The sequence below is a fragment of the Nicotiana tabacum genome, chromosome 5, assembly GCF_000715075.1.
Source record: "Nicotiana tabacum cultivar K326 chromosome 5, ASM71507v2, whole genome shotgun sequence".
Taxonomy (NCBI): domain Eukaryota; kingdom Viridiplantae; phylum Streptophyta; class Magnoliopsida; order Solanales; family Solanaceae; genus Nicotiana; species Nicotiana tabacum.
Window position 1 is genome coordinate 145,151,951 of NC_134084.1, and position 72,089 is coordinate 145,224,039.

Consider the following 72,089-nt stretch of genomic DNA (forward strand, 5'->3'; position numbering starts at 1 on the left):
TACGAGAAAAAGAAGTCAAAGATTTCATTTGGTGAAATATCATATGTTGATTCGGTGTGCCAAAGGAAATCGTGTGTGATAATGGTCGCAATTTATAGGCGCACAAATCACAGAGTTTTTTCAAAGTTGGCAGATCAAAAGGGTTACATCCACACCTTATCATCCGGTGGGTAATGGATAAGCTGAGTCGACAAACAAAGTCATTTTCAACAATTTAAAGAAGCGTTTGGAGGAATCCAAAGGTAATTGGCCAGAATTGCTACCTGGTATTTTATGGGCATACTACACGACAACAAAAACAAGTACGGGAGAAACACAATTCTCATTGGTGTATAGAGGTGAAACCTTAATTCCAGTTGAGATGGGAGAGCCAAGCACGAGGTTTACACAAGTGTCAGAAGAATCCAATGATGAAGAAATGCGCATAAACCTTGATCTACTTGAAGGAAAAAGAGAAGTTGCATTAATAAGAATGGCAACACAAAAGCAGGTCATGGAACGATACTACAATCGAAAAGCACGCCTAAGATACTTCAAGATTGGGGACTTCGTGCTCAAAAAAGTTTTTCAATCTACGAAGGCGGCCAATGCGGGAAAATTATGTCTAAAATGGGAAGGACCCTACAGGATTCATGGTATCGCAGGGAAAGGAGCATACGAGCTGGAAACGATGGATGGCAAGATACTACCTTCACATTGGAATGTCATTCACCTGAAGAGATACTATTTCTAAGGAATACCCACGGTCAGGTATCTATATTTTAAAATTTTATTTTTGAATTGTTAAAATTTTACTAACGATTTTAGATGATAGGCAAAAAGCTAGCCTGTACTAAATGATGAATCACGGCCTGCAAGGCGCGTGGAATAAATTAAAATTCCCGGTCTAGGGTTACAACTATTCTAATAAAAATTCAGACATGTTAAATAGTCTTCATCTATAATCTCACCTCCGAGTCCCATGTGTTTTTCCTTTTCAGGGAAAGGACCAAATGAGAGGAACAATCAAGTGCTCGAGACTTCATACTTCAAAGCTCAAATACTTGGGTGGATATATAATATACATAGACATGTGTATAAAGAAGGCAAAGAAAGTTCAAGCCTGAAAAGTTTACTCATTGAATGAGTCAAGTGCAGAGCAAAGTCACGAGCTAAAGCAAAAGAAAAACCTTATCATAGTTAGGGTAAAGGCAATGTACTGAAACGGGTTAGGAGTAAAAACTTCGTGTTCATTTTCTTTTTTGAAATCTGTTATAAGGAAAACAGTTACGAGAAAGTCATAGAAGTAATTTAAATACATGTAAAGTGTTATTTAAAACTTGACAAAGTTCAAATAAAAACTTGTCAAACTTATTCCAAAAAACATGTGTATTCCTATTTGTTTTGTCGTACATTAACACCATTATGAAGTTGAGACATCTTCTTCATTAAGTGTCGAATATAAAAGGGCCCTCTTTTATAAAATTCATGATTAATTCAAGTATTCATGAAGTTAAAAAAAGCATTTTTGAAAAATAAAAATGCAAGTTATTCAGTAAGTCCTTAAAAATAAAGGCAAGAATAAACAAAACAGAAGTTCGAGCAACAACGAAAATTTCTTAATATTAAAAAGTATAGACTAAGTATTAACTTAGTCATAAACCAAAAGTTGTTTATACAAAGCACCCCATGAAAGGTCTGGGGACTTAACATTTTCAACAAACCCTTAAAAAACCAAGGGTTACAACCATATACCACCAAAAAGGAATAAAACAAAGGAAGTCAATCATCATAAACTTTTCACTGAGAAATTGAAGGAACTGAAGCAGGGTCATCGGCAGCAACAGGCTCAACTTGACTTGAAGGAGTGGGGATACCCGTATCATCTTCAACATTTCCAGAAGCTTCAGCCACGGGAGAAGACAAATCTTGGTTCTGCTGAGTCTTCTCAATAGTCTCTTTGATCTTGGCTAATTCAGTTTCCAAGTTGAAATTCTCCTGGCTAACTTCAACAAGGGTATCATGGCGAGAATTTAAAAACGCCCAACTCACTTCAATGGCAGTTTTATCTTCAAGAATCTAGTAATCTCTTTCCCAGTCAGCAATTTCATTTCTTAGCTTCTCATTTTCAGACAAGGCAGATTCATAAGAAGTTTGAAGAGAAGCGTGGGAATTTTCTAAGGAGCAAACTTTATCAGAAGATACCGGGAGGTCTTCTTGAGTTTGAGTCAGAGTCTGCATGAGTTCACTAGCATATACTTCCTTCTTATCTAAGAGAGCATTCAACTCTCTAATCTCTTCACTTGCCTTGGAGAGTTGCTCAGAAAAAGAGGTTTCGAGACAATTCTTTTCTTTACCTGCTTGATTTGATAAAGCTTTTTCAACCGCCAACTCTGAAGTCAAAGCCCTTACCTATTGCTCTAAGGTACATTTACCTTCTTCTAATATTTCCATGTCGATTTGAAGACTTTCAAATTGTTCCATCCAATTATCCGCCTCCACTTGGTAGTCATGCTCTAATTGCTCTGAGAGGGAAACCCTCTTCATCATCTCTGTGTCAATTAGATTGACCTAAAAAATAGGGGGGGAAGCTGAGAACACTAAAAATAGAAAAAAGGTAAAGTAAAGTTTGAAAAAAGGGATACCTTTAAAGAAGCATGCACTATATCGTTCATCAAAGTCAAGGAACTATGGCCATCAAGTTTAGCTCTTTCAACTGGACCAATCAATGGCTTCAACCACACGTCAGCTCGACCTGATTTCCTCAAAAGGTTTCTCTCAGCAGGAACTTCAATGGTAACTTGCCTCATGGCTTCACTTCTACTTGAGGAACCAACCTCAGTGTAATGAACAGTTGAAGGAGGAGTAGTCGAAGGAGGAACTGTAGAAGCAGTCAAAACAACTTGGGGAGGAATAGTAATAGCCACGACTGGCAAATGAGGTATCACAGAAACAGGAGTAGAAAAAGAATCAAGGGGTGCTTTATCAGAAATCGGATCTAAATTTTCACTTCCAAACCCGCAGCTAAAATGTTGATCAACTGAATTATGAGCAGTAGCGGGAACAACATCATCGAGAATCATCACCGGGGCTTCAACAGACTCGCTAAGAGGAATAGAATGGGGGGAAGAGGCTTCATCATCAGAAATGATTCGTCTACGAGCTCGTGGCCTTTTTACCAAAGAACCCCCATCTTCTTCTTCTTCTTTAGAATCTTGGTCAACAGCAGCTTTTCTTTTCGATGAAGAGCCCAAAATTATCTCTTGGGCCCTTTCCAAAGAAATTCGAGAAGCTACGACCGCCTCAGCACTAATACCTCGAACGGCAAATCCTGATAAAATGGAGGAAGCATTAAATAAAAAAACTCTTACCATGAGTTTTCACTTTCCAACCAAACTGTTGGGAGAGAGCTTTCCAAGATCTACCCTCCATTGTGGCTGTATTCAACAATTTTCTTACCCAACCACGGAAATTGGGAATTTCATCAACAATTCCCATGGTTGCTGGAAAAGAAAAGGAAAATTAGGATAATGATCATCAAAATTGAAGAAAAAAGGTACGAGAAAGTTATTAAAAAGAAAACTCACATGAAAAATTCCACTTCTCAGGGAAGGGAACATTTTCATCACCCACTAATCCAACAGTGGGGGCAGCAACAAACCTAGCGTACCAGCCACAGTCTCTGTCATCTTCTGGACTGACCAGAACTCTTTTGCTCCTTGCTACTAAAGTAAAAACACCTTGGCGAAAGAGTCTGTAGAGTAACGGTGAATTAAATGGGCAAAAGTGAAAGGCACACCGGTCATGTTAGTCAAATGCCTCAAACAGGCAACAACCCTCCACACTATAGGATCAATTTGACCTAAACAGACATCGAAAAAACAACAAAATTCAAGGATAACAGGTTCAATAGCAGGTTTGAAAACTAATGTGAAAGAGTATGTATAAACAAAAGAAAACCCAATTAAATAGGAGGTGATCCTTTGATTCGCATTGGGAATTATAATAGGGAAGTCATGACTCCAATGGCAATCTTTACAAACTAAAGAAATCAAACCTTTAGTGATCTGAGTTGGATAGATATCAGCACGATCCAAAGAGGACACTTTGTTTCTAAGGGATTCTCTATCATTGTAGAAAGATAGTTCCACAGGAACTATTTCCTCTACTGAAGGTTCACGAAGAGGTTCAGAGGGTTCCTTACCTCTAGAAGAAGATCTTTGAGAAAAAGAACCTCTGGTTCTAGAAGAAGGACTGGAACTAGATGAAGAAAGAGAAGAACCACGTATGGATGAAGACACTAAATTACATAGTCTACCTCCTCTTCTGCTCCTACTAGGGGCAAGAGGAAAGTTATCAACTATGGGGACTCTTCTAGGGTTAGGGTTTGATGAAGACATGATAGTACGAGGAAGGAGTAAACAAGAATTGAATATTCAGAGAACTTTATGTGAGAAAGACAAAGGTGAAAACTATATTTATACTAAGAAGCAACCGTCAAAGGAAAAGGTGCAATGATGGAAAGGTCATAATGGGAACTATCGCTTCGTAATTGGTGAAGATGTAAAAGAGCCTTAAAAAGCGTTGCAAAGTCGCAGAACCAATAAAAAGATGCCACGTGTAATAAGCATTAAATGGAAGTGACAATTCAAGCGTCGATTCCATAATAGCATTAATGGCGGCAAATATTCCCGCTTTAATAAAATTCACTTCCCAAATATTCAATTGATGAATAAATGGCAAGTGGAGGGACTATCTGTATTGGAAAAAATTGAGTTTATATATATTGAAGTGATTGAAAGATGACGTGTCATGACACGAAGGCTGGTCAAAGAATGATGATTAGCAAAGAGGCACAAGTCGCAACAGATACGAGCAGAGGCACGAGCAGATATTCAAAAGACTCGACGCTTGTACCTATTTAAATCCAAAAATTAAAGGAGAATGAATCTGATAGCACAAGAGAGTACAGATACAGTATTTAATAAGCATTAAATACTGAAAACATTAGAGAATCTGTATTGAATTACAATGACTACCATTGTAACGTAGCATTAAATGCCTTTAATTGTTATTATGACAAAGGCAAAACGTATACCTTAGAAATAGCTATAAAAAGGAGAAGATTGATCATTTGTAAACACACAAAAAAAATCACTGAAAAATACTGAATTACTTTCTTGAGGTGAGCCGGAGACGCGTGCCAGAGCAGGCTAGGCACGGTCTGTCGCGAGGCGATGCGTGTTCCGGATTTTTAAAGCCTATTTTATTTCCTATTTGATTTTGGACTTGTTTATTTTATTTGGATCTTTTCCCTACACGTATAAATAGTCATTAAACATCAATTTTGAGCAGAAACCGGGATTTGACCTAAGGAGGCAAAAATACACTAGGAGCAAGGGACGATTCTTCTACGAGTTTCTCACTTCCTTCTTCCTATATTCATTATTGGTTATGAATTTTAGTATTGTAGTTGTGCATACTATTATGGCTAACTAATTTGTTATCTAGGGTTTTGATGGAACATTTTGTAGGATAAATTCTTGTTATGTTTTTATATAATTGAGCCGTTGGATTTCTCTACTTGTTCAACTACGTGTTTATTGTTGTTGATTGAATGACCATCAATTGACTGTGCCTATTTAGTATGTATTACTCGGAAGAGAGTTCATATTTAGGTAGTTGTTGAACAACATCACTCCTAACGTATATGAGGGATCAATACGGAGGGTTTAAAGGTAGGATTAGGAATAACGAAACCTTGGTGCGATTGCATTGAGCGGTAAACTAGTGCTAGCTATAGTGATTCGGAAGAATATGTCTAGTAAATTGTGGTATTTACTCGGGAAATAATTACGACACTCAGAGAGCTCATGATCGGTAGAGAAAACTTAGGCAAATTTATAGGAAACGTAGCGAAAAGGATTCTGACAATTGGGAAAATCATAACTCTAGACCTCCTTAGTCTTGTCTAAAATTTCATCTTTGTTAGTTAATAATTTTACTGCTTTTTGTCAGTTAATTAGTTAGAAATAAACATTATAACTCTATAATTAGAAAATTGTTTAGACTTGTGTTTCTTTGCGATATTGAACAATTGTAGTTAAGCCTTAGTTCTCTGTGGGATTCGACTCCGAATTTGTAAACCGAATTATATTTGCAACGACCGCTTAGTCCTTTTTATAAAGCATAGCTGGGCGTGATCAATGCTCGAGCGTCTCGCCAGTTTAAATCAAGAATGATGCATGTTCTAGGTTAAATAGTGATAAAAAATATATCCTAGGTTAATCGACTATAATTGAATTTTTAATTAATCCACTAATTAAGTATCCGAGCAAATTATTAATTAGGTGATCAAGAATAAAACATCCAAGCGTGTCATACACTAATAGTGTTTGACCATGACTTTTTCATGTCTTTTAAATATAGTCCAAATTCATAATTAAAGTTAAGACATTTGACTTTTGAAATTCGAAAAGTATCACTTTCTTTAAGATAATAAAGAGAGCAATTCGTAGTACGCTTTTAAGAAATGGTTTAATTATTTCTTTTTAAAAAAATATTGGCTCCTTTTGGTAAACATCTTCTATAACAGTAGTTTTTACTCTGTAATGGAGTTATTCTTTGGCTTTAAGTTAATCGTCTATATGCGAAGTTTGGTGTTTGTTTTCAACAAACTTCCAATGCTTGCATGTATCTAATTAAATTTTTATTGTTTATTTTTGTAGCTATTTTTACTGATTAAACTTGTACTTTATTTTTAATGTATAATTATTTACTTAAATTTTTTTTTAAAATTATTATTTTATAAATCGTAATATTACTTGACTCGATCAGCATACACGTGCAACGCACGTGCCGAGAAACTAGTGAAATAGAAACTTCAAGAATTGGTAAATAAGAATGCAGCGAATTCCAGTATCATAACATATTTTGCCTAGGAGTATTATAAGATTACCCTCAGATAGTATTTATTACTCTCTCCTTTCAATTTAGATGAGGTAGTTTGACTCGTCATGAATTATAAGAAAAAAAAATATTTTTGAAACTCGTGGTCTTAAAAGTTTAAGGGGTAAAAATTTTGTGGTGCCATGACATATGTGTGGTTATAAAAGCTTCTCATTAATGGTAAAATAGGTAAAATGAATAATTTAAAGTTAAATTATTTTCAAATTTAGAAATGTGTCATTTATTTTGGAACAGACTAAAAATAAAAGTACCTCATCTAATTTGAAATGGTGGGAGCAAATAATTTCCTAATCATATAAAATAAGGCCGTTTTATATGAAATAACCTAGGTTGTTTCGGGAGAAGTGCACGGTTAGCCACTAATAACACATGTGTTTACTTTTATGCCACTGTTTAAAATGTCTTTATTCTTTAGCCACTGCTTTAATTAACTTTAACTGTCCGGACGAAAATGCCCTATGCCCTTCACTTTTGAACTCTAAGTTCAGGACTTCAGGACTACATGTTCTTAACTTTTGAACTTGGAACTCTAAGTTCAGGACTTCAGGATTACATGTCCTTAACTTTTGAACTTAACTTCAAGACTTCAGGACTACATGTCCTTAACTTTTGAACTTGTAACTGTAAGTTCAGGACCAAGTGTCCTTAACTTTTGAGTTTGTTAGTCTAAGTTCAGGACCTATTGTCCTTAACTTTTGGGCTTCTTAGCCTAAGTTCAGGACCTATTGTCCTTAACTTTTGAGCTTGTTAGTCTAAGTTCAGGACCAAGTGTCCTTAACTTTTGAACTTGGAACTTGAAGTTCATGACCAAGTGTCCTTAACTTTTGAACTTGGAACTGTAAGTTCAGAATCCGTAACGTAGCAGAAAATCAAACGTTATTTGTATCTTTTCACAAAAAAAATAAAAAAAATAATAATTACAATTTACATATAAGATTGATGTCAAATTACACAACAGAAAGCTAATAACAAAAAAACAACAAAAAAAATAAAAGACTACCGAACATAACCAACCAAAAGAAAAAGAAAAATAAATAAAACTCAGAAAGTTTGTTTTCTATTCTAGTTTCCTGCTAAAATCTTGAAGAGTTCTTCTTCGTTCCACAGCTATCTGCTCCATTCTAAAACCTGTTCTTGGACCCAGTTGCATCACTGCAAAAAAATATCCAATAAAAATTATTACTACGTAACAAAACCAAAATTCACAATGTGTTAAATCTAAGTCTCGCGAAGAAACACTAAAGAAGAATATTCTTCCGGCACAGTTCTTCTCCCTAACATGAAAGAGATAGAAGAAAGGGTAACACAGTCTTTTCATATTAATTTTAATAGACTAGTGGCTACTATTGCTAGACATTAAAAATGTTGGATAAAAAATAAATACCACTTTAAAAAGCGGCTACCCCACACAATTTTTATGGTCGTTTCAGGCTAATCGGGAAAAGGCTGATTTGCACAAATAATCATTTTTTGTGACCTTGTATTTAGAAGTTGGCCACTTTTCAAAATTAGACCAGTGGTTTTGAGCTTGTAAATGGTCACCTAGTTTGAAGTTTAAAGTAAACTAAAATTCACACCATGCGTCTAATTTTGAAAAAGTAGCCAACTTCTAAATACAATGTCACAAAAGTGACCATCTAGTGTAAATAACACAGAAAAAATAATTTCTACCTGAAGTCTAGTCAAAGGTTCAATAGGATAAAAATGGGAATTAATTAATTAACTTTACTCCAATTATAGAAAACGGATAGAGAATTGTTCTAAAATGGCATCACTCTTATCTTCTAACTTTTTTAAATTTTCTTGTTTAATGTGTCATATATTCATTTTACTTTTACTCGGCTTTTAGTCATGTATGGACAAGTTCGTGTGCGCTGCAATGTAAATGTAAGGAGAGTAGCTTATTACTCCATTAGACTAATATGGTAGGAGTATTTAATAAACTCTTTTTTTGACTAGATATATCTTTACCCTCATTTTGTATATTTAATAAAATCTCTTCATACTTTTTCCTTTTTGTACATTTAATTTCTTACTTAATGGGAATTAATGGTCACATATAGAATGTTTCTTACTTTAAAAACACTTTGAAAGAAAAAATCCCATCTAAGAAGATTATGAGGATACACCTTTCTTCTCATGTATAAATACATAGCACAAATATACATAAATTCAAGACAACATATACAAAACCATTTGATCAAGTGTCAAACATGAGTTATTTAAAAAACAACCATCTTTTCTTCTTATTCATTGTTGCACTTAACCTTGCTCTAGGGACAAGTTCTAAGTTGACCCCTAGACTGGGTTTATTTAGTCCCGGTTATCTAATGCATATAATCGACAACAGCCCAACTAATTCTCCAGCTTTGACTCTTCGTTGTCAATCTAAAGATGACGATCTAGGATATCATACACTCAATGTTATTGGTCAAGAGTTTAGATTTAAGTTTCAAGAATAATTTGGTGGTGGTACATTATTCTTTTGTTATTTTTATTGGAATGGTAAAGACAAAGCATTTGATGTTTTCGATGATTTTATGGAAAAGGCCTAAAAATGTCACTCAACTTTCAGAAATGGTCTATTCGTGTCATCCGTTAAAAAAATGTTATTTCCATGCCACTGTCATTACACCCTTGGCTTATCTATGCCATTATTAAACTAACGGCACAAAGTTTTTTTAAATTTTTTTTTAACACTAACATTTCCACGTGTAATGTCTTCATTGGTCCAAATTAACCAATGCCCCACTTAATTTTAACCTCGGTTAGGTCGATTAACCCAAACTCCACCCGGTTAAGTTTTTACCCAAATAATCAACTCAACCCAAAACCAAACCTAACCCTTCCAAATCCCCCCTCTCCGGTCATCTTCCCCAAATAAAAAATTGGCCTTTCGTGTCTTGGCCCTTTCCACCATTTTTCGCAAGGAAGCCGCTGCTTATGGTCTCTGCCTTGCTGAAATTGATGAGATGATGAGCAGAAAATTCCGTAGTGGGGAGGAGGAGTCAAGTGAGCTTGAAGTTGTTTGCTTGGAGGCAAGAAGGTTGATTGCTGAGAGGGAGATTCTTTCTCCCAAGTCTTAAGTGAATGAGGAGTTTCAATTTGAGCTGAGAGGGAGATTCTTTCTCCCAAGTCTTAAGTGAATGAGGAGCTTCAATTTGACATTGCGAAGATGTTGGATATGATTATAGTCCCTAATTGATTTCTCAGCACTTCATGACCAAAAACCCATTTAATTTTCCAATTGAAGGAAATGGTTGCTTCCCACTCTCTAAACTAGATGAAAGGATTTAATGGAGCTAGGGTTACAATTTCAGAAAGATAATGGAGATATTGGATTTAATGGAGGTTTTAGGGTTGCTGATTTGGGAAAGACGACTAGAGCGTGAATGAGATTTGGTTTTGTTTTAACCGGGTTGGGTTTGGTTAGATAGACCTAACCAAGGTTAGAATTAAGTGGGGCATGGGTTAATTCAGACCAATAATGACAGGACACGTGGAAATTCAAGTCTTATAGATATTTACAAAATAAAATTCCAGTCGTTAGTCAAATAATGGCATAGATGGGCCATTTCTGTAACGGCAATGGCATGGAAATAGCAATTTTTTAACGGATGACATGAATAGACCATTTCTGAAAGTTGAGTGGCATTTTTACGCCTTTTCCGATGATTTTATATCTGACCAATGTGGATCCCTTGGCGCTTTAGTGTCTGAATATTTTTGGAAAGTGCAAGAGGATGGTTTCTATTTTGGACCTCATCAAGATGCTACATTTGAGAAGAAATACTCATGGTAATAAAATGTATAGCTCGTAACATCTAGATCCATTTCAATTTCGCATAAAAATAAATGAGAGTATATAATCTCACGTTTGTAGGTGAGAGGAAGAAATAAATGTATAGCCACAGATAAGTATCTTCATCATTAGATTGCCTTGGTACTATGATCCAAGGCAGGTCAAGTTATGTGACAATCTTTTCGTCCGAAAAAAAATAATACTTTTTGGATTTTGAGAGTCAAGCTAAGTGTTATTTCACTACTAGAAATTGGCGGAATACTGCCTAAGGCCTAATCGGTTGGAAAGAATGTAAATTGATTGCAAAAGTTAAATAACCAATTTCAAATAAATATACCGACCACCATTGATCAGTAAATGTGGTCCTATAATATCGAAATACTGTTTTATCTGACACATTTGAAAAATCCAACCGACGTCGGTCGGAATTTGCTTAATTTGCTTTTTCCCGCCTTGTGTCAGTTGTTTTTTTAATAACAAATATAAATTTTAAAAAAATGATAAAATTACCAACCGATGTCGGTCGGTATTAGTAATCAAAAATGGTCAACCATTTATAGATTATTGTTATTTACAATCTACATATATTTAACACACACATTGTAATATTTCATATATATATATATATATATATATATATATATATATATATATATATATATATATATATATGGATTTTGCTAACTTGCTAACTTTGTAGTAGGTTAGCAATGTATGCACATTTAATTTGCCTTAAATGCCTTTATTATCAAAATAACAACCCATTAATATAAGGGGTTTCACTGTCTTTTTACAAAATCAAAAACCTGGTTGATCTTATTCCTCTTCTTCTTTCTTTCTCTCACTTGTCTATCGTGATTGCCCACAACAACAAATATAAAATTAGAAAATAAATTAAAGACAAACAAAAATTTCTCTTCTCAGAATCATTTTGGGTGACGAAATTTCTATTCATTTTTATTTCCTGTTTTATTCCTTTGTTCGTTTACCGCGAGTAGATATGAAATTAGAAGATGCAATGCTAGTTTTAACGGCGATCTCCGTGGAATTGTTGTACGGAGGAATTGTTATTGAGATTTGAGGTATTCAGAATATATTTGAAAACTGATATTAGGAATTTTCGAGTAACACTTTGGGGTTTGAAGAAACAGAGGAAGAGCAAAGCTTGTGGATTGTGGAACTGAGAATGAGATTAAAATTGAAGATGTCAGATAATGGATCTCTTTCTTGTTTAAGGATTTATAACTGTTTCGCTTAATTCTTTGAATCGCCACAACAATCTTGTCTTTTCTGCTTTCAGCCTTTCACTATGAACGGCGACGAGAAATAAAAGGAATAGAAGGGCAGAATAAAAAGACAAAAAAACACTATCTTTATGCTTGTCTAGTTGTGATGTTAGGGACATTTAAGCCAAATTAAATGTGCATACATTGCTAACCTATTACAACCATATAGTATGTTAGCAAAATTATACATATATATATATTTACCCCAATCGTGGGATTTGACTGAGTATATATTATTGTTGCTTTAACTTGAGTTTTAATATTACACTACATCTTATAACACTATATATTTTATTTTCAAATGTGCTCTAGTGTGTTGGATGCCGATACTTAGACTCGATCGCTCACACATTAAAACTCAATATTTAATTTACTAAGGCCGTCAGTATGCCCGAGTGTCTTGCCAGTCAAAATCAAGAATGATGCATGTTCTAGGTTAAATAAAGTGATAAAAACATATCTTAGATTTAGAGGTGAATCCGGAATTTGAAGGTTCCGGGTGCCATACTACTTTGAACGTAGACGTATTATTATTTACACGGTCGAAATATGAAAATATTTGGTCAACTTGATTCATTTTAGGCTTTGATTCAGATTATTCTTCGTTTCGATTTATATAGACAAATCGATCAAAAAAAAAATATAATAATTATGATAACTTTGCACAAAGAATGAAAATTTTCAAAATATTACTAATATTATAAATATAGATATTTCATTATTGTCCTCAACGAATTTTCAAAATTTGAAGACGGTCAATGATGTCATCACTACTTACATTTGCACTCCATGTTTTTTGGTGAAAGATCAAAATAACCTTACAATTTTAAAAGATTAATATACCAACTTTCATTAGTTTCGAAATCTAAACCTTTTTTATTTATATTTTACTATTTAAACATATTTTAATTAATATTTATGCGATTTTTAGCACTTAGTGAGACTAGTACTTAAGCGAGAGCAAAAATCAAGAATTAATTAAATTAGGATAATAAAAGATATACTAGGATGAATTATATTCTTACAAAAAAGTGTATTTGCACCAAGACAAAAGAGCAAAATGCATGTAAAAATATGTATTTGCAGCAAGCCAAAAAGAGCAAAATACACAGAAAAATGTGAAGTGAAAACGTGTATTTAAGGCAAGCCAAAAAAGTAAAATACATCTAAGAACATTTATTTGCAGCTAGCGAAAAAAGCATAAAGACAACAAATTTCACGTCAAGTTGGGTTCGGACTCCCGTCATTTGGGTGGAAATCCTTGCCTTCGGCTAGTGGGCATTCCGGGTGCCACTTTTTCAACTGATCCACTGATCAAGTATATGCCCGATCAAAATACTAATCAGATGATCGAGGAAAAGATATCCAAGTGCATCATACACTAGTAGTGTTTGACCATGGCTTTTTCATGTTTTTTAAATATATTCTGAATTCATAATTAAAGTTAAGAAGCTTGACTTTTAAAATTGAAAAAGTGTCATTCTTTTTAATACAATGAGAGCAGTTCGTAGTATGTTTTTAATAAGAAAGATCTGTTCATTTGGTGATTCTAACCAAACATTGTCCAACAACCTTCCTTACTAGATAGTCAAGTAAAAGCATGTGGGTATTTAGTTGAGTTGTCGTCGACGGTAGCACTATTCCTTTGAAAAATCGCCCTAACCAATAGTATTAGGTGGTCGCCTGGTGGGGATTAATAGGGAATATTGGACAGCTAACTTTTATGTGATTTGATCTTTGATTAGACATATTATATTGTGTTAGATTTATTTAGGATTAGAAGCGGATCCAGAATTCGGCGGTCGAGGCATCATGACATTTAATATAAATTTGTCACTGCTCATAAAGATCGGAACGGGGGCCTATGCTAATATCTAACTATTTTTTAAAGATATTTGTAAGTATATATTGAGTTTTTACCGAATTTTTCGGGTGCCGGCGACTCCTCAACCCATAATTTTTGTCCGCCTCTGTTTACGACGGTGGTGATAGAGATGGATTCACGATTTGAAGTTTAATATGGATTCTTATAATAATAACTAAATTTATAATTAATTACTTATAGATATTTAGTAAATTTCGTAATACATTAGAAGCTGCAAAAACTATTGAATTCGCGTGTACTCGTAATTTATAAAGTAGAACTGCACGCTTTGAATTGTGTTCGGATTAGCTTGCCGCACCTCGGATATTATGTTGAATTCTTAACAGCTCAATGAAGAGGTGATAGTTGGACAACTTCCCTCGTAACAAATGATTAGTTGTACTCTTTCCGTTCAAAGAAAATGATAGAGCTCAAAATCTGATGATTGTGTGCATCTTATTAGCTGTGCCAGATTAAATATTTATTTACTAATATTTTCAAATAAAATTTACATGTGTAAAAGCTACATACTTTACATAAAAAGCAATAGTACTACTGGCATATTCGCGTCGAGTGGTAAAATACTTCCTCTAAAAAAAATTGTTCTTGAAGCTCAAACTCAGGTTTCATTTTATTTTACAATAATTGAGATACCGTTGCGTTTTCATTACTGTAAAAAATGTATTCTTAAAATGTGTTCTGCTATGGTTTATGATAGGAGACAAAACGAAAGAAAGAAAGAAAAGTCAAAGAGAAAAGAAAAATAACAGGCGAAAAATTTATCTTTGAATTCTTTTCTTACGATGTAAGCACTTAAATAGGTAGGACATTCAAATGCTTATAAAAAGGGTCTTGCATTTTCATTTGCAGATCAGCCTTAACTTCTTCTTTCTCTTCAATTAATAAAGAGTTATTCTTTGTGTGACCGTGAAGTAAGAAAAAAAATTACCGAACCACGTAAATCTTGTCTTGTCTTGTCTTGTATAATTTATTATTTTTCTCTTTTAAATATTTTTTCCCTTCTATTAACCCGACACACTTTCCAACAACTGGTATCAGAGGCACAGACAGGGTAATTCTGGTGGAAAAGTATGGTACTAGTGCATGTACTATTCACAAGAATAGTGTGACACTATTGATCATCATTACTAACACTATTCATTAATAGTGATAGTACTATTCATCAAATAGTGATTGTTGCCTACTTTATACGGTTGTGATATTTTTCTTACATGGAATAATATTCGTCATTACTATTCATAAGCACTATTCACATAAAAAAATGTGAAAAATAACATCGGAAGAAGGGTAAGATTGACAAGTTCAATGGCAAAGATTTTGTATTTTGAAAAATACAAATAGATGATTATTTGAACCAGAAAAAATTACACTTACCTCTGACCGAGGTAAAACTAGAGAATATGGTCAAAGTGGATTGCGATCTATTAGATTGTCAAGCTCTTGGTGTGATTCGTATGACGCTAACATGAAATATAAAGTTTAACATCATTAATAAGAAGACCAATGCATGCCTGATGAAGGCTTTATCAAATATGTACGAGAAGCTATCTGCTTCAAATAAAGTCTATTTGATGAACCAATTGTTCAACTTAAAGATGACAGAAGGTGAATCTATTACGGAACATAATAAAGAGTTTAATATAATATTAACTCAATTGAGTTCTGTTAATATAACATTTGATGACGAAGTCATGGTATTGACATTACTTGTTGGAAGGACATTACTTGTTGGAATTGCAATAAAAAGGGTTACTACAGTAGTCAATGTAGAGAACCAAAGAAGAAAAAGGAAGAAAATTCAGCAAATGTAATTGCTGAACAAGTCGGTGATGCACTAATTTGTTGTGCAGACAATCCAGTCGAATCTTGAATTCTGGACTCAGGTGCATCCTTTCACTCTGTATGATGCAAATAATTATTGAATAATTATAATGCTAAAAATTTTGGGAAAGTTTATCTAGCAGACGGCAAACCTCTGGACATTGTCGGGAAATGTGAAGTTCATATAAAGACTTCACAAGGCACGCTATGAAAATTGCAAAATGTCCGACATGTTCCTGGCCTAAAGAAAAATCTGATATTTGTGGGTCGGATTGACAATGAAGGATATACAACAACATTCGGTAACATATCGTTGAAGATAACCAACAAAAATTTGGTTGTGGAATGAGGCTTCAAGAAGGGAACATTGTATGCAACTACAATACAAAGAAATACTATAGCAACAGTTGATCATGGTCGTGATACAACATTGTGGCACCCCGGCATATGAGTGATAAGAGAATGAATTTGTTAGCATCCAAAAAAAAGTTGTCAAACCTAAATGTTGAATTAGGTTTGTGCGAAGATTGCAAAAGTTGTCAAACCTAAATCATGTTGAAGCTGGAACTAGTGCATACAGATGTGTGGGGACCAACTCATGTAACTTCTCTGGGAGGCTCACGCTATTATGTCACCTTCATTGATGATTCTACAAGAAATGTATGTGTTTAATTTTTGAAAAATAAATATAATGTGTTTGTTACCTTTAAAAGATGGAAAGCTGAAGTTGAAAATCAAACAAGTCTAAAGTTAAAATGTATGAAGTTTGACAATGGAGGAGAGTCTGATAGTCGAGAGTTTAAAGCATTCTGCTCTGAAAATGGGATCAGAATGATCAAGACAGCTCCTAGAATACCGAAACAAAATGGCATTGCTGAGAGGATGAACAGAACCCTGAATGAACGAGCAGGAAGTATGAGAATACATTCTAGATTGCCGAAGTATTTTTGGGCCGAGGCTGTTAACACAACAACTTACCTCATAAATAGGGCATCCTCTGTACCGCTGAATTTTGAAATTCTTGAGGAGGTATGGACAGGAAAGAAGGTAACTCTCTCACATATGATTTTTTGTTGTTGTGTTGCTTATGTGCATGTAAACTCTAATAATAGACATAAGGTTGATCCTAAAGCCAAGAAATATTTCTTTATTGGCTATGGTGATGATAGTTTTGGTTATCGATTTTGGAATGATCAGAATAGATAGATCCTAAAATACAAGAATGTCACATTTAATGAAATGTGATGTACAAGGACAAACTTAAAGTAGAACTAACCAGCACCAGCAAACAGACATCTGAAATAGTTGAGTTAGAAGAAATCTCAGACAATAAAGTGGCTAGAGGGATTAAAACTGATTCTAAAATTGAAGATGAAGAACTAGAAGCCAAATCTGGATCAGAACCAGAAGCCGAATCTGGATCAGAACCAAAAGCCGAATCTGGATCAGAACCAAAACCGGAACCAGAGATAGAATCAAATGCAGAACCAAATCTGGAGTCAGGACTTGAATCAAATTTGGGATAAACTACTCTTGAACCTACATTAAGGAGATCTAAAAGAGTCACGAATACTCCAGATAGGTTAACTATCTCTCTTTACTATTTACTTCTGACTGATGCTGGAGAATCAGAACATTTTGTTGAAGCAAAGCAGGTGATAGACTCTGATAAATGGAAGCTAGCCATGAAAGAAGAGATGAATTCTCTTTAAAAGAATAAAACATAGATACTTATAGAGTTACCAAATGGAAAGAAGGCATTGCAGAACATGTGGATGTACAGAGTCAAAGAAGAGCATGATGGTAAGAAGAGATACAAAGCACGATTATTAGTAAAAGGCTTTCAGTAGAAGGAAGGAATTGACTACACCGAGATCTTCTCTCCTGTAGTCAAATTAACTACTCTAAGGCTGGTGCTAAGTATCGTAGCTGCAGAAAATTTGCATTTGGACCAGCAAGATGTTAAAACTGCTTTCTTACATGGTAACCTTGAAGAAGACATCTACATGAAGCAACCTAAAGGTTTTAAATTTTCTGGTAAAGAAAACCTTGTGTATAATTTAAAGAAGAGTTTGTATAGTTTGAAACAAGCTTCCCGAAAATGGTACAATAAATTTGATGGATTCATGCATAATAATGGTTTCTCACGATGTGAGATGGACCATTGATGTTATATCAAAAATCTTGATGAATCCTATATCATTTTATTGTTGTGCGTTGATGATATGCTAATTGCAGAATCTAGCGTAAATGAGATCAACATGGTGAAGCAACAACTGGCGAAGGAGTTTGAAATGAAAGACTTAGGACCAACTAAGTGAATGCTTGAGATTAGTGATAAGTAGGGATTTTGACCGCTTAGTTCTCTTTTACTTGCGTTTTAGCTAAAAAATGATTAAAGGTATCCCCGAAAACTAACGAAATGTGCTTACTTGTAGAAATATTGAGAAATAAGCCAAAGAAGTCAAAATCAACTCATAAAGGAGTCAAAAGTGAACAAGAATCAAATCTAGGAAAAAAGACTAGCAGTGCGGCCGTAGAAGGAAGATTCAGAGAGTGGTGTTTTTGCCAGCTCAGGTAATGCGGACCGCACTGAAATTGTACGGCCGCATGAGCTTAAGTGCGGCCACATCCATTATTATGCGGTCCACAGGATTGAAGATTCAGAGAGCTAGAAAGTAAAGGAGTGCGGACTGCATCACTTTTGTGCGGCCGCATAATCCTAAGTGCGACTGCACCCACTTTTATGCTGACCGCAGAAGCCTGAAGTGTCAAGCCCAAATTCCCAAGACTGTGGGCCGCACGATAATTGTGCGGCTGCAGAAGCCCATTGTGAGGACCGCACCAGAATTATGTGGCCGCACAACCTTCGCAGTGACATTTTTGTTGGATATTTTCAGCTTAGTATAAATAAAACTTTTTGTCATTTTTAGGTTAAGTATAGTTTGCAGAGGTGCACCTGGGCAATTTTCTTTACTTCTTTGAGTAATTTTGTACTAGATTGACTTCTTAACATTAGATTTTCTTTGTTTAATCAATTATTATGCATTTTATCTTAATTTCTTCTTGTATTTCTTTATTTTTCATGAGTAGCTAAATCTTTAGCTAGGGTTGTGGCTTGACCCTAGTGTGGGTACTAAATGGGTATTTAATTTTAAGGGTTGTTTGTGATTGGGTTAGTGATATTTAGCCTTGTTTATGCTTAAATTCTAGAATTAATGATTGCAAATATTGATTCATGCCTAATAGACCTAGTTTTTGATTGAGAAAGAGAGACTAGGTTTAGGAAAGCTTGGCTAACAAGGAATTGGGGTGAACTCAAGAAGTTGATAGCCCCAATTAAAGGGTCAAATATAGAGATAGTAAGACCCGACTTGAACATATATCACTTGATTTGTGCAATACCCATTTGGGCTTGGGAAAGCCAGATTGGGCAAAATCACTCAAACTACCGAGAGGTATAGGGTGAGCAATTGCGTGTGATTGCTATATTATGATCCCAATAAATCAAACTTGCCCTATAGTTTACAATTCGATAGGTAACCACCTAGGTGGAAGTCACGATCCTAGATTCCTTTATAATTTGAAAAATACTCAATACCAAAAACGTTGTCTTCTAGTTTATTAATTGCTTAGCTAAAAGTAGAAATAGAAACAACCACCAAATATGTGGAAGTGCAATCTAAGGCACATCATACATTTACTGTAGTTATATACCTAATCCCATATCTAACTCCTTGAGGAGTCGACCCCAACCTGTGTTGGGATTTATTATTGATTTAACTGCCTCACTACCTATAATTGTGGTGTGAGTTTGGGTGAGATCAATTTTTGGCGTCATTGCCGGGGAGTTAAATGGATTTAGCTATATATCTAGGTTTTTGTGTGCTTTTTCTTCTTTTCCTTTTGAGTCACTAATTTTATTTTTGAATTGATTCTAGGTACGAAAATGGCTCTAATCAACGAGCCCATTGGAAATGTTCCATTGGGGGAGGATGTGGACGATGATGCCATGGATGAGGTTCCTCTTGAACATTAAGCTAATAGATGAGCCTGCCTCACGATAATGTGCCCGCTCCTCCCCCCACACCTCCAAGATCGGAAGCCCACCGACAATTACCAAACGAGGGTTATGCAAGTGTTATAGTCCCGCTCCGCATTAGGGTGGGTAATTTCCAAATCAACAACGTGATGCTTATACTACTTGAGCAACAAGAATTCTTCACCGGGGTTCCGAGTGAAAATGCCTACAAGCTTCTCAAGGGGTTCATCGATACTTGTTGGGGGAGCAAGCAGACAAATGTTTCTAAGGACGCGCTAAGGTTGAGACTATTTCCCTTTTCTCTACAGGGAAAAGCATTGGAATGGTTAGAGAGGTTGCCCAACCATTCCATCCACACTTGGGATGAGTTGGCATAAAAGTTCATTTCCAAATTCTTCTCTCCGGGACATATGGCAACGCTTAGGGATGAAATTCTTGCTTTCAAGCAAGAACCCAATGAGCCATTGCACAAGATTTGGGAAAGATATCGTACTATGGTTAAAGAGTGCCCGAACAATGATATGGCTAAGGTCATGATCCAACAGACCTTCTGCAGGGGGATCAACACAACTAATCGATGTGTGGTTAACCAACTTGCCGGGGGGAAACTTCATGAATACGCCATATGCCGAAGCTTGTGAAATTCTTAATGAGATGGCGGATACCTCTTCAGCATGGCAAAGTAGAGCCAATATTCCACAAGGTGACCCTAATGTTATTCATCTACACAAAGCGCTACATGATCATGGTAAAGCTATTGCCGAGTTGACAACTACCATGAACCAATTGGCCAAAGCTCAGCTTCAACAAGTTCAAGGGGCAAAACAAGTGCATGAAATGGAATGTGTGAATATGATGGTAAACAAAAGACGAAAACAAGGTCAACAAATGCAAAGCCGTTCGGAACAATTTATGCAAAATGATAGTGGTTATGATCAAGGTGATCCATTCAATGAGCAAGACGAAGAAGTTCAATATGTCAACAATTATCAAGGTCAAAGAAATAATGCTCAAGGGAAAAATCAACAATAATGGAGGTCACAAGGGAACCAAGGTAATTGGAACAACCAAAACCACCAAGGCAACTGAATTGGTGGCAATCCTAATCAAGGCAATTGGGGTGGAAATAACCAAGGAGGGTGGAACAACAACAACAATCGGGGGTTGGGTTTTCAAAGGCCCCCGATGTTCCAACAACCGAGCCCAAGCTCTTTTTCCAATGAGTAAGTAGAATTGAAAACATGTTTAAACAATTGATAGAGAAGAATGCCGACTCTGATGCTCAATTAGCCTCGCACAACACTTCTATTTGGATTTTAGAGGTTCAATTAGGCCAAATCTCACAAGTGTTGAACACTCCTCCTAAATGGGCACTATCTAGTGATACGGTGGTGAACCCAAAGGTTGAGAATAATACGGGACATGCTATGGCCATGACTACTAGAAGTGGAAAAGGTGGAGATGCAACCACCTCAAGTCAAAAAAAGATTGTGGATGAAGATGTTGTGGTTCAAGAAGATGAAATCCCAAGCAATGTGGTTCAAGCTAATGAAGAAGTGAGAATTGATATAGATGAAAGTGTGGAGGAGATGCAAGAAGAGATGAACCCGTCTAGGGAACACATGATTGACATGCTGGAAACGGTAGTGTCAAAGGCTAAGGCACCAATGCCAAAGCCCCCTCCTCCATACCCTTAAAGGCTTGCAAAGAAAAAAAGTGAGAACCAATTCAAAAAGTTTATCGATATAATGAAGAGTTTGTCCATAAATGTACCATTGGTTGAGGCATTGGAACAAATGTTGGGATATACAAAATTCACGAAAGATTTGGTAACCAAGAAAAGATCAATGAATTGTGAGACCATCAAGATGACTCATCAAGTGAGTGCTATTGTGCACTCAATGGCTCCGAAATTGGAAGATCCGGGCGCTTTCACAATCCTTTGCACTATTAGGAGCGCCAATTTTGCCAAAGCATTATGTGATCTCGGGGAAAGTATCTACTTGATGCCCTACTCAGTGTTCAAAACTTTGGGAATTGGGCAACCAAGACCCACATTCATGATGTTGTAATTGGCGGATTGAACAATGAAGAGGCCTTTGGGTATTATTGATGACGTATTGGTTAGAGTTGACAAGTTCACCCTCCCAACGAATTTTGTGATCTTAGATTGTGAAATGGACTATGAGGTCCCTATCATTTTGAGTAGACCTTTCCTTGCTATGGGGAAGACTCTTGTTAATGTGGAAACCGGTGAGATCACTTTCCGGGTGGGTAAAAAAGGTGGTCTTCCATGTGTGCAAATCAATAAGACAACCGAATAGTAATGAAGTTTGTTCGTTTGTAGATTTAGTGACCTACGTGATAGTTGATGATGCAGTACAACAATGAATGTTGAGAACAAATTGGAAGTCATTTTGCTCAACCTAGATGATTGGGAGGAGAGTGATGGCTATGTGGAGTGTGTAAACGCATTGCAAGGCATGAGGTCGTACACTTATGAGCCCCGAAAGCTATCTTTAGATTTTGAAAATCGGAAGACTCATCCAACAAAGACCTCAATCGAGGAGCCTCCTACCTTGGAGTTAAAGCTATTGCCCTCGCATCTCAAGTATGAATTCCTTGGCCCTTCTTCCACTTTACCGATTATCCTTTCTTCTTGCTTAACTGGCATGCAGGTAGAGTCCACATTGGAGGTGCTACAAAGGAGGAAAAGAGCAATCAGATGGACTTTGGCGGATATCCGGGGCATAAGTCCCCCCCTTTTGCATGCACAAGATTATTTTGGAGGAGGGTGCCAAACCCCCCATTGAACATCAAAGAAGGCTTAATGAAAGCATGCAAGAGGTGGTGAAGAAGGAGATAATCAAGTGGTAAGATGCAGGGGTTGTTTACCCCATTTCCAATAGCTCGTGGACCTCTCCAGTGTAATGTGTCCCAAAGAAAGGGGGCATGACTGTGGTAACAAATGACAAGAATGATTGATCCCAACAAGAACCGCTACCAGGTGGAGAGTGTGCATGGACTATAGGAAACTCAAAAAAGTCACTCGGAAAGATCATTTTCCACTTCCATTTCTTGAACAAATGCTTGATAGGTTGGCCGGACGTGCTTTTTATTGCTTCCTTGATGGATACTCTGGCTATAATCAAATTCTTATTGCTTCCGAGGACCAAGAGAAGACCACTTTCACATGTCCTTATAGTACTTTCTCATTTTCAAGGACGCCTTTTGGGTTGTGTAATGCACCAGCGACTTTTCTACAGTGTACTATGGCTATTTTCACCAACATGGTGGTGGACATTCTTGAGGTCTTTATGGATGATTTTTCTATGGTTGGGAATTCGTTTGAAGATTGTTTGAACAATTTGGATAGGGAATTGGCTAGATGTGAGGAGATAAATTTGGTGTTGAATTGGGAGAAGTGTCACTTCTTGGTTGAGGAAGGCATTGTCATCGGCCATAAAATTTCAAAACATGGTATTGAGATTGACCAAGCTAAGATTAAGGTTATCTCCAAACTCCCTCCTCCTACATCCGTGAAGGGAGTGAGGAGCTTCTTGAGTCATGCGGGTTTCTATCGCCGATTCATCAAGGACTTTTCCAAGGTGGTGAACCCATTGTGCAAACTTTTGGAAAAGGATGCCAAGTTCCATTTCAATGAAGATTATATGAAGGCATTCGAGTTGCTTAAGTTCAAGTTGACTACTACTCCTATTATCACCGCACCGGATTGAAGCTTGCCTTTTGAGCTCATGTGATGCTAGTGATGTTGCGGTTGGAGCGGTGTTGGGGCAAAGAATCAACAAAATCTTTCGTCCGATCTATTATGCTAGCAAGACCATGAATGATGCTCAAGTCAACTACACAGTAACCGAAAAGGAATTTCTCGCTATTATTTTTGCCATGGAGAAGTTCCAGCCGTATTTGATGGATACTAAGGTCATTGTTCACACTGACCATGCGGCGCTTCGGTATTTGATGAGTAAGAAATATTCTAAGGCAAGGTTGATGCGGTGGGTGCTTCTTTTGCAAGAGTTTGGTTTAGAAATTCAAGACCGCAAGGGTAGTGAGAATCAAGTGGCAGACCACTTGTCCTGATTGGAGGAGGAGGGGAGGCCAAATGATGGCTTTGAGATCAATGATTACTTTCTCGATGAGAAATTGTTAGCCATTTCAATGTCTGGGATGCCATGGTTTGCCGATCTAGCCAATTATCTTGTGAGCGACATTGTACCGAATGAGTTCTATTCAAACCAAAGGAAGAATCTCAAACGAGATGACATGGATTATTATTGGGATGAGCCGTATCTTTTCCGGATATGTACCGATGGTGTGATCCGGCAATGTGTGCCGGAAGAAGAACAAATATGAATTCTTGAAGCTTTCCACTCTTCACCGTATGGTGGTCATCATGGTGGATCTAGAACGGCTACAAAGGTTTTGACTTGTGGATTCTATTGGCCTACCCTCTACAAGGACGCTAGTAAACTTGCCAAGTGTTGTGATGAATGCCAAAGGGCCGGTGGGATTTCTAAGAAGAATGAGATGCCCCTTACCACCATTCTAGAGATTGGTATCTTTGATGTTTGGGGTATTGATTTCATGAGACCGTTCGTGAGCTCTTGTGGGAACACTTACATTTTGTAGCTGTGGACTATGTGTCAAAATGGGTTGAAGTCGTGGATTTACCCAATAACGAAGCTCTAAGTGTGGTGTCTTTCTTGAAAAAGAACATCTTCACAAGGTTTGGTACTCCGCGGGCCATTATTAGTAATAGGGGTTCACATTTTTGCAATCGAGCTTTTGATACCTTGATCACAAAGTATGGTGTCACTCATAAACTCTCAATCCCCTACCATCCTCAAGCAAGCAGACATGTTGAAGTCTCCAACTGGGAGATCAAGAGTATTTTGTCAAAGACTGTGAATGCCAACCGAACAGATTGGTCAAGAAAACTTGATGATGCTCTTAGGGTTTATAGGACGGCCTACAAGACGACGATTAGGATGTCTCCATATTTATTGGTGTTTGGGAAGGCTTGTCATATTTTGGTAGAAATTGAGCATAAGGCTATGTGGACTTTGAAAAAGTTTAACCTTGAGTGGGATGTCGCTGCAAATCTAAGAGTGGCACATTTGAATGAGCTTGATGAATTCCGGTATCATGCATGTACAAGTTCATCCCGTTACAAGGAGAAGATGAAGTACATCTATGACAAGTACATCCACAACAATGAGTTCAAAGAAGGTGATCTTGTTCTATTGTTCAATTCCTGGTTAAGAATGTTTTCGGGCAAGTTGAAATCAAAATAGAGTGGACCCTTTGAAGTGGTGAATGTAACCCCCTTTGGTGCTCTAGATTTGAAAAAGAAGAACGATGAGGTTTTCAGAGTCAATGGGCACCGGGTTAAACATTATCTTGGCAAGGTTGATGATGGCCACATTGTGGCGGTTCTTCATTTCAAGTGATTGGTAATCTGTGTCGTACTGCGACGTTAAATCAGGTGCTTATTGGGAGGCAACCCATGTGTCTTTTTCTTTCATTTGTTTTTCTTCTTTAGATTAAATAGGCTTTGTTTTGTGCTAACCAGTTTTGAAGTGTGTGCATGAATGGGTGTGCATTGTAGGGGCTGTGCATGAAAATTTTGGCTAAGTGTCAAAGTGCATGGTCTCTGAAGTTGGCCTGTCAAAAATGCTTAAGGAATTGCGGTCGTACACATTTTTGTGCGGTCCGCACTGATACTACAGCCACACTCATTTTTGTGCGGTCCACAGTAGGACTTCTCACAAAGGCGAGTAAGGAGTGCAGATCGCATCAAAATTACGCGGCCACACTCAGGTAAAAACAGTGGGTCCCACGAGTAAAAGTATAAATAGGGCTTCTTGCATTTTTTTTAAAACTTTTCGATCTTTCGAGCCCTAAAGTCAAGCTTGCACAGTAAATTTCCCATTTGCTCTCAAATTGTTCCCTCATTTCCTTACCTGCATCTTCATTACTGGTATGTTACTTTCTTCATTAGATTCTTCATCTTTTGTTTGCTTTTATTTTTGATTTAGGGTTAATCACATGCCTAAAAATGTCAATGCTTAGTTGTTTTTGCTTAGAATCTTGTGGGTAGCATCTTGAACAATAATTGGGATCTGGGTAACTAGCTAATAATGTTTGATTGCTAAAACTATGATGATTGAGAGAAAATATTCATAAACCTTAGGCTAGTGCCCGTAGAATTTGCATTATGCGGCTGCCCACATTTTTGTGCGGCCCGCAGTAGAGGTTGAACGGCTACACTCACTTTTGTGCGGTCCGCAACCCTCAGAGTTAGGAAAATTTTGTGCTTGACTTGTGCGGTCGCAATCAGAATTGTGCGGTCCACAATGGACTTATGCGGCCGCACTCATTTTGTGCGGTCCGCAGTGATGAAACTTCAGAGACCCCAGTAGTCTGAATCTGGGGCTTTGCGGCCGTACTCATTTTTGTGCGGTCTGCAATGGGCAGTCTGCGGCTGAACTCACTTTTGTGCAGTTCATACTGCCCCTTCTAAGAATATTTTTCTGCAACTTCCAATTAAGTTTATGCATGCATTACGAGCTTCAATTGTAACTGATTTCTGGTTCTTATGTGTTGCAGACAATGGTTCGCTCACGAGGCAAATGAGATATGTCAAAAGGGAGGGCAGAACCCTCCTGAGGCCGCGGTCGAGGCACAAGCAATCTCCCTCTAGCAATCCAAAAGGTCATAAGCAAGAAAGCAACAACAAATAGAGGCCCTGATACCTCAGAGACCAGTGAGTACATCCCATCTAGGGAAGCTTCTGAGGGTAATTCCGTGCAAGCACAGCCGAAAGCCCAATCACAACAAAGACAACAGTTCCCTGGGAGATTCTACTTGGTGGATGAGTCCTCACTAGCTGCCAGTTCTTCAAAAGGTTTGGAAGAGGGCAGCCAAGACTCTGAGCCCTCTTCCTCAAATGCTCCCCTGCTCCAATAAACTTAGATGATAATGATGATGTTCCAGATGATGGGAGAGGGGGCGATACTGCAGTGCCAGGGTTGGAAAGATCAATGAGGCCAGAGATATGGGAGGAAAAATTTGTTAGTGCCAATGCCTTCGTGAAGTTTAGGGAATGGTGGCCACAGAGGTCGCTCACTCTTGAGCGATAGTTCTTAATGACAGACCTGCACAAGCACAACCCCAATGTTCTTAGGCAATTCCAGGAGCGGAAAGGATGGAAATGGTTCACCAACAAAGTCCTAGATGAAAATGAGTACCTGGTCAAGGAATTCTACGCAAATGTTGCTCACATCAAACTGGGAACGAAGGTGACAAAAGTGCGGAATCTGAAAATCTGCATTGACTCCTGTGCACTGAACACATATGTTGGGTTTGAAGAAGTGGAGGCAGTGCAATATTTGGAGAAACTAGCTATGGGTGATGTAGCTCGCCCATGGCTAGCTAAGATTCTGACAATCCCAGGGTCAACACCTCTGTGGCTCACAACAGGGGTTCCAATTGTCCGAACAACCCTAAACTTTGAAGCAAAAGGGTGGAAAATGTTCGTTTGCAGCCGCATTGACCCATGCCTCATTGAAAACATGCTTCCACTTCCTCGTGCAGTTTTGGTGGCCTCGATTATGGCTGGGTATCCGATAAATGTTGGTGCCATCATTTCCACCAACATCACTCTAGCTGTCCAAAAAGGTGAAAAATCCTATCCATACCTAAACTTCCTCACTGAATATTTCAAGGATCAAGGGGTGGAGTTGAAGCATTATGATACAGATGTGAAGGCGAAGAAGCCTTTCTCCTAGTACCACCTCCAAGGAGCTGACAACCCAAAGTTTAAGGGTAAAGTTACTACCTCTGCTAGCCAGTCTGAGGAGCCAGCAGTAGTAGTTACTGATTCAGCTGTCGAACCTTTCACAGCAACTAATACTTCCATTAGGACAGTAGCCATGCCACCTTCATCCTCCAGAACACCTGCTTCTGCTAGATTGGCAGTGCCACTACCAGTTAGGAGTGTGCATTCGATTTATCGATTCGATTTTGACCCTTATCGATAATTACTTATCAATTATCGATTTGTACATATGCTTATCGTTATCGTTTCAATAAGGTTTCGATTTTTTCTATTTCGATTTATCGATTTTTGGGGCTTATCGATTCGGTTATCGATTACACCAATAAGAAAATTTGTGGGATTCCACAGAAAGTATATCGCTATAACTACCCAACAACCACCGCACCGTTAACTACCACCACAACCTCCTCGGCACAGCCACGCAGCACCGGTTCAAGTCATTCATACAAGAATACAGCAAAGAGTATACTACATGCGAGGAGTATATACACCGTCTCGAGATTTTTCCTAAGCATCTCTTAAAGGCATCTGAACATCACGCTTTGGATCCTACAACTCTTCATGGAGTTACTCAGTTCTCTAATTTAACCGCAGAGGAATTTGAGAGGATGTATATGTGTGTTAAAGGTGTTGGCCGAAGGACTTCCTTGTTGGGGCAAGGACACGTGCTGCCGCTGGAAGTGAAGGGGTTGCCAGAGAGTTTTGATGAGAATAAGGGTATATTTGTCTTTTTAGTATATCTTATCGGTTTATCGATAAACCGATAACCGAAGAGGACAAAATCGAAATCGAAATCGAAATCGATAACTCAATAAGGAAAATTTCGAAATTAAAATCGAAATCGATAAATCGTTAAATCGATATCGATAAATCGATAACAAATAATCGATTCGATTTATTGATAAACCGATTCGAATGCACACCCCTACTACTAGTTCCAGCTTCCTCTACTTACCCTCAGACTGCGCTGCGAGTCTCCCAAACATTGGGAAGTCTCAACAACTGGATGCAGGCAGCTACTACAAAGTTGACTGATATATCTAGTGTTGTTGTAGCACAGTCCTCAGCCCCAGCTGCCCTAGCTGAGCCACAGGTACCTCCGTCAGTGGAGGAAACATTGAAGAAGATTATGACCGACCAGAAGACTATCATGGCTAAGGTGGTGGCACAAGGGAAAGCTATTAAGGATTTGGGCGAACATGTGAAGAAGATGCGGAAGTCTTAGGCATCAAAGAAGTCGGTGCACAAGCTGAGAAAGGAGATTGAGAAGATTACATTTGCTGGTGATTTACCATTGGACTTGCTCATGGAGTCAGCACCCCCAGCGGCACAGGCACTACTAGCAGCACAGACAACACCAGAGGCAGTAGCTGGCCAGTCTGAGGAGCCGGTTTCCATTTCCCACACTGCTGAGGAGATGATCCAGATGCTCAACAACCTAGTTGTCCCTCAGTCTAGAGATGATGAGATACAGGTTGAGGCTGAGGTTGCTGATGATCCTATGCAGACTGAGACCACATAGGGAGTTCTCTTAACTCTTTACCCTTTCCTTGTTCTTCTTTTTTGTTAAGCATTAGGGACGATGCTTATTTTTATTTGGGGGGGAGGTGGTCTATATTGATTATTTGACATTTGGGTTGTAATAACTCTGACACTATTTTTCTTTCATCTTTATTTTCCTTTGGTATGTGTATATTCTCTCCATTTGATATAAATATTCATTTCCTTTATGTATATATTCTTCTCCCTTATGTATATATTCGTTTGACTGTGGGTTGTATATTTATTTATCTCGCTTTCTGTAGTTTATTTTATAGTTTCCTTAGTTCGCTTTTCCTTAGTAGTATAACTTCTTATTTACTTTAGCAGCTTCTTTTTATGTTTTGAGTGAATAATAAGCCTTTGGTTTTCTTAATGCCACAGTTCTTTCCAAAGGTGGATTATGTGTGAACTGGGTGGCTCTTCCCAACGATGGATAACGTAACAACCTTCTTAAGGGATTGAATCAGTTTTCTTTTATGTTTGTTAAATGTAGTAGTAATAAATAAAAGGGGTCTCAAGCATGTTTCACTTGGTACCAATACATTACCTATGATTGTATGGTTGAAAACAAGTTGTTGGCAGAAAATAGCTCTAGTTGTGACTCTTTTGACTCTTGTGTTGACTTAAGTAGTCATCGAGTGGTTCAAATCGAGCCATTTGTGATTCTCAATCTTAGCTAGGGTTGTTGCGGGCCCTCGAATCTATTCTCTTTAGCAATCCAAAAGCGTGAGAGGTGAGATGTTTAGTTACAAGTCTAAGTACCTGTGCTAATGGTCTAGAACTTGCCTCAAATGTTTGTCTAGGCGAAATTCTAAGCGTAGCTTGTCTTGAGAAATGATCGTAGGCTCTCCTTGATCCAAATTGAAATTTGAAATCTTCTATATCCTAATAATGTGATATCCCTAGTCAACATCTTTAAGTCGAAGCCCTTTTTATTTCAATAACTATATTACAAGCCTTCATCCATTTTGTAATGACCTTCTCTTGGCACCCGATCTTTCCTTAGCATTCTAGAGAAATAATTGGCAAAAACATAAGTTTGGTGGAGAGAAGAGGAGTTTGAAAGTGATGAAAGTTACAAAGAAGAGATAGAAATGAAGAAAAGGGAAGGCAAAGAAAAGAAAGAAAGAACAAAAAGAAAAATGCCAAAAAGAAAGTGAATAAAGTGAAGAGTTGAACGGAATTCAAAAGAAAATAAGGAGGAAAGGCTGAAGTAAATAGAAAAGGAGAAAAATGAATATTATGATCAAGAAAGAGTGACATTACGTCTCTTTAGTTCCCCCGAGGAAGAAGAAAATGACTCAAAAAGTCGAGAAAGTATGAGCCGAAAAGAGAAAATGGAGTGCTTAGGGAAAGATGAAACCATTATATTCCAACTAGTCCTACCTTGGTCCAAAAGCGTTCATTACATCCCGCAAAAGCCCTACATGATTTCAAGTTGAGTGAGTTTACATTAGTGGTGATTTACATAAGGGGCAAGCCTATGGTACTCAAAGCCGGACTTCTGACATTCTTTTGAGAGAGATGAGCGAACTTTTCACAATTCTTGCCTTGAGTGTTACATTCTAAAGTGAGATTTGCATATGGAGAGTAGAGGAGGAGGAGTTTGGGATCTACAATGACCTAGATGAAAGAGCGATCTTCCTTGATGAATAGAGTCAACTCTTGGTGCTCTAGTGTCACGCTAGAACTATTGTACTCAAAAAATCAATCATTGCGTTGTTGATAATTCATATGTGTTGTGGGTAATTGTTGGTCCCAATTGATGTGTAATTGATTCACCTTAGGCTAGCTGAAGTATCCCCTTTTCTAGTGGAGGTGAGAATTGCCTTATTTGCTTGAGAACAAGCAAAAGCTTAAGTTTGGGGGAGTTGATAAGTAGTGATTTTGACCGCTTAGTTGCTCTCTTTTACTTGCGTTTTAGCTCAAAAATGTTTAAAGGTATTCCCAGAAACTAACGAAATGCGCTTAATTGCAGGAATATTGGAAAATGAGCCAAAGAAGTTAAAATTAACCTATAAAAGAGTCAAAAGTGAACAAGAACTAAAACTGGGCAAAAAGGCTAGCAGTGCAGACCGTACAATTCTAGTGCGGCCGCAGAAGGAAAATCCAAAGAGTGGTGTTTTTGCCAGCTCAGGGAATGCGGACCACACTGAAATTGTGCGGCCGCATCCATTTTTATGCGGTCCGCAGGATTGATGATTCAGAGAGCAAGAAAGTAAAGGAGTGCAGACCGCGTCACTATTGTGCGGCCGCATAATCCTAAGTGCGGTTGCACCCACTTTTATGTGGACTGCAGAAGCCTGAAGTGCCAAGTCCAAATTCCCAAGACTGCGAACCGCACGATAATTGTGGGGCCGCAGAAGCCCATTATGCGGACCGCACCAGAACTATGTGGTCGCACAACCCTCGCAGGAGCATTTTTGTCATATATTTTTAGCTTAGTATAAATAGAACTTTTTGTCATTTTTAGGTTAAGTTTAGTTTGCAGAGGTGCACCTGAGCCGTTTTCTTTACTTCTTTGAATAATTTTGTACTAGATTGACTTCTTAACATTAGATTTTATTTGTTTCATTAATTATTATGCATTTTATCTTAATTTCTTCATGTATTTCTTTACTTTTCATGAGTAGCTAAATCTTTAGCTAGGGTTGTGGCTCAATCCTAGTGTGGGTACTTAATGGGTATCAATTTTAGGGCTTGTTTGTGATTGAATTAGTGATATTTAGCCTTGTTTATGCTTAAATTTTAGAATTAATGGTTGCAAACATTGATTCATGCCTAATTGACCTAGTCTTTGCTTGAGAAAGAGAGACTAGGTTTAGGAAATCTTGGCTAACAAGGAATTGGGTGAACTCAAGAAGTTGATATCCCCAATTAAAGGGTCAAATCTAGAGATAGTAAGACCCGACTTAAGCATATATCACTTGATTTGTGCAATACCCATTTGGGCTTGAGAAAGCCAAATTGGGCAAAATCACTCAAACTACCGAGAGGTATAGAGTGAGCAATTGTGTGTGATTGCTATAGCATGATCCCTGATAAATCAAACTTGCCCTATTATTTATAATTCGTTAGGTAGCCACCTAGGTGGAAGTCACGACCCTAGATTCCTTTATCATTTGAAAAAAACTTAATACCAAAAATATTGTCTTCTAGTTTATTAATTGCAATCATTAGCTAAAAGTAGAAATAGAAACAACCACCAAATATGTGGAAGTGCAATCTAAGACACAACATACATTTACTCCAGTTATATACCTGATCACATATCTAACTCCCTGAGGCATCGACCCCGACCTGTGTTGGGATTATTATTGCTTCGACCGCCTCACTACCTATAATTGTGGTGTGAGTTTGGGCGATATCAATGAGCATTGACAGAAGCAGGTCTGAAGGAACCTTAAAATTATCTCAAGAAAAGTACATACAGAAGGTACTAAGTAGGTTCAGACTTCATGATGCAAAGACCAGAAGCACTCCACTGGGAAGCCATCTTAATCTGCCAAAGAACCAATCACCTAAGACAGATGAAGAAAGGAAGTACATGTCCAAAGTTCCATATGCTTCAGCAGTAGGAAGTTTAATGTATGCCATAGTTTGCACTAGACTTGACATAGCCCATGCAATTAGAGTTGTCAGTAGATACATGTCAGATCTAGGAAAGGAGTATTGGGAAGGTGTAAAATGGATATTGCGATATCACAAAGGCGCCTCAAGTATGACACTTTGTTTAAAATGAACAATATTATCTTACAATGTTTTGCTGATGCAAATTTAGGCGGCGATCTGGATAGTCAAAAACATACTACAGGCTACGTGTTCACCTTGGATGGTTCTGCTGTTAGCTGGATGCCCAGACTTCAGAAAAGTGTTGCTATATCTACCACTGAAGCAGAGTACATAGCAATCTTAGAAGCTGGAAAAGAGATGATTTGGCTCAAGAATTTTCTTAAAGAACTAGGTAAAGAGCAGGACAATTGTGAGCTTTTCAGCAATAGTCAGAGTGCAATTCATCTTGCCAAGAATCCAGTATTTCATGCAAGATCAAAGCGCATCCAATTGAGGTATCATCATATGTGAGAGTTGATAAGTGAAAGAACTATTTCCATGCAAAAGATACCAGGATCAAGAAACCTGTCAGACATGTTGACTAATGTTGTCGGTGTTGACAAACTGAGGCTGTGCACTGCCTCAATTAGCCTTCAAGACTAATAGCGTGAAGGCGCCACTAGAGAATAGCAAATCTTTTTTTTTAAAAATTTCTTTCTTGATGTAACATAGGTTTGAGGGGGAGATTGATAGGAGCAAACCTATTGTTGTATGTGAAAGAAAGAAAAGTAGACAGAACAAAAGAAAGAAAAGTCAAAGATACGAAAAATGATAGGAGGAAGAATTCATCTTTGAATTCTTTTCTTATGGCGTAAGTACTTACGTCGGCAGGGCATTCAAATGCCCATAAAAGGGGTATGCATTTTCATTTGCAGATCATCCCTTAACTTCTTCTTTCTCTTCAATTAATAATGAACTATTCTTTGTGTGGCAATGGAGTAGGCAAAAATTGCCGAACTACGTAAATCTTGTCTTGTGCAATATATTATTTTTCTTTTAAATATTTTTTTCCCTTCGATTAGCCTAACACGCTTCTCAACAATAAGTGATCCATTTAACTGACCCTCCCAAACCTATATAGCTGCAAATATTTTTTTTCCATCAAGGGAGTGTGTTATCCCCACTGTAGAGATGTATGTCACTGGGAAATTTTTCTAATTTCTAATCTTTTATTACATATTGAAGTCAAAAAGCTGCCAGAAATCATATGAAGCTAAAAATAGAAGGTTCTTACACATTGAACTAATAGTCACTTCCAGAAATAGTAGGAGATTTTGCTGCTAAATTGATTTGAATACAACTAAGTGTGTCAGGAAGTCAAGTGAGCCTTAAAGCAACGGATGAAGTTGTTTCGACTTTTACGGGTTCGAGCTATGGAAGCAAAAACTAATGTTTGTATTAGGATAGACTGTTTCCATAACACTCTTTGGAGCGCGACTTTTTCCTGAAAATACTGCGTGAATGTGGGAAGCTTTGTGCATCGGATTTCCCCGGTGCACAAAGTAGGAGGTTTTACTGCTGATTTGAATACACTTAAGTTGGTTGATTTATTACAGAGATGAAATTAGGATTTGAATTTGTGGGTTTAAAATTTTAGTCTTTTTAAATTATTGCCGTCAGGCTAGCTCCGTGGTTGAAGCGTGTTAACCACCATAGTACCTATAGTCTGGGTATTTCAGTTTACTTCAGTTCGCTAAAATAAATGTAAGTATAGGTGGATTTCTATTACTATTATCTTAGAGCTCGGTGCCTGGAATGTTTACTGCAAAGAAAATTAAATATGGAACATGAGTTAATTTTAGAGTCGTTAGACTGCTTGGACGTCAAATAATTAATGTCAAATCATTCTGCTTATTTTAAACCATAATTTTAGACTAAATAGAAAATTAAAGCTTAGCAATCGGTAAATGGAACGCTCAAAAGGAAAGGATGTGGTGCAATGAATGAGACTGCTCTTCCCTTAACTAGAGATCTCGAGTTCGAGCCCTGGGTATGAAAATATCCTTGGTAGGGAGCGCTTCCCCCGAATGGAGCCCTATGCGGCGCGAATCCGAATATAGTCGGGCTCCAATGCGGATACTGGATACCAGGTGGGAAACCCCAAAAAAAAATTCGGTAAATGGAGGGGAATATAAGTGCAGCCGTTCTCTGTTGTATCTGCCAATGAAGTAAGTGTTGACTCGTATTCAGTATTTCTGAGTATACAATACAGAGTGAAACTGGAAATACAGCTAAGTTTGAAGTGAAACAAATTAAATAGATCCTTAACGTGGTTCACCTCTTTCCCGTACTCCGCGCATAGTAAAAGTTTAGTACACTGCACTGTCCCTCTTTCGAAATTCTTTTTTGCTGCTAAAGTTATGCAACAAAATAATAACATAACGAAAGTGCATCGGCCATCGACAATGTAAAAATATTTACACAATCAATTTAATTATAAGATAATTGCATGTAAAACTTTATGATAAAATATTAATTTAATAACCTTATAAAGAATAATTGACCTGCTATCATAAGTTAAATTATATTATTAGTATTACAAAATCTTTATGCTACGGATGTATATATAACTTAAATACTAAAGGAAATCATTGGTCCATTATCCAACCACTTAAAACATCCTTGCTAGCTTATTGGCTTATTCTACTTTCTAGGAAACTAAGAAAATAAAACTATTAACAAAAAATGAATCTATATTCTACAACCGTTGATCTCCATTAAAATTCCCTCCATCATTTCTAGCCGTTGATCTATTTACATTGACTTTCTCGTCTGATATTTCATTTCTAATAAATCTAAGGGAATAACTTGAGCTATAAATAATAACACTCTCCTTGTATCCAATCCTGCAGCCTGCAAACAAGAAATATAAAGTGTTAAGATCTTGAAATTTACGTTTACTACATAAAGTATATATTCATCTGAATTCTTGAGCAATTAAAGAGAGATAGATATAGGCATGGCAACTGAGCAAGAACAGAGTAGCAGTAGTAACAAACTCCAGAAATGGTCTCTTCATGGGAAGACAGCTTTAGTTACTGGTGGTACCAGAGGAATTGGGTAAGTTACTCTTGACTTTCGAATCGGAAACAGCATCTCTGTCCTCCCAGGGTAAAATAAGGTCTGCATAACACTACCTTCTTCCGACCCTACTTATGGGAACTCATTGGGTTATTGTTGTTGGTGTACTCTTGACTTTTCGAACCGTTCTTCTTAAAAAGGAGGGTCAAAATTAAGTGTCTACGGAAATGCGACTTTCTTCAATTATTTCTCTGTTCATTGTTTCTTTTATTTAGGTTTGCAATAGTGGAGGAATTAGCAGGATTTGGAGCAACTATACATACATGTTCAAGAAACCAGAAAGAACTTGATGAGAAAATACAAGAATGGAAAGGTAAAGGATTTAAGGTGACTGGCTCTGTTTGTGATTTGTCTTCCAAAGAACAAAGAGAACAACTTATTCAGACTGTTTCTTCTGTGCTTGAGGGCAAGCTCGATATACTGGTAAGTCTCCTTGCTAATTATTTTTTTTTCTCTACTGAAATTGTTAATTAATTAGAATAAAAAGATCAATCTCCCTAAGCACAATCTATCCATCCTTATAGAATGTTGAGTTACCACAATGTACGAATAATAAACTCAGTGTAATCCTACAAAGTGAGGAATGTGCACATATCTTATCTCTACCTTTGTAAAGATAGAGAGATTATTTCCGACAGATCAAAGAATTTGGGTTACCGCAGTATTAATCACTAGCATCCGAAATTTATGTCTGAGGAGGATAGAATGTACAAAGACTTTACCCTTCCAATAGACCAAGAAATTTGAGTTAATTACAAGAGTATTAATTACTAATATTCGAAATTTATGTCTGAGGAGGGTAGAATGTACAAAGACTTTACCCTTACCTTTATGAAGATAGAAAGATTATTTCCGATAGACCAATAAGAATTTGAGTTACCACAGTATTAATCACTAACATTCAAAATTTACTGAGCCGATTAATCTAGATTTGCACCGCCTAGAGAGAGTTACCAAGGTCAATCTTCTTAATGTTTGAAGTTAGTTTTAGACACGATTTGATTTATATTTTTTTTTAGAAACAAATACATGATATCACGAATATGTAAAAGTATTATGCATATTTATTTTAAGATTTAAAAGGATTTAATTAATCCGGTTAACTCTTTGAACAACATCATTTTAAGTGAGAGGGAGCTCTTATCTCTATTCTCTACTGATTTTTTCATATATTAACACATCTTTTTGTTATAAATCTCTAACTTTAAGAAGTAAAAGCATGTACTATTAAATATGTAAAGATGGATTTTAATCTATTTAACTCTTTAAATAGTAAATAACATGTAGTATTAAATGCGACAGAGAGCTATTAAAAGGACGTAAAACCTCTCTGTTGTAATTGTAACGTAAACACCCTCGTCATTGGCGCCACATGCCAAGATATAAGTGAAATAAGAATAGGAGGGGAAAGGCCAAATTTAGGTGACAAACTTCCAACAGCATCAATGATAGAAGACAAAATTGGAATACTGTAAACGTTATATTTTCTTTCCTGTCCTTTTCTTATATTTATAGCTAATTCTCATCTCTTGGAACTACTTACTGACATATAGGGCCATTGCATTATATGTATTTTCCAAAAGTGTGTTAACAGACAGACCTAGAATTTGAAGATAGCGGGTTGCATGAGCAAACTGTTCAACCAGTATCCCGTAATTAGACTTAGTTTTATAGTTTCAAGCAAAATATATGATCGTCTTTAATATATATATATATACACTTATATATTCAAAAATTTATTATACATAACAAGGTCCGTGACCCCTATTCCCCAAGCATAAGTCTGCCTCTCTGCGAGTGTAACTACACCCTCTTAGTTTTGGCAAATTAAGTGAAATATTTAAAAATGATCAATATGACTTAAAATATAAAATAATATGGACAAAGAGAGCATATGGTATTCCCTGCGTTTCAAATTAGATGAGCTACTTTCTTTTTTAGTATGTTCCAAAATAAATGACTCATTTTTAAATTTGGAAATAATTCAACTTTAAACTTTTCATTTTACCCATTTACCCTTAATGGGAAGATTTTATAACAACAAAAATGTCATGGCCACACAAAGATTTTACCCCCTAAGTTTTTAATACTACAAATATAAAAAAAAATAAAAAATTCTTAAACTTCGTATCGAGTCAAACTATCTCATCTAAATTGAAACGGAGAGAGTAATTAATTATAATCTTGTTCATTTTGTTTCATATGGAACTTTATTATAGGTGAATAATGCTGCAATAAGTATGATAAAAAGAGCTGCGGATGTAAGTGCAGAAGATTATTCAAAGATTATGGGAACCAATGTGGAGTCCCCTTTCCACTTGACCCAAATTGCTTACCCTCTCTTGAAAGCATGTGGAAATGCAGCTAGCATTGTCTTCATTTCTTCCCTTGCTGGTTCAGTTGCACTACCTGCACTTTCTGTCTATGGAGCTTCTAAAGGTAAAATTACCAACACATTAAACTATTATATCACAGGGGCCGGCGGAGCCAGCATTATAGCTACGAGTTCAGCAGAACGCAATATCTTTGGCTTAAACTCTGTATTTGTGTTAAAAAATTCATTGAATATGTATAAATAGTTTATTTAGAATCTACTCCCTCCATTCATTTTTACTTGTTCATTATACTAAATCAAAAGAAAGACAACTTTTTTTTCTCTCCTGTTTTACCCTTATCATTAATTGCTCATTTTCAAAATTATTTTTCAAAACTTTTTAAAATGCTATCATTATTGGGGTTTAATTTATATGGTAAAATATATGCTACAATTATTATTTCTTAAGAAAAATGAAAAGTTCAAAATAAATAAGTAAAAGTGAACTAAGGGAATAGTAAGTAAAAATGATTATGGTCGAGAACTCATAAACTAAAAATTCGAGCTCCGTCATGCAACATAATACTTCGGTTATTGCTTGAAAAGTTTCTTGATTTCAAATTAGTGATTATTCTTTTATTGAATAAATAGGTGCAATCAACCAGCTGACGAAATTTTTGGCATGCGAGTGGGCTAGTGACGGAATTCGCGTTAACACAGTCTCTCCATTTGCTGTCAAAACCAACATTTTGAAACCGGTAATGTCCCTAGTATCCAAATTTGCACTTCAGCTGTAACATATTTTTTTCCAATTATATAGTACAAGTTTTGAATAGATATTTTCTAGTCTAAATGGTATGACATTATCATAAAATGAGGAAAGAACATATTGATTTTGGAGAAAGTATTCAAATTTGCTAGAGCTCGACACAAAATACTATGCCCCTATGTTATGTTGTCGACGCTGCAAATGTCTATATATTGCTTAGCGCGTGCAAGGAAATGTTATAGTCTCACGTTGGTTGAGGACAGAAATTTAATAAGGGAATTTAAATTTTGAAGTAGGTTATGCAAGAGTGTTTAAAGTCTATTTTTAATTCAATAACAAATGATATTTTACCTTATACATAGTATAATTTTTCGGTGAACGGTGTTCACCCTTGGCTATACATAGCTTCGCCCGTGATTGAGGATGTAATTTAATGTCTTTTATCCATATTTTTTTTACAACGTTTAGCTATAATTTGCAGGAGGATATTGACCCGTCATTATTGGGAAATTATTCAGAACTGATGTGTAGAACACCTTTGAAACCAATAGCAGAGCCAGATGAGATATCGCCATTGGTGGCATTCCTTTGTCTTCCTGCTGCTTCACACATTACTGGTCAGATTATTCATGTTGATGGTGGATTTTCAGCTGGTAGTTTCAAATTCCAGTCTTAATTAAATACCCAAAATACAAAGAAAAATACAACATGGGTTGGCTCTTTTTTGTTTTATGTTTTTGTATCAACAAACAATGTTCTTGTAAAAGGTTGGCTCTTTCGCAATGTAAAATTGTTTCCTTGCTGGCAGTAACGGAAAATTAGTATTGTTGATTTTTACAAATTTCTTAAATTCAACGAGAGCAATGATTTGTTGAGACTGATTGATCTTGCAAATGTAAACTGCCAAACAAACTAATCATTAAACGTTGTAATTAATGGTCTAATGCTTATCAGAGTGTCAATTCCATTACTAATTAACACTACTTTGTGTCATTTGTTTCGAACGGATATCGTGAGATAATCAACGAAGTACTATGATTACGTTGAAATTTGAAAATGATCAAGAATACTAGTATCAATTTTCACTTTTTTCCTTTTGTGAATTTCGTTTTTGTACATGACGTGAATACTAGATTTGAACTTTTACTATTATAAAATAATGACAGAATAAAAAGTATACTAATGTGTGAATCCAAACATCGCCTTATAAAAGTATTGAAATAAACCAACTCAAAATATAAATCACTTAGAAATTTTTGGAGCCTGAAGTTTCTTTTTAAAAAAACAAAAAAAAATCTTTTGAAAGTTAAAAAGTTGTATTCTAAGAAAAAATGTTTATCTTCCCAAATACTAATAATACGATATATAATGTACTTAATAAATAAACAATTAATAAAGCAAAAGCTCCATAATCCTTTCTTGGATGAGCTAAATTACGTAGCACAAAGTGGAGTGTGGAAAATTTGGATTGCCTTTACTCAAACCCAAGAAATGAATAGAAAAATAGTCATAATTAATGTGAAGGGAAAAACTTATTATGAACAATAGCCCATGATCTCCTCCCCAAGAAAGTGACACAAATATATACAGTACAAAGACAAAATCCATCTTCCATCGCCAAAATCGCCAGATTCTATGACCTTGTCGGCCGGCACGTCCGTCACTAATGGAACAACACCACAATCTATAGTAAGTTGCTATCTCAAACATTACTAAATAGGAATAAAACTAGAAAAAGAAACAAAGATATGGAGTATATATTTAACTTTACCACCAAAATTGTATATGGGATGGCTTGATACAGATGGAGATTCAAAATATATAAAAATTTATGGGTTCAATCTTTAAGGTTTTTAGTATATTAAATTAGTAAAGGAGCCAGAATTTTTACCAAGGGGTATCAAAATATAAAAAATATATATATATATACACCGAACAGTTTAGGGGAGTCAATGTATAGTGAATATACATAAAGCAAAAATATTTATATAGCAATACAATGTAATTTTCTGGCGAAGGGATGTCACACCCCTTGGTTGAATGTGGCTCTGCCATTGTATTGAACCTGTTATATTTTTTAAAGTTATGAGTTCATATCTATCATATTTTGCAATTTTAAAATTTTTTTATCATAAATTTATACTCTACGTCGAAAGTTACGAGTCAAATTGAACCGTCCTCAGAATACTATATACGCCCCTGACTTAGATATTCTTACACGTTTATTTAAGCTTGATAATAGAGAAACTTTTCGCCAATAAGTGTTCTCCATGAGCCTATCCGACAAGCCACTGAATTTCGAATACAAAATACCCAAAGCCAAAAAAGAAAAAACACAAAGACGACTGGTAATTTTATACTATAAACAACTTTACCACACACTACAACCTAAGGCTGTAACGCACCCTAACTTCAAGCACAACCTCCAAAGAAAAATGAAACAATTCATAACAAATAACACGTGCAGCAACTTTCAAGGGAAAAGGAACAGACACACAAAGTAAAAGTATTGATTTTGGAGTAAAAGTACAGAAAAGGTACAAATATTTGAGCATATGAAGGAGTCCATGTCCTATTGTGTAGAGACAAAACACTTCATTTTTGGATAATAACGCAGGCAAATGGTTTAGCTTTAGCCCTCCCAAATGATGGTTTGAAACTTAAATTATAGTGCATGCTTTCGTTCTTCTGAATAAAGCTGACAAATAAAAAAAATATCAGTCGTTCCTAATTTCGGGATAAGTAAGAATGTTACAGGAGGATACGGTGATGTATTTATTTATCAATGCTGTTTGAATTCAAGGCTGCATGCATGGATGCTAGAGATGGACTTCATTTCTTGTGTTAGAGATTGCTAATTAGTTCAACTTATCAGCTGTGTGGTAAACCTATAAATAAACAAAAATATTACTACTACAACACCAATAACAGATCAGTGAAATCCCACGAGTGTGGGATTTGGGGAGGGTAATACGAAGACTTTACTCCTATCTTGGGAGAATAAAGAGGTTGTTACCGATAGACCCTCAGTTCGGGAAAGGTGGAAAGACATAGTAGAAATAGGCAATACTGTAATGACCCGGCCGGTTGTTTCATGAGTTATCGCTCCGTTTTCCCCATTTCTGCTTCTTATTGTCTTGTTCAACTGTACTATGTGTTATCGGGTTGGTTGGCTCGGGTTCAGAGAGGTTTTGGTAAGGTTTGAAACACTTAGTCTCTTTTGAGTAAGCTTAAGTTGGAAAAGTCAACCGGACGTTGACTTATGTGATAAAGGGCTCGAATGTGAGTTCTGATGAGTCGGATAGCTTCGAGAGGTGATTTGGGACTAAGGAGTGTAATCGGAATGTGTTTTGGAGGTCTGGAGTAGATTTAGACTTGAATTGGCGAAATTGGAATTTTGGCATTTTCCGGTTGATAGGTGAGATTTTGATATAGGGGACGGAATGGAATTTCGGGAGTTGCAGTAGGTCTGTTGTGTCCTTTGGGATGTGTGTGCAAAATTTCAGGTCATTCCAACGTGGTTTGATAGACTTTTTGATCGAAAGCGAAATTTGAAAGTTTTTGAAATTCTTAGGCTTGAATCCGATACAAATTTGGTGTTTTTATGTTGTTTTGAGCGTTCCGAAGGTTGGAAGAAGTTTGAATAATGTTATGGGATATGTTGGCATGTTTGGTTGAGGTCCCGAGGGCCTCGGGTGAGTTTCGGGTGGTTAAACGGACCATTTCATGTTGGAGGATAATGTAGAAAAACTGTTGTTGGTGTCACAGGTTTTTGACCTTCGCGTTCGCGATGCATGTCCCGCATTCGCGAAGGGTTGGGATATGAGGCTGTGAAGTTGGACTTCGCGTTCGCGAAGGTGGTCCCACGATCGCAAATGGTTGAGCTCAATGATCATCGCGTTCGCGTAGAGGAAAGGCGAGCAGCTGGGTCCAGGTCAGGTTATTCTTCGCGTTCGCGATGAGTTGTGAAGCTAAGGCTTCGCATTCACGTGCATGGGGTCGCGTTCGCGATGAAGGGAAAATGGTCAACTTAAGTTTGTGGTTCGTGGCGTTGACCGCGTTCGCAAAGAAGGATTTTGAATAGCTGGGCAAAATGTTTTGAAAGGCCATATCCGCGATTTTGGGTCTAATATTCACCATTGTTGGGTGATTTTAGAGCTTTTTGAGGAAGATCGAAGAGGGAATCAAAGGGAAACACTTGGAGGTAAAATTTATGGACTTAATACTCAATCCTAAGGTGATTTCTACCTAATTAATCATGGAATTTGTGGAATATATGCCTAAAAATTGGAAGTTAGGGCTTGAAAATTGGAGACCTAAATCTAGGGATTTGAGGGGTCATTTATGGTTGGATTTTGATGTATTTGATATGTACGAACTCGGGGGAAGATAAGGAGTTTATTAATGTAATTTTTATCGAATTTCGAGATGTGGGCCTGAGGGTCGGGTTTGGTTAATTTCGGAATTTGTGTTGTAATTTGATTGCTTTCGAGTGGGCGTTGTTCCCTTAGCATAATTTGATGGTTATGTAGTGATTTTGGTTAGATTTGGAGCATCTGGGGGCAGATTCGAGAGGCAAAGGCATCGCGGGCTAGAGTTTGGACCGGATAGAGGTGAGTAATGATTGTAAATGTTATTCTGAGGGTATGAAACCCCGGATTTCACATCGTTGTGCTATTTCGAGGTGACACACACGCTAGATGGCGAGCGTGGGGTCGTGCACTATTGGGGATTGTAACTTAGTCCGTCCCGAATGACTGTTTTACTGGGTATTTGATTGAAAACTGTTTGCTATCATCTTGTTTTGGGCTGAATGCCATATTTGGGCCTCGTGCCAACTATTTTGGACCCTTAGGGGATTTTTACTACTATTCCTCACTGTTTTAACTATGTAATTGTACTCGGTCATGCTATATTCTACTGTTTTCACAACTCAGCCATCTTTACTCGTTTTTGATATTTTAAATAATATTTTGGGTTGAGCATCATGTTTTACCGTTGCCCGAGTGGCTCGTGAGATTTTGACTGAGTAAGGCCGAGAGCCTGTGTTATGAGGATACTATGGGATCGGGCTGTGCACCGCAACAGTATTATACTGATTCATGATTATGAGGCTGAGGGCCTAAGTGTACGCCACAAGGTGGCTTGATATGAGGCCGAGAGCATATTAGATTATGCCACGAGATGGCTTGTTATTGCACTCGGGCCGTAAGGGGCCCCTCCTGAAGTTTATACACCTCCAGTGAGCGCGGGTACCTAGTGTGATTTGTGATATAGACCGAGGGGCTGGTGTTGTTCCATATTATTGCCCAATGGGCTGATACGAGTGATTGTGAGGTAGCCCGAGGGGCTGATTTATGTGTCTATCTTTTCCCCTGTTTTAATTCACTCGTTTGAATTATTAATAGATGTTTTAAGAGGTTTTTACTAAACTGGGGTGTTTTTACAAGTTTTCATTATTTTATTGCCTTGTATTTGTTTTATACTACCTCTTTGTAGCATTTTGCTGTGTTCTACGTGTTTTCTTATCGCTCAGCTGCTTTTACTTTTATTACTCACTGAGTTGACATACTCACTCCTTGCACCCTGTGTGCAGATTCAGGAACCTCGGGTCCCGCTAGCGAGGGCTGATTGCTTCCAGCAGGCTGTTCGGAGTTCACTAGATAGCTGCTCGGCGTTCGCAGCCCAGTGCTTCTCCTTCCTATCTTTATTTTTCCTTGTACTAGCCTTGTACTAGACTGTGTAGACTTTTCATACTCTTAAACGGATGTTTTAGATGTTCATGACTGGTGACACCCCGATGTCGGGCTGTATTTGTTTTCGCATTTGTTCTATTTCACTCTATTTTGGGATTTATCACTTATTAATGACTTAATTATGAATTATTATAATTGTTAATTGGCTTGGAGGTTTGAGTCGCCTGGCCTTATTTCATGATACGCGCCATCACGACCGGATTCGGTTTAGAGTCGTGACAAATACTAATATCAAGAGCCAGAAAGATAATAACGTCAAACCAAGAGCTAGATAATAGATGGAAGAAAGCAATAGCAACAAGCATCAACCACAACAAGATACTAAGAAACCAACGCGGATGATAATAGGAAAACATGTAAAATTAGCAATCTAAGAACAAGAAAACACTACCAAACTAACCCTAATGCCCCATGTGCGGATCAAAAGCGCTCGACTACCTACTAACCTTCTATCCTAAATATGAAAAATAGAGGATATTAGTTAAGATTTTAAACTATATAAATAAATAGCATAATAGTTACTACTAGTACATTAGCATGTGGTAATTGGGTAAGTAGTATAGTCTTGGATTCAAATATGTCAGCATCAAGAAACTATTTTTATTATTTAGTTGGGATAATGTATAAAATCCTCCCCGACCCATGATCATATTACCAACTACACACTTTTTCTTTTCAGGGGTCCTATTACCCTTCCCTCCCCCCGAACTATTTTAAAGTAGGTTGTTCCTTCTATTTTCGGTAGGCTTTTCCTTTTCAGAAGACCTAGGGCTTTGTTAATTTCTCTTGTAATGTTTCCCAGAGGTGGAGACTGGATCTTCTCTACTGGAGCAGAAGATTATGGAGCCTGATGGTTTTGGGGTTCAATGGTCACAAACACTGGATATGCTACTGGGTCCTCCATTCCCGGATCTGGGAAGAATGTAATTGACCAGAAGGCTTGGAAGATTAGGTTGTTAAGAAGCGGTGGGTCCAAGTTTGGTTGCATGTTGCCATTCCTTGTCATCGTTTGCCACAGGCAGCCAATGCCCTGTTTATGGCTTCCACCATTTCCCTCGCCAGATGTGCCGAATTTGGACAATCAGTTTCACTGGCTGATTTTTCAGGGTGAAATTGTAAGCTAGGCCATGTCCTTGTAGCGTCACCTCCATCCAGGATGTCGGAGAGTGGTCCGATGGCAGAGGCAATGATGTCACAATGGTGGGTGGTAGTTGACTTTTTTCCATTTTTGTAATTTTTTTTGTTTTGGGGGAGGCGGTTATGTTAACGAGCTGGTTCATAATTGCGTCTTTTGGTATCAAATCTTGATTAGTGGAAAGGTCACCGGTTAATGTATCTGGAGAAAATGATTTGTAATTAATGTGGTATAAGTTTGAGTAGACAGAGAGTGTCATGTCACCTGAAATTGAGTGGGTCCTCAGGTGAGGCACTTGAGTATTCATGGAGTGTTGGTGAGTTTTTCCCATTAGAGCATTCCTCTAAGAGAGAGGTAGGGTACGCATAGGTGTTTGGGTAGGGATGATTATTTAGGCTGGTTGTTTTCAATTGGGTGTGGACCCCAATTACTTGTTTAGTACCGGCTTGGTAGCCCAATGCCCCAATTTTAGCATTGTTTGCGGCTGGGGTTAGGCTATGGGTAGGGGCCTCCTTGTAGGCATTCTTAAGTGGCCCAGAATAAATGTTGGAGTCAGTTTCATCAGGCCCCATTCTCGCCTTGCGTTTGGCGTTGTATTTGGTTTGGGGCCGCGTGTGATGGGTTACTGGGAGTGGGGGATGGAGTTTTATTTATTGACAAGGCCGCTAGGCCTATTATAATTTTTTGACTGGGTATTATTGGATTTAGAATTGTATTGAACAATTTTAGTTTCCAGAAACTTACCTGAATTTGCATCGATCATGTTTAATTGGAACCTTTGTACTTTTGATGCATGGTGTTGGTTGTTTCCAATTCCATTGTTCCTTTCCTTCGTCTTTTGTTGGTCTGTTTTATTTCGTTTGTGGAAGGTTACTATCATCCATCCATCCTCCTCCCTTCCTTAATGTTTACCCCTGAGTATTCCAGTGCTTCTTGTGAGAGTGGTGCTTGGAATTTTTTGAAGTTTCAATTTTTAGTAATGTGGCCAATTCTTCCCCCATGTTGTACATAACGTGCATTCCCATTCGTAAATCACTGCTTGCTTGTGGTCTTCAATTATCACTTATATTTTCACTGGGGTTTCCAGGGGGTACTTGGATACATATGCGTGTGTATCTTTCTCTCAACGCAGAGGAGGTGCATGAGTCAATTTTTAGTAATTTGCCCAGTTTTCGACCAATTTTTTCAAGTATTTCTTCGTCATAAAATTCTGTTGGTAGTTATGGTAGGCGAATTCATATGGTTGTCGTAGAGAGGATAGCTTCTTGTGGCACATATTTTGGGATATATAGGTTATTAAGACGTGGATCCAGAATAATGCATTTATTTTTATTTGGCCAAAATTATTAGGCTGCCTTGAGTATAAGTAGGAGAATCCACTCATTTAAGGTTCACTTTGTCAAATAATTTAAGCAGAAAAAAAATATCTAGCATTGTTAAACCTGGTCCAACTTACAAAATGCTTGATGTATTGTATTAACGTTAAACGAGTTAATTTGACCCAAAAGACCCTTTATATAATAAGATTGAAATGGATTAATAGTATAATCTAACAGGTTATTGTTAAGATTAAAATTTAGAAGGGATTTCGTATAGCCAATAATTAATTAATTAATCTAGTCACTTGCTCAACGTAGTTAACGCAGTGGATCACTTTTACTTTGAAGCATGCTTCAAGTTGAAAAAATAATTATGTCCTCAAATTGGAATATATATATATATACCTTTAATTTACTTGTGGGTTCGTGGCTTGAGGTACGACCAATGTTCAGCTCCTCAAACAAATAATGTATTTATCCAAACTGTGATAAAACAATAAAAGTAGAAGAACAATATTGCAGAGAAAGAAAGAGAGGAAATTCTTATTGAATTTTGGGATGATTTACAATGGGGTAAGACCCATTTATTTATAGGGGAAAAATGACTTAGCCACAAAGTAAAACTCTCTACAAGATAGACATTCACTCTAAATAGAATTATATTCATAACACTCCCCCTTGAATGTCTACTCGATAAGTAATGTGCCTCGTTAAAAGCTTAACTAAAATAAAACCCAATGGGGAAAAAATCTAGTAAAGGAAAAAGAGTACACATATCTAACAATACGCCTTTTGGTTGCCTCGTGAAAAACCTTGCAAGGAAAACCCAGTGGGACAAAATCTTGTAAGGGAAAAAGAGTACAACGTGCATTAACTCCCCCTGATGAGAGCATCAATTCACATCCTTGAGCTTTCGCATCCCAATCTTGTGCACTAGTTTCTTGAAGGTTGACGTTAGTAGAAATTTTGTGAACAAATCAGCCATATTATCACTTGAACGAATCTGTTGCACATTGATATCACCATTCTTTTGAAGATCATGTGTGAAAATAACTTTGGTGAAATGTGCTTTGTCCTATCTCCTTTTATGAATCCTCCCTTCAATTGAGCTATGCATGCTACATTGTCTTCATACAAAATCATGGGTAACTTGTCACATTTCAAACAACATTTGTCTCGAATAAGATGTATTATAGACCTCAACCACACACACTCTCGACTTGCTTCATGAATAGCAATTATCTCAGCATGATTAGATGAAGTAGCCACAATTGATTGCTTAGTCGATCGCCAAGATATGACTGTGCATCCACAGATAAACACATAACCTGTTTGAGATCGAGCCTTGTGTAGGTCAGATAAATACCCAGCATCAGCATAACCAACAAGATCGGGACTGCAATTATTGTCATAAAATAAGCCCATATCGGTAGTCCCTTTTAGATACCGCAATATGTGTTTGATTCCATTCCAATATCTCCTTGTAGGAGCAGAGCTATATCTTGCTAAGACATTAACTGAAAAAGTTATGTCAGGCCTTGTAGTATTAGCAAGATACATTAGTGCACCAATTGCACTAAGATATGGTACTTCAGGACCACGTAGCTCTTCATTCTTTTCTTGAGGTCGAAATGGATCCTTATTCACATCAAGTGATCGAACAACCATCGGAGTACTTAATGGATGTCCTCCATCCATGTAAAACCGTTTCAATACCTTTTCTATGTAGGCAGATTGATGAACAAAAATTCCATTTGCCAAATGTTCAATTTGCAAACCAAGGCATAATTTTGTCTTTCCGAGATCTTTCATCTCGAATTCCTTCTTTAAATATTCAATTTCCTTTTGGAGTTCTATAGGAGTTCCAATAAGGTTTATGTCATCAACATATACGGAAAGTACAACAAATTCCGAAGTTGTTTTCTTTATAAAAACACATGGGCAAATGACATCATTTATATAGCATTCCTTTAATAAATACTCACTAAGACGATTATACCACATTCGTCCTGATTGCTTTAGACCATACAACGATCTTTGCAATTTGATTGAAAACATTTCCCGGGACTTTGAATTATTTGCGTTTGGCATTTTAAATCCATCGGAAATTTTCATATATATCTCATTATCAAGTGAGCCATAAAGGTAGGTGGTAACCACATCCATTAAATGCATGTCAAGCTTTTCATGGACAGCAAAACTAATGAGATAGCGGAAAGTTATAGCATCCATAACGGGTGAATATGTCTCTTCATAATCGACACCAGGCCTTTGTGAAAATCCTTGTGCAACAAGGCGCGCCTTATATCTTTGTACCTCGTTTTTCTCATTTCTCTTGCGTGTAAAAACCCACTTATAGCCAACAGGCTTAACACCATTAGGTGTTTGGACTACAGGCCCAAAAACTTCACGTTTTGCAAGTGAGTTCAACTCTGATTGGATTGCTTCTTGCCATTTTGGCCAATCAAGTCTTTGTCGACATTCTCCAACAGATTGAGGTTCAAGATCCTCACTTTCTTGCATAATGCTAGATGCAACATTATATGCAAAGACATAATCCACCACTATATCCACTTGATTCAACTTTGTCTCAATATCGATTGGATTTATTGATAGTTCCTTATTTTCTTGAGTCTCGGGCTCAGTGGATTCCTCATGAATCTAAGAATTTATTAAATTGTGGATTTCTTCATGAGATTCTTTCGTAGTGCCATTTTGATCATTTATTTTCCTTTTTCTAGGATTTCGATCTTTGGAACCTAATGGTCTGCTACGTTTTAGGCGTGCTTTTGACTCATTAGCTATGACACTAGAAGATTGTCCAATAGGGACATCAATACGGATTGGAACATTCTCTATAGGGATATGTGATTTTGTTATCCTTTTCAAATCCGTAAATGCATCTGACATTTGATTTGCGATTCTTTGCAAATGGATAATCTTTTGCACCTCTTTTCACAAATAGAGGCACGTGGATCAAGATGAGATAATGATGGATGTTTCCACAAAATTTCTCGTTTGGTTTCACCAACTTCTCCCCCTAATTTTGGGAAAAGTGTCTCATCGAATCGACAGTAAACAAATCCCCCGTCAATGTTTCTAGGTAGCGAATGATGGAGGGCGATTAAAACCCAACATATATTCCTAACCTTCTTTGCGGACCCATTTTGGTGCGATATGGCGGTGCTACAAGCACATATACTGTGCATCCAAAAATTCTTAAATGGGATATATTAGGTTCATGACCCAAAACTAGTTGCAACGGGGAATATTTATGATAATTTGTTGGTCTGAGACGAACTAGCATTGCTGCATGCAAAATGGCATGACCCCAAACAGAAGTGGGCAGCCTCGTTTTCATGAGTAACGGTCTTTCTATCAATTGCAGAAGTTTAATTAAAGACTCCGCAAGACCATTTTGAGTGTGAACATGAGCTACAGGATGTTCCACTTTTATCCCAATTGATAAGCAATAATCATTAAATGCTTGGGATGAAAACTCAGCAGCATTATCAAGTCTAATAAACTTAATTGGATTATCGGGAAATTGTGCCCGTAATCGAATTATTTGTGCCATTAATTTTGCAAACGCGAGGTTGCAAGATGACAATAGGCACACATGAGACCATCTAGAAGATGCATCTATTAAGACCATAAACGACCCACTAGGTGGGTGAATAGGTCCACAAATGTCCCCTTGTATACGTTCCAAAAATGCAGGGGACTCAATTCCAACCTTTATTGGTGATGATCTAATAATTAACTTGCCTTGATAACAAGAAGTGCAAGAAAATTCATCATTTAAAAGAATCTTTAAATTCTTTAATGGATGCCCATTTGAGTTTTCTATAATTCGTCTCATCATAATTGATCCAGGTTGTCCCAATCGATCAACAAAAGTATTGGAATCAGTAACCTTTTGGTTTACGGTAGAATGTGCTTCAATTATACTAATTCTTGTCCAATACAGGCCACAAGATAAAGATGGGAACTTCTCAATAACCCTCTTTTGGCCAGAGACATTCTTCGTAATGATGAGATATTCAAGATTATTCTCATCTATTGTCTCAATATGATATCCATTTCGACGGATATCTTTAAAACTCAACAAGTTCCTCTTGGACTTGGAGGAGAACATTGCATTCTCTATGATAAGTATTGTTCCTTTAGGCAAAGTTATAGTAGCTCTTCTAGAGCCTTCAATTTATTTAGTACTACCAGAAATTGTAGTAACATCTGCCTTACACATATTTAAATGAGAGAAATATTTCTTCTCTTTGAATATTGTATGTGTCGTACATGAATTAATTAAACAAATATTTTTACAGTTGAACTTTGATCCAAGTTTGTTTTGTGAGATATCCATATTTGCTTCCCATTGTTTGACATACAAAAAAAATATACGATAAACATTAGTACGAATAACAACACGTTTTTTTCTTTATTTGTTGGTACAGAACTAGTAACTTGAAGTATCATTTTGTTGTTATAATAAATGTATAAAATATAAATATTCGCAAACGATAACTACATATTCTCGGAAGTACGAACACGTAAGGATAAAGTAACAAGGGATCATAACAGATTATGTAATGAAGTATGAATAATGTAAGTTTTACATGTAACGTGATTTAACACACATTGTTTTAAAACAGATATTAAGCAAACTGATCAATTTGGATACTTTGTTTTGAGAAGACTAAGCAAGCCGAAACATTATTTTAAAGCGAACTGATACTATCCCATAAAATTATATTTAATCAAAATGAACTAACACTATTTTATAAAATAAATAATACTAATGACTACTACTCATGTAAAAAATATTTATGATTACATGATATTTATTCACTAGCTACTATATATAGGAAAAATAAAAATTAAACTACTCAATCATCTTTAACTACGGATCCATCACCGATCAGGTGGTCTATTTTCTCATCAGGGCGCTCAAAGAAGTCTGCCACATCCAAGTGGGTGATGTCAAAATCATTGTCAGAGACAAAATTAACTTCAGGGCATTTGTTCTTTAGAGATGCTTGATAAAGCTCAACCAAATGTCTTGGTACACGACAAATATTTGCCCAATGGCCTTTTCCACCGCAACGATAACATTCAGTTTTTGAACCATTTGCTTTTGGTTTCTCCTCTTTCCCTTTCCACTTTTGGTGGTTATTTTCTTTGGGGCTGGTCAACACTAGGAAAATTTCTTCCTTGTCCATGGCCACGACCACGAATAGGGCTACGGCCCTTTCCACGCTTAGCATAATGGGAATATACCTCATCCACTTCAGGCAATGGTGTAGACCCAGTGGGTCGATTTTCGTGATTTCTCATGAGCAAGTCATTGTTTCGCTTAGCCACAAGGAGAAGAGAAATCAACTCAGAGTACTTTTTGAAACCTTTCTCTCTGTATTGCTGTTGCAAGACCATATTGGAGGCATGAAACATTGTGAACATTTTTTCAAGCATATCATAATCAGTGATAGTATCTCCACAGAGTTTCAATTTAGAAGTAATTCTGAACATCGTAGAATTATATTCAGAAACAGACTTAAAGTCTTGGAGCCTCAAATGAGCCCAATCATATTGTGCTTGTGGAAGAGTGATAAACTTAAGTTGTCATATCTTTCCTTTAAGCCATTCCACAAAATAAGTGGATCTTTGACTGTGAGATATTCTATTTTCAACCCTTCATCAAGGTGATTGCGCAAGAAAATCAAGGCCTTAACACAGTCTTGGGTGGATGCTTTAGTTTTGTCTTTAATGGCGTCTCCAAGACCCATTGCATCTAAATGAATTTCAGCATCCAACACCCATGTCATATAGTTTTTGCCCGAAATTTCAAGGGCAACGAACTTTCTTTTCATAATATCAGCCATAATTAAAAGAGGAGAAAAGTTGTACCTTAATCTTCTTGAGACGGTAGAGTCTCGTGCTGATAACGTGTGATAAAACAATAAAAGTAGAAGAACAATATTGCAGAGAGAGAAAGAGAGGAAATTCTTATTGAATTTTGGGATGATTTACAATGGGGTAAGACCCCTCTATTTATAGGAAAAAAATGACTTAGCCACAAAGTAAAACTCTCTACAAGATAGACATTCACTTTAAATAGAATTCTATTCATAACACAAACATATTTTTTAAATTTATTTTGGAGAGATATATATTAGCGCTTGTTATTGTTTTTAAAATTTGAATCAATATTTCTTTTTTCATGAGAATTTACTGACTAATTGATCACGTCCAAGCACGAATCCAACCACTCTTTGCCACCCTTAATTTAAAAACCATCATCTCCGATTAAAACGACTTTCAATTAAATATTGTTTCCTAGACAGAAGACATGCATCATAAATATATAGTCATATCCCTTGTTCTGCCGTCCATGAGCTGGAGCACTACATCTGTCCATAAAATGGAGAAAAACACCAGCAATTAAGGACCCCACCTGCTTCTTTTGTTGATGACAACATTAATTAGGTTAGAAATTGAATACTTCTGTCCCAATTTATAGAAAAGATTGGAAAGAATTTCAGAAAATCATTTTGGACTGGTGTTCAAGAAAGAAAAAATTCTTTTGAAACTTTTGATCTAAAGTAAATAAAATTTTATAAGTCAAAATTATTTTTAAATGTGAAAATATGATATTTTGTTTTGGACAGACTAAAAAAAAATGTGCCATGAGAATTAAGACAGGATAAAATATTAGTGTGCTTAGCAGTCTCTTTTAAGTTCCTCAATTCATTAGTAGAGATGGACTTTAAGAGAGATGTCATTATCATCTCTAATTATCCTTATATTTCAAGTGTTACTTCAGCCATGCCCATAAATTTTGATATCAAAATTATTTGTTAGAAACAATTTTCGTCTGTTTGACTAATTACTCTAAGTGAGTAGATAGAATCAAAATAAACATGCAATATATCAAAATATAGACATATAATAAGGGTCAACTGGTTTTATGGCCTATTATAAACTTTGTTTTTAGTTTTATGACCCCATCTATTTTTTTATATATAGGAGATTTCTTTTACAAACGAGAAAATCTAAAAAGATATTTTTTAAAATCCAATATTGTAAAAAGTCACGAAGGCCTGAGACCCCATATAATAACTACGCGTCACCATTTCCAAAACTTTGAGTATACACATTGGTCGCTGTCTTTTAGGCTAATTTAACATAGTTTGATGGATATGATATATAGTTATGCCAACTCACTGAATCATTAGTTTTGAAACGGAATTTTCTTTAATGACAATAAGTTGGTTATTCCGAAACATCACAGGCAATATATGTAATCAGGATTATCACCCCTAAAATTGAAGGAAATTAAATTTGAAATTTACTAATCAAAGAAGGTAAATAGTAATACTCCCCAGTCCCAATTTATGTGAGAATATTGGGCTGGGTATAGGGTTCAAGATAAATTTTTTTTTGAAACTTGTGGTCTAATTAATTGGGGTTGTCTAAGGGGAGGTAAGAACCCGAACTGATACATACCGATACCGGTACCGCTTCATACCTGTCTGGTTTGGGGGTAAGGGTAGGGGTAGAGGATTTGGATAAAGGAAACGAGAACTGAGAGGGTACTGGAAAAAGTACCGGTAGAACCGGTTCCAATGGTACCCTTAAAGTACCGAACCGGTACCCTCAACCTTTCTTTTAAAAGGTAGCCGTTTTTGTACCCGCTAGCCAACATTTTTTTTTATAGCAGTTGGCAACAGCCAAGAAACGGCTATTTTTGGGTCCCTATCCCCTTAACAACCCCTCCCCCCTAATTTAATTTTTAACCCTAAGTTTGTTCAAATACATTTTGCCCTATTTTAAAACTATAAATACCCATTTAATTCTTTTAATTTTCACATAAAACTTCCATATCTTGCTCTATCTCTAATAGCAATTAACATTCTAGCACAATTATTAAGTTTCACATTTATTTTTGTTATACTTGTGTTGTTATTTATTATTATTTTAATTATTTATTATTAAAAATGGCTCTTAAGCTGGTAAAAAAGATTTGTAAAAGATTGACTAAGGGTAATGCTAAGGAGGAGGTCCTCCTTTTGAAACAAATCCTAATTAGTCCGGGTTTACTCGTTACATACAAGAAATGTATAATCCTACTTTTCAAGGTTTTCATTAGAAATAATGTTTGTAATGATGAAGAAAATGAAGACTTGCTGAATTATTGAATTAAAGTGGAGATAAGAAACTTTATCCTTCCAGAAATAATTCAAGAAGATGGCGACGCTTATAGTACAATACTATCTACAGGAGACGGCAGGGACATAGAAGAATAAGTGCTATTAATTTAAAGCAAAGACCAATAAAAGTCATTAAAAATTTTCATAAATAGTTCAAAAGAAATCTGTAATTTTATCTTTTTAAGTATTGAAATAAAATATTGAATTATTTCCAACTTGTAAAATTTGTATGTATTCAAGTATAATAATTTTTTAAAATTTTAATTTAAAAATACTCCTAAGTACCCTTGCTATCGCTTTAAGTAACCCCCTCCTCTTAAGATCGATAGGGGTATTGGTTTGGTACCCCTAAAAGTATCCTTACCCCTAACCCTTAAATCCCCTTAACCACAGACCCGGAAAGGACCCCCCCTCCCCCCCCCCCCATTTACTGGTACCGTCTTCGTTCCCAATCCCCATTAAGAACCAATACCCTCCCATTAGACAGTCCTAGGTCTAATAGATATAGACTATATATATTTTGTAATCGTTATAAATTATCTCACTAAGAGTAAAATGATAATTAAGTTTACAGTAATTTTTTTCTAAAATATAAAAAGATATCACTATCTTTAAGACAGACTAAAAAGGATTGAGTATTACATAAACTGCGCCAAATGCAGTAATAAAGCCAAAAAAAGTAAAAACCAATTAGATACATGTTATGGAAGACATTTCTTTCTTCTGTTACATGAAGTTATAAACCTTTCCAATTTGACGATTCAACATCACTGGTCATCTTTCTCAAAATTCGATGAATAATAGGGTTGCTTTATCATTTTAAATTGATATCATACTTTTGCATAGGGAAGAGTTTAATATCATGTCATGCGCCTAATTCACACATCATGCGTGACGTTTTCACCATTAGATCAAAATTTGTCACGATCCGAAATTCAACTAGTCGTGATGACACCTAGCTCAACCCGCTAGGTAAGCCAATTAACAACTATTCAAATTTAATGAGATTGATAGAGACAAATAAATGATAAAATATTTGACCTTTATATATTTTCAATAGACTGGTAGTACAGATTATGAGCATCTAAGATTTAGAATTTAAAAGACGGGTATGAAATAAAGTACATCATCTGTTTGAAATATACATGAACAGATTAAAATTTCTAGAGCTACCAAGATCAAGAGGCAGCTATGACCGGAATGCAGGTACATCTTCAAATCCAGCTCATGTCGTACACAACAATATCAACATCCAATATTTGCACTCAAGGTGCAGAAGTGTAGTATGAGTACAACCGACTCCATGTACTCAATAAGTAACAAACCTAATCTTAGGTTGAAAGTAGTGACGATCTGGGATAAAGGTCAGGGTCCAACTCCAATAACCAACAACAATTCATAACAACGTAACAATATAAAAAAATGGTACGAGAAAATAACTCGGAAATATGATGCTTAGCTCGTTCACAGTTACGAAAAATTAGGCATGTTTTTCAAAAGATGTTAGTAAAACTCAATTCTTTTCGCCAAGTCACCAAAAATATGATTAAGCATGAAAACTGTGATTTTTCCCAATAAAATTTCCAAAAATTTTCAGCAATAAATAAGATGTTTCATTTTTTCAGGTAGTATGAGGAAAGTACATCTCTATGACTACATATCAATATGCAAGTGAAATCATGAACGTCACCAAAATCGGGTAACATGAGGAAATGCATCTCTATGCCTGTATCTCAAGTATGCATGTACAATGCAATGCATCTCAGTGATGAACTCATGTACTCACACTCTCAATATCAAATACATATCACGTATATTCAGGAGTCCATACCCTCAGCACCAAGTTTAGAATTAGTGGTACTTTCCTCGAACAAGCCAAATTCAATACCGAGCAAGTCAAATGATGCTCCAAAAATATCATCCCGCACATACCGACCTCCAAACGGTTCGAAACTAGCCAAAAGAAACTTAAGAATATCAAATAATGCCTAAGAAACAATCCCAAATGATAAAGGTCGAATCTTTAATCAAAACTCCAAAGTCAACTAAAAAGTCAAACTCGAGCCCGCGCCTTGGAACCTGATAAAACTTACAAAATCAGACAATACATTCAATTACGAGTCCAACCATACTAGTTTCACTAAAATCTGACTCTGAATCGATGTTCAAAATTCAAATATTCACTCTATGAGACTTTAGACAAAACCCCTCAATTTATCTGTTGAAATCATCAACCAAATGTCAAAAACGAGTATAGATTCATGAAATATAATCAAAACCGAGTAGAAGACACTTATTCTAATCCATATAATGAAAATCGCTACAAAAATCATCACATTCTGAGTTCCATATCTCCAATTATGCAAAAATGACCGAAACCCCTAAAATTAGAGTACTTATAATCACTGGGCGAATCAATGAAATGAGATCGTGGAAATACCATCGCAATCTTGAAGAAGGAAAATGCACTGACCCAGAAATACATTACACAGTCACGTACAAACCTTTGCGATCATGATGAACAAACAACACTGCCTCCACAAATACTCTATGCGATCGCGAGTTGAACCATGCGAACGCCAAAGCACACAGGCTCCTACACTTCGCGAATGCGTCACCTCTTACATGGACACGTAGAAGAAATTTCGGTTCACAGTTGCCAGTCTTAACACTATGGCAAACGCTGCCTAGCGATCGCGGCCCTCCAATCGCAATCGCGATTAAGAATCTGCCCAACTCCCAATTTTTCTCTATGCGTTCACATAACATACTTCGCGATCGCAAAGACCAATCGAAGCACCAGAAACCAGAGCACACCAACAATGGAAATATGAAGAAAATGATCCAAAACAAGTCTGTAACTCACCCGGGCCCCTCGGTACCTCGTCCGAATATACAAACAAGTCTCATAACATAATACGAACCTACTTGAGGCCTCAAATCACGCATAACAACATCTAAACGACGAATCACACCTCAGTTCAAACTTAAATGAACTTTTAATTTTCAACTTTCAAAACTCGAGCCGAAACATAACATATCAAGTTCCAAATGACATAACAAAGTTATTTCTACTCCCGCAACCACAATCTAAATCTGATATCCTCAAAGTCAGCTCTCGGTCAAACCTATGAACTTTCCAAACCTTCAAATTTCCAACTTTCACCAGTTAGCGCCGAAACCTTCTAGAAATATTCAAGTGCAAATCCGGACATACGCCCGAGTCCAAAATCACCATCTGGATCTAACGAAACAATCAAATCTCCAATACAAAATCAAATACTAAAAAGTCAAACTTGGTCAATTCTTCCAACTTTAAAGCTTCAACAATGAAATTTATTCTTCCAAACTAATTCTGAATCACCTGGAAACCGAAACTAATGATACACACAAGTCGTAAACACATCATATAGAGTTAGTCATTCCCTTAAACCACCGAGTGAAGCGCTAGAGCTCGAAACGACCGGTCGGGTCATTACATTCTCTCCCACTTAAACATACTTTCGTTCTCGAACGTGCTGAGAACTACATTGAAGTAGTCTGGTGTAACCTTTCCATGCACATACCCGGGGGTGATCCCATATCACCCTAATTTGTATAAGCCTAAAAACACAACCTAGCTAAAGATTCTTACTTTAGCTTTATTCCATAAAACTTAGAATCCAATTTTCTACGTTCGGAATTTCCTACAAGACCCGAATCTCGCATCTACACATTGCATAAGTCTGAACAAGTTGTACCAACCCATAACCATAACCCAAGAATCAATCACATGATATACCATGTATCTCAAATACTCATAGCAATAACTTCCGATCACCATAGCTACTCAAAACAACCCAATACCAGTAACAAACCTCATATCGAACAAATTCCATTCTAAAACCTTCGTCCACTGCTGATAATGAAAGAAATATGCAGAAACTCGTAACCACTTATTAGATCAACAAGTCATGAAACTCTCCCTCCTTCGACAAGAACTATAACCAATTCCTAAGCCGATCAACGACATTATCCTTCCAAATATAACGCAATCAAATCTGGTAGCTCTCATACTAGGTCTAATAACCTTACCTCATCAAGCACAACTATTGTATTGACATGCCACACCAAGACTACCTAGAATCACAACATGTGTAATCCGTGCACCAATAAGCAACAATTCAAATGTACCCAAAATGGAAAATAACTCAAATAAGATAACTGTCTCGCAAACACGACAAGTACCACCATAACCGCAATGCTACGACCCATCATACATAGTAGAACCAAGACACACTAGTCTAACACAAGGATCATATCTCAACATAATTCCACTGCACTGTGTGACCCCATCTAAACACTGGTCCATATGAAATACCTCAAGTCACATTGCCCAAAATCAGTAACCACGCAAAATTTGACCTCTAGTACCAAAAGTGCATAGCCATAACCATTAAGAAGCAAACAATACAATATACCACAACCGGAAGAGGCCATAACCAAGACTCAATCAACCATTCCACATCCAAATAACCATTTCGCTCGAATTCCGCTACAAGATCCAAACAGAACCACACCATGTGTGCATATAGCCAACAAATCACAACCCCTCATAGCATAGAAGAGCAACACATAAATCGTATCAGAACACGAATAAGCTCAACCATAACCGAATGACACACCCCTCAAAACTAGCAGTTTTGAGCCAACAAATCCGGCCCGCTGTAGGATACACATCCTTATTAGGCCTACCAATAGGCCACCAAATCATCACCGGTCATCCACAAGTAGATAAATAACCTCCCAAAAGTCCACAATGACTTAACCAAAACACATCTATCCTCTGGCTAGCTTTGGCCACATCTTCACAGTCCCTAACCGCGAAACAATCTGCTTTTGAGAACTCCCGGTCTTTAAATCTATAGAACACACGAATCACCATATCTGACCCCAACTCCACCGCCCGAATGTCTAACACATATCTCATACACGATCATCCCACGAGATATACTTCTATAATTCTTCTTTGTCACATAGCAGAATCTGAATATCAGCAGTCGATCAATCCGGCGAGTATCGCAATACTTATGAAACATCCGTAAGTCAAAACACAGTGCACCTTCTGAAATGTGCACCTTTATCAGGAAATGCGAAGTAGTAATAACATGCATCTAGTCATATGAAATCGTCCATATTGCCTAAGAATTCATAACCTCTCCTTCAAAAATTACCCATGACCTTGCACCTGCAAATCTCAATCCTACACAACCACCACATCTATCATGCCATCATATGAAAAGTACGAGAATCTCATAATCAACCCTGAGTCACTAGTAGAACACATACCCAGTCGGCCAGAAACCTTTTATTTGATATCATCCAAGAGAAATATCATAATACACTACATGCTCCTCACTCCGGTAGGAGATATCCATCTCAAATCGTAGTAGAAACCATCAAAAACTCTTTAAAACCTATTTGCACATAACCAAGCCCTCAAAAATGAATCTCTCTAACTCAAAACCCAAGAAAATTGCCACAAAACACCTTTAGATCTCACCACATCCTGCGTACTCAAAGAACCGATCATATCCATTGCCATGCTGATCCAACATACTATCAAGATGTCTTAATTTTTCGAGTTCCCTCCGAATTACCCTCAGATTGACACTTCTCCTTGCGAGAACACCAAGATCCTTACCCGAAGTTCACCATAAGAGATCCTAGCATAAAATCATATAGCCCTAAGACACATAAGCCGTAGTATTCCCATTTTAAAACTCAAAATACTGCATCCGAGATACCCTCTATGAAGAGGGCTAATGTGAATCTAAAACTGTTTTCCTTTGCCTTCCTGATACTGAAATGTAGAACCCATAGCGATACAGAAATACCACAAGTCCCAGCACCATCAATGCAAGCTCAGATCTTAGCCATATACAAATCCAAAAAAAAATTCAATTGCTACATATAAACTTTTAACTCCTTGGAACCTTCTCGAAGGTCATCCATTCAGCTCAAATCTCAATTGCGCCGCCCAAATGGGCCGAACGACATGTGACCCATTAGCACAACAACACCCCAAAAAAGAAACCATTCCTTAACGCAATCGAGAAAATCCCTACTCCATGCGCACTACATCCGTCACGAATGCAACTCAATTCATTTCATGATTTCCATGTTCCCATAAATTGTAATATAACCCGTATTCAGAAATTCCCTTACTCGAGTCATCCTCGATCTCAACCTCCACAAGTCATAACTGATTCACAAGTATGCCTCAAAACTAAAACCAGTACAACATGTAACCGTGCAATCCAATCGTCGATAATAGACTCCCCCACTTGGCTCAAAGCCATAGATCAAAACACTCGATAACTCATAATTCCCATACTCTATTACTGCTATAATACCGCAGTACGATATAACTTAATCCTCCATAAGCTCATGTAAAACAAACCATATATTACCTCAAATCATCTGCAAACCTCGCATTAATTCTCGTGACGGCCAAGTCAACTATTAATATCGATCCAATCTCAAATCACACAAATATAACCCACTGGTAGCAAGACACTCTCTACCCAACCATCGTAAAGGTCACACACTCATAGATTACCCCGCAGGTCATAACCCACCTACTTAGCCTCAAACTGACATCTCTCAATACCCTTTCGCAGCCATAACTAGTATGCAATTACTTAATCTTCCCAAGTCTGAACTCATTAATAAGACATGAAAATCTAATTCGTCCCACAACTAGGCAACATGAAAGACCTTTCAACCTACTCATAACTCGAGACTATACGTCACATCAAGACAAAAATCAGACACGTAATAGTCCATTTTACATCTCAATCAAACTCTTTTTGTCACATTCAAAACATATGAACGCTTCCTATAGTTGCATCACACTCATCATATAGCCATCCAAACCATTAATCAAGCCACAATTCTGCACATAGGAAAACTACCGGACATATAAGTCCAAAAAGCACATGCTCAAACAACCAAAATCACCGTGCTCACGCTATGGTCAAAACCTGGCCTCAAGTCCTCCAGACTGGCCCATCATCAGCACACAAAAATCACATCTTGCATTATCCATGGAATCACAAGTCGTCGATGTACAACTGATATCAAGTGCTCACATGTGCATACGAGTGCGTGGAAAGAATTCAAAGATTTATGCTTCAAGCTGAATCAATGTCGCAAGATAAGGAAAGAAAGATGAAAAGCTTATCCTAAATGCCCTGTAGCCTCTCGAAAATAGGTAAAGACGTCATCATACCAATCCGCAAGACTCTACTTGACACTTTCTCATGACTCGTAGAACCTATGAACTTAGAGCTCTGATACCAACTTGTCACGGCCTGAAATTCCAACTAGTCGTGATAACACCTAACCCAACCCACTATCAAATTTAATGAAATTTATTAAGACAAATAAATGATAAAATATCTGAACCTTTATATATTTCCCAAGAACTGTAGTACAAATCATGAGCTTCTAAGATTTAGAATTTACAAGGCGGTTGAAATAAAAGAAATCATATGTTTGAAATATACATGAACAGATTAAAATTTCTAGAGCTACCAAGATCAAGAGGCAGCTATGACCGGAATGCAGGTACATCTTCAAATCCAACTCCCGTTGAACACAGCAATATCAACATCCAATATCTGCACGCAAGGTGCAGAAGTGTAGTATTAGTACAACCGATCCCATGTACTCAATAAGTAACAAACCTAACCTTAAGTTAGGTTCCAAAGGTCAACTGGGACAAAGTTCAGGGTCCAACTCCAATAAGCAGCAATAGTTCATAAAAATATAAAAAAGTAGTACGAGAAAATAACTCAGAGATATGATGCTTAGCTCATTCACAGTTACGGAAAATTAGGCATGTTTTCAAAAGATATCAGCAAAACTCAATTCTTTTCGCCAAGTCACCAAAAATATGAGTAAGTATTTGAAAAATAAATAAGATGTTTAATTTTTTTTCCAGGTAGCACGAGGAAAGTACATTTCTATGCATACATGTCAATATTCAAGTGAAATCCTGAATGTCACCAAAATCGAGTAGCATGAGGGAATGCATCTCTATGCATGTATCTCAAGTATGCATCTCAATGATGAACTCATGTACTCACACTCTCAGAGTTTTCAATCCCACTATTTCTCACTCTCACTCATCACGCTCAATACTCAGCACACACAGCCACTCAACCCTGTATAGGGTAGATCCAGTCCAAAAATCAATAGCAACTATGCTCACTGTGGGTTTGCAGACTCCGGAGGGGCAGGTCCAACCAAAGCACTAATATAACCTGCTATAGCATGCAACCCGATCGATATATAGCCCTAAGGCCTGTTGCAGCTTGCAACTCGATCCACATATAGCCATAAGGGTTGTGACATGTAACCCGATCTACATATAGACATAAGGCTTGTTGCGGCATGCAACCCGATCCATAAATCTCACTCACAGCATGGCTCTCCGGCCCCAACTCAGTCATCAATCTCACCAGTCTCTTGGGCTCACCTCACTCATGCTAAGCAGCCCACGGCCTCACTTAGTCATCAATCTCTCCAGTCTCTTGGGTGCACAATGTCATGAAAATCAGCCCAAAAATGATTATGTGATGGATCAATAAATAGTAACAGAGACAGAGATATGATATGCAAATGAGTATGTCTGACTGAGTATGTAATTGCAATGTAAGCAAATAGCGCAACATAAAAAATGACCTTAGCGGATCCTAATAGGATAAGAATATAGGCTAGACATGGTTTCTAATATGGATAACAACTCAATTACTCTATCACATAGACATTTTATGGATACAAATAATATTAAGTGACTACACGGTACCACAGAAATAATCGAGTCACAATTCACACAGTGCACGCCTACACGCCCATCACCTAGCATGTGCCTCAACACCAAATACATATCATGTATATTCAGGGGTCCATATCCTCAGCACCAAGTTTAGAAGTGGTACTTACCTCGAATAAGCCAAATCCAATACTGAGCAAGCCAAACGATACTCCAAAAATGCCATCCTATTACACTGCATATTTTCGTACGTGAGAGTACGTCGTAAGTCAATTGATATAAGCTCTGAAATGAGATCATCTTTGTAACTATATAAAGTAAGTTAATCATGTTAACTTTGAGGTTATAAATATTTATGATTATGGACTGCAAGTACCAAGAGGGTTGGAAGGCTTTGAAGCTAAACCAATTGAAGAAAATAAGTTTCGTCGAAAGTCGACAAGTTGGGAATGTTACAACATGTACTTTTGTGGTGAGATTAGGGTGCTAAAATGATAAGGAAGTTATGTTATGAGTTATATTTGTCTTATGATAGTCGTGCTTTATGTTTTGAAGTCAAGAAAGTTGTGGAACAAAAGTTGGCAAAGATCATCATAAGTTACATTCATAAATATACTGAAAATTAGGTCAAATGTAGCTGAGCATTTCTCATAATGTACTTGGAATTAAGGGATTATACACATATCAAATTGACGATATATGAGTCTAGTTTATAAAGCATTAAACTGTTTGTCGATACAACATTGGAGTAGAGAGATATGTGCAATTTTACGAGACAGCCCAGACTGCATAGGTGACAAGCAAGTGTGTCACTAAAGCTTTTTGAGCAATATATTTCGTGTGTTATATGAGGTCTTTTTGGGGAATATTATATATTAAATTGAAGGTCTTGGAATTTAGTTTCGAACTCTCTTAACCGTTCATTCATACGACATCTGGATAAAAATATATAAGCGTCGGAAGAAGGGCCAATGCTAGGGTGCCAAGCTAGCGCCTCTTTGACTTTTCAAAAGTTGATATATATAGGATTTTAAATCATCTTTCTCTTCATTTTTCATAGAACACGACCAGAGAAACCCCAAAACCTTACCCTTAAGCTATGTACAAGTGTTCCAAAAAGATTAACATCCCAGGTACAAAATCAAGAATCGATAACGTTAGAATGATCCCTACGACGTAAGTATCGCTATATCGCCTCTCTTTTTCTTTGTAGTTTGAGTTTTGGAAGGTACTTCATTGTTAGGCGCCTCTCTTTTTGTTTGTAGTTTGAGTTTTGGAAGGTACTTCATTGTTAGGAAAATGCCTACCTTCTGTATTTAAGCATTCAAATGTCAAGGAAGGTTGATAAATTTGTTTTATAATAGTTAGAACTCATGGGACGGTGATCGGAAGCTATGAGTTTGATTTATTTCATTTTTAGTGGACTATTTTGTAGTCCACTCGTGTTGCCCTCTTGTGCTGATTTTTATGGAGTTTTGGAGGAGAAAAGGTTTAGAGAAACACCACATAATGACGGAATGGTGGTTTGGTCGTTCGTGGTTACATTGTTTTAGGTTGTTTGACACTACTTTGGTTGTCGTTTTATTTTTGAAGTGATTAGGGTGTGTGAGATATTTTGTGGTATATTGTGATGGAGATAAGGTGGGAAAATGATGAATACATGTTGTTATTGTTGTGTCCTTGTTGTTGTTGGTATATTGTACTGGATGAGGGCCTTGTTACAGGGGAGATGCTGCCGAGATTTACGCAAACGAACTACTAGTTTAAGTTGCGTACTTAGCCTTTACTCAGCACTGATTTTCAATCTCCTTATGTTGTGGTAGATTGAGTTGAGTTGTTTGAAGGATTGCTTGGAAGGTATTAAGGACTCAACTAAGTTAAGGTATGTTAAGACTAAACCTTTCTTTTATTTTGTCATGATCCCGTAACTACTTGCGTTTGATAACAAGGCATAAAGAGAAGTTCTTATTTCTGAATTTATGTACATTATTCTAGTCTCATAAGCTACAGTATTCTCCCTTATCGGGATTTTATATTTAGTTAAGTATTGTCTTCTTTCAATAAGGAGAGCATAGGGTCAATATATAAATTATTACAATATTTTCACCACCACCAAACTATAATCGGTGGGCAGGCCCCTATTGGACAACCTCAGATCAGATGGTAAGTTATATACCGAGCCTACTATGGCCGAGTATCTATGAGCGAGCCCAGAATGATTGAGATATAGAGCCTAGTATGGTCGAGCGCCTATGAGCATGCCACTATGGCAGAGTAGTTACACATACCAAGCCTCATAGGGCCGGACAACTATTTTACTTACTATATTGAGAGAGATGAGCCAGTATTAGCAGGTAAGCATATCTTCAATTATATTTGACTCCTAGGTACTTTTAGTTATTATATTATCAGTTCAGTTTCAGCTTTCAGTTATTCTGTTACCTTACATACTCGGTATATTATTTTGTACTGACATCCTTTTTACTGGGGATGCTGCATTTTATGCCTGCATGTCCTAAAAGCTAGCTGGATAGACCTTCTCAGTAGACAAAGTCAAACATCAGCTTGGTTGGTAAGCTCCACTTTCTTTGAGTTACCAGGTATATACCTTAGAGTCCATTTTGTACATACAGGTTTGATGGGTAGGTCGGGGCCCTATCCCGACCATGATACAATTCAATTATCCCTAGAGGCTTGTAAATGAGTCCTATACATTCACTACATAAAACTGAAATTAGCTACGAATGTCGTCGCTAAAATGCTCGTAGCTAGCAGAATTCGTAGCTAATCCGTCACTAAATGAGATTAGCGACGGATTTTTTTGTTTAGCTACAGATTTTGTCCGTCGCTAAAACCTAATTTTTTTAGTAGTAATTTTTTTATATCAGTATTGTGGCTTTACCAACCCTATGTAGATGTTTAGTTTGGTATTGCTGGTTGTTGACGTTATTTTCAGATGATTCAGAATATGGCCTTGATAACTATGGATTTTAGCTTATCTTATGCTCTCTTTTGCTTAGGCTTTGGATAAAAAATGTGTAGAAGTATTCCCGAAAACTGACTTAATAAGCTTGTCTGCAGGGTTTGGTCAAAATGAGGCAATAAAGGCATAATCAACTCATGAAGGAGTTAAATTTGCACGAGTTCAAAGCTGGGACTGAAGCGCTGACCGCGATGGAAAAGAGCAGTCGCGTAAGGTCCACCACTGAAGCAGCCATAATTACGCGGTACGCGGAAGTAAGATTAAGAGAAGATGTTTTAGGTACAACAGTAGCTGACCGCAGTGAAAAAACTGCGGCCGCGGAATACCTGACACGGTCATAGTGGTATTTCCACTGAAAGCGTTGATTGAAGTTCAGAGACTCTGCAAGTTGAGCCTAACTAAGGAACGTGGTCCGCAAACATTTTACGCGGCCGCGATAGAAACCAATGCGTATGCGATAGACTTTATGCTATCCACAAAAACCTAGCCCAGTCCAAGTCCAATTATGAAGAAACGCGGTATGCGCTTGTTTTTGTGCGGCCGCGAAAGTCCATGCGCTGAGGCGCCCAGTATTTTGCTCACAGCGGAACCTCCGTAGGGGTATTTTTGTCCAGTAATTTCAGCTATGTATAAATAGATCTTTTTTACATTTTTAGGTCATCTTTTGTATCAGTGAGCTCGTGAATAGGCGTACTTTACCATTTAGAGTAATTTTAGAGTAGCTTTAGCTTATATTCGTAGATTTTGTTCTTGTAATCAACTTTTATGACTTATATTTCATCTCCATCTTTGATTTCTACCTTGATTATGAGTAGCTAAACCCATTAGCTAGGGTTGTGACCCAACCCTAGTGTGGGTATTTAATAGGTCTTCAATTTTAGGGCTTATTTTTTTATGGGTTAGTGATATTTAGCTTGTTTCATGCTTTAACTGTTGAATTGGTGGTTGGAAACACTTATTCTTGAGAAAGAGAGCTCAAGTGTAGGAAAAATAGGCTAACAAGATATTGGGTAAATTCAAGAGATTGATAGCATTAATGAAAGGGTTAAGCCTAGAGATAGTAATACCCGACTTGAGAAACTTTTACTTACATTATTTGAACACCCAATTAGGCTTGAGAAAGCCAATTAGGCAAAGTCACTCAAACTACCAAGAGGTATAGAGTGAGTAATTATGTGGAAAAGGTTATTTCACGACCCCAAATATAACAATCTTGTCCTAAATTCTAGACCCCATTAGATACTCGCCGAGGTGTAAGTCACTTCCCTAGTGCTTTTTTATCAATTGAGAAAACTCCTACAAAACACTGTACTTAGATTGTTTTCAGCAATCAATAGCATTAAACATAGAATAGAAACAAATCCAAGCATGGGTAGAAGTGCAATTAAAAGCAACACACATAACTAGATTAGATAGAAACCCAACTCCCAACCAATATTAACTCCCTGTGGATATCGATCCCGACCTTTTAGGTAAAAGCTGCATCGACCACTCCTCGCCATTATATAGTGGTGTAGGGTTGGATCCGATCACTTTTTGGCGCCGTTGCCAGGGAGTTAAACAGTTTTGGCTATCTATCTGACTAGTTGTGTGTCTTGTTTTTCTTTCCTTCTATTTTACTAACTTGTGTGAGTTAATCGATTCGGGTACAAAATGGCAAATAATGATCCTCTCAAAAATGTTCTCCCGGGGGAGGAAGTAGATGATAATGCTGAAGATGAGGTGCCTCTAGTATCTCAAGCTGAAAGAAGAGGCCCAGGCCAATGAAAACATTCTAGACCCTCCCCCAGCTCCTCCGCGAGCAGCTCCTCGGGTGCTTCCAAATGAAAGTTACGCAAGTGCAATTGTCCCACCCCGGATCTGGGCAGGAAATTTCCAGATTACAAATGTCATGTTGACCTTATTGGAGCAAAGAGGGTACTTCATAGGTGCTCCCCATCAGAATGCATATAAACATCTAAAGGGCTTTATAGATAGCTGTTGGGGCAGCAAACAAACAAATGTGTCGGAGGATGCATTGAGACTGAGTTTATACCCTTTTTCACTAGAGGGAAAGCTTTGGACGGGCTCCGAAGACTCCCCAAACATTCCATCACCACGTGGGATAAGTTGACTGACAAGTTTATAGCCAAGTTTTTCTTGCCGGGGCATATGGCGACGCTGATAGATGAGATCCTTGCCTTCAAACAGGAGCCAAATGAACCACTGCATGAGATCTGGGAAAGGTATCGGATGATGGTTAAAGAATGTCCGAACAATGACATGACCGAAGCCATGATCCAACACGCATTCTACCATGGCATCAACACTACCAACCAGTGTGTAGTTAACCATCTAGCAGGATGAAACTTTATGAACACACCTTATACTGAGGCATGTGATATACTGGATGAGATGGAGGATACTTCCTCAGCGTGGCAAAGTCGAGCTAATGTCCCACAAGGTGGTCCCAATGTCATTCACCTACACAAAGAGCTCCATGACCACAGCCAAGCAATAGGCGAGTTGACTACAACAATGAACCAGTTGGCCAAAGCTCAATTGCAACAAGTTTAAGCGCCAAGACAAGTAAATTCCATGGAAGGGATTAATATGATGGTCAACAAGAGGCGGCAAAGAGGTCAACAAAGTCAAGGAAATCCGGATCAATTTGAGCAAGATAGTAGTGGTTTTAACCAAGATGATGGGTATGATGATCAAAGTGAAAAAGTTCAGTATGTAAACAACTACCAAGGACAACAGGGCAATGCTCTGAATCAACAACAACAGTGGAGATCCCAAGGAAATTGGGGAAATCAAAACCAACAAGGAAATTGGAACAGTGGGAACAACAACAACCAAAAAAACTGGGCGGAACAACAATCAAAATTGGGGCAACCAGGGCAACTGGGGTGGCAACAACAATAGCAACTGGGGAGGAAACAACAACCAAAGGGGTTGGAAAAATGGTAATCAAGGGAATCAGGGGCCGATCTTTCAAAGGCCTCCAATGTATCAACAACCAAACAACCCGCCTCTATTTTTGTCTCAAGGTCCTAGCTCATCAAACAATGAGATGGGAAGGATTGAGTCAATGTTTGAGCAAATGATGAAGAAAAACGCCGACTCCGATGCCCAATTGGCATCCCATAATACTTCTATCCACAACTTAGAGGTCCAACTTGGCCAGATTTCACAATCTTTGAACACTCGCCCTAAGGGGGCACTACCTAGTGACACGGTAGTAAACACGTTGGAAGGGAACAATACGGGCCACGCCATGGCGGTGACTATAAGGAGTGGTAGAGGTGGTGTTGATAGTACCTCTAATGCAAGAAAATTTGTGATTGGTGATGTGTTGGTGCAAGATAATGATGATCAAAGTAATGACGTGCAAGTGAGTGATGATATTGTGAATGAAGAAGTGAGAATTGACATTGATGATAACGTGGAGGAAATCTAAAATGGTGTGAACCCGTCTAGGGAATATGTGATAGACATACCAGAAACGGTAATGCCTAAGGCTAAGGCTCCTTTTCCAAGGCCTCCTCCTCCTTACCCTCAAATACTTGCAAAGAAAAAGAATTAAAACCAATTCAAGAAGTTTATTGAGATGATGAAAAGTTTGTCGATCAATATGCCCTTGGTGGAAGCTCTTGAGCAAATGCCGGGATATGCCAAGTTTATGAAAGACTTGGTAACTAAAAAGAGATCTATGGATTGTGAGACCATCAAAATGACTCATCAAGTGAGTGCCATTGTGCACTCTATGGCTCCAAATATTGAAGATCCCCATGCATTTACCATTTCATGTACCATTGGGAGTGCGGATTTTGCAAAGGCCTTGTGTGATTTGGGAGCAAGTATAAATTTGATGCCTTACTTAGTATTCAAAACTTTGGGTATTGGTAAATCGAGAGCTACTTCAATGAGATTACAAATGGCGGATCGAACAATGAAGAGGCCGCTTGGTATTATTGATGATATTCTTGTGCGGGTCGATAAGTTCATACTTTCAGCGGATTTTGTAATTCTGGATTGCGAGGTTGACTATGAGGTGTCGATCATATTTGGGAGACCTTTCCTAGCTACAGGGAAGGCTTTGTTGATGTGGAAGCATGGGAGTTCACCTTCCAGTTGGGTGAAGAAAAAGTTGTGTTCCATGTCTGCAAATTAATGAGGCAGCCCAATAGCAACAAAGTATGTTCAGTTGTGGATCTTATGACTGAGGTGATTGTTGAAGACACCAATGATGTGATAAATGTGGAGGACCCTTTGGAAGCTGTGTTGTTGAACCATGATGTGGTGGAGGATGAAGGCTTGGTGGAGTATGTCAACGCTTTGCAAGGAATGGGTTCTTACACATATGAGCCCCGAAAACTTTCCTTGGATCTTGAGAACCAAAAAACTCCACCACAAAGCCCTCAATCGAGGAACCTCCCATATTGGAGTTGAAGCCTTTGCCTTCACACCTCAGGTATGAATTCTTTGGCCCTTGTTCAAATTTACCTGCTATTCTTTCTTCGTGCTTAACTAACGTGCAGGTAGATGCCACCCTTGAGGTGCTCTAAAGAAAGAAGAATGTCATTGGATGGACTCTAGCTGATATTCGGGGGATAAGCCTCGCCTTTTGCATGTACAAAATTATACTTGAGGATGATGCCAAACCCTCCATGGAACATCAAAGGAGGTTGAACGAGGATATGCAAGAGGTCGTTAAGAAGGAAGTTATCAAGTGGCTAGATGCAGGGGTTGTGTACCCCATTTTGGATAGTTCATGGACTTCGCTGGTATAATATGTTCCGAAGAAGGGGGTATCACTGTGGTCACAAATGAGCAAAATTAGTTGATCCCCACTATGACTGTCACCGGATGGATGGTATGCATGGATTACCGAAAGCTGAACAAAGTGACCCATAAAGA

At 37.3% G+C, this 72,089-nt stretch overlaps 1 protein-coding gene across 1 annotated transcript; it reads left to right on the forward strand.

Annotated features, from left to right (window-relative positions):
• The first annotated feature begins 35,623 nt into the window (after positions 1-35,623).
• LOC107775763 (tropinone reductase homolog At5g06060-like) lies at positions 35,624-39,842 on the forward strand. Its single transcript, XM_016595535.2, has 5 exons — positions 35,624-35,859; positions 36,096-36,303; positions 38,100-38,319; positions 38,846-38,952; positions 39,445-39,842. The coding sequence occupies exons 1-5, from the start codon at positions 35,759-35,761 to the stop codon at positions 39,637-39,639; spliced, it is 831 nt and encodes a 276-aa protein (XP_016451021.1). The 5' UTR covers positions 35,624-35,758; the 3' UTR covers positions 39,640-39,842.
• Positions 39,843-72,089: the final 32,247 nt, after the last annotated feature.

What these genes read in the sequence shown, in the direction of transcription:
- LOC107775763 (XM_016595535.2), top strand. Translation starts at nt 35,759, where the DNA reads ATGGCAACTGAGCAAGAACAGAGTAGCAGTAGTAACAAACTCCAGAAA. An exon ending in GGTGGTACCAGAGGAATTGG is followed by an intron (nt 35,860 to 36,095) that starts GTAAGTTACTCT and finishes TCTTTTATTTAG; the next exon opens with GTTTGCAATAGTGGAGGAAT. An exon ending in TGTCTATGGAGCTTCTAAAG is followed by an intron (nt 38,320 to 38,845) that starts GTAAAATTACCA and finishes TTGAATAAATAG; the next exon opens with GTGCAATCAACCAGCTGACG.